Source organism: Micropterus salmoides, unplaced genomic scaffold (genome assembly GCF_014851395.1).
Source record: "Micropterus salmoides isolate LMB-PRFRI ecotype aquatic unplaced genomic scaffold, ASM1485139v1 Ms_hic_scaffold_9, whole genome shotgun sequence".
In the NCBI taxonomy this organism is placed as follows: Eukaryota; Metazoa; Chordata; class Actinopteri; order Centrarchiformes; family Centrarchidae; genus Micropterus; species Micropterus salmoides.
Genome location: NW_024044681.1, coordinates 36,906,554 through 36,978,642, shown reverse-complemented (window position 1 = coordinate 36,978,642; position 72,089 = coordinate 36,906,554). Strand labels below are relative to the sequence as shown.

The 72,089-nt window shown below is 39.5% G+C and overlaps 1 protein-coding gene across 3 annotated transcripts; it reads right to left on the bottom strand.

Moving 5' to 3' along the window:
* Positions 1-11,570: 11,570 nt before the first annotated feature.
* On the bottom strand, positions 11,571-60,611 carry LOC119895899 (dapper homolog 1-like). Of its 3 annotated transcripts, XM_038709308.1 has the most exons (4): positions 59,925-60,193; positions 47,534-47,583; positions 15,208-15,334; positions 11,571-14,476 (listed from the first exon to the last, which is right to left on the bottom strand). In XM_038709308.1, exons 1-4 carry the CDS (start codon positions 60,064-60,066, stop codon positions 12,834-12,836), a joined length of 1,962 nt encoding a protein of 653 aa, XP_038565236.1. In that variant the 5' UTR covers positions 60,067-60,193; the 3' UTR covers positions 11,571-12,833. The 3 variants fall into 3 exon arrangements, with proteins under 3 accessions (XP_038565236.1, XP_038565235.1, XP_038565238.1); XM_038709307.1 differs by lacking the exon at positions 47,534-47,583 and having other exon boundaries at positions 59,925-60,611; XM_038709310.1 differs by lacking the exon at positions 47,534-47,583 and having other exon boundaries at positions 15,208-15,329; positions 59,925-60,077.
* Positions 60,612-72,089: the final 11,478 nt, after the last annotated feature.

The following is a 72,089-nucleotide window of genomic DNA, read 5'->3' as shown; positions in this document are numbered from 1 at the left end:
TGGTTTTGTTGGCTTTGCCATTTTTGTTGCTATGAAGCAATTTCCTTTGTCGTAGCTATATTGTGTCAGCTACTAGCAGTGAGTAGGAGTGAGAAGCCCTTTTTTTGTTTGCACCGTTTTCAGCATAAACAATCAAGCAACTACATTTATGTCTTATGTCTGAAATAATGACATCCAAATGTGGTATAACACTTGTTTATTGTTATTATATACTACTAAAACTACAACCTATATCACAAATAGATCATTTTTAAAACATCAATAAAAATAAGTATATACAGGAAGAAAGACAAGGGGTGTCCAGAGGTATCTTGACTGATTATGACAGTTCAGACTTTACTCGTAGCATCGTATCGCTGCTGTGGATATGATTATATATATCACAATCACCTCTCTGACATGATTACCACATTTCAAAACCAACCATATTACTTATTTACTGTTTTATATTTTGCTGTATATAGCAATACAGTTGGGACTGTCAGGGACACCTGACAGAACCCCATGTTGACGGGGATCACCTGGTCTCCTGGTTCTGCTTCTAGGCATCTCCTCAGTAGCAGACAACCGTCGGAGGAGGAGGAGGAGGATAGCACTCTGGAGGTCTGCGATGTAACTGTAGTCCTTCTCCACCTTCAATGAGTAGAAGCTCCACTTCCTGGACTTTTTGTTGTACACCTTGCTGTACCTGATAATACAGAAAGGAGGATCAGCTTAGGGTAAACTTTCTAACACCTGACATTGTTCTCTTATAGAGTAATTAGTAAACTATTTCCACAAAAATTGCAATCAATAACAATAAATCAGCACCATCTATCTGTATTCCTCATACTGTTTAATATTTTTTGACTCATCACTTATAAATGTATTAAGTAAAATGCGTACTCATAATGCAACACACTGAACTGTGTCATCAGCTTTTCTCCTGGCTGGACTGTGGACATGGTGGTTGTAATCCAGGCCAGCCAGCATGGTCCAATCAGTACTAGTGAGAAGCACAGGGTGTTGGAAGACTGCAGGTGACCTGAGGGCGCAGTAGAAATAAAACATACAGGATTTTTTTACTTAAGTAATGGCATAACACCAGTTACAGTAAAAGGTTTTCACACAGTAGGTTTAGCTACTATCAAACTATATTACAGGTAGCTTAAATACCAGAAACACAGATACTTGGGACCTTTAGCCATCACTGTTTATGTATACTAATGTTGAAATGTCTTTCTCATAACTTCAAACACACAGCTACATCATTTGTTCAACAGTAACATACAGTCAAACAACGCCTGCAGACACAAGATAATTACACAAACATATTAGATACAAGGTGTAAAGATAGGTGTAAACATAGTATAATAAACCCTGATAGTGAATACCTAAACTGGCGCAGTCTACACCTACACTGTCTTACCTAATATTAGCATTGGAAAACACAGCTTGCGCTGCTCCAGCTCACCTACAGCTACATATAATTCATCATCTCTACTCTGGCTCCTACACCAGCCTGCACTTGTAGCAACAGTTAGCTGTATGCTACGTAGGTAGCTACCGTTAGCTCTATGCGTAGGTAGCTAAGTTTGCCATCAAAATGATAAAAGCCAGATTACCTGTCCAGCAGAAATAAAGCCACCATGGTGTAACTTTTCAGCCCCTTTGTGTTCCTCAGTTGTCACTATCATTGAAAAGCCATGCAGATATCACCCACCGGTCTGACCGCTTCGCTCTTCAGGTCTGAGAGAGCTGACCAGGTGTGCGCACGGGGGGCAGCTCCTGTAGCAGCATGGCTGGTAGCCTTGGCAGCGAGGGAGAGTGACAGCCACCCAGCCAATCATTGCATTCGGTCCAAATGAAACGACTGGCTGTGTTTACTGCAGCCCTGAGAGGGCTACAGACAGCCGATTTTTATACTCTTTTTCAGAGCACCTAACTTTTTAATATGGTTTGTTATTATGATACATTGGTGTCTATAGACAGTTTCAACAAATATGACAAAAAGTGTTTCAGAAGCAACTTGCCTACCCTGCCTTTAAGTGTGTTTTATTATGATAAAAAAAAGTTACAGTTAATTTGAATGGAGTCTGGTGGGTTTGGCGAATTTAGTTAAATTTCATGTTAAAACCAAAATGATCTTACTCTTTAATAAAATGTCGACCTCTGCAGGGATCCTTTCCATAATATTATCAGACACTAAGAATAATTATCTGGGCATGTCAGTGGCAAAACAAGCACATGTTGTGGATGTAAATTGAAGGTGTGCAGCTGCCAATTAATGTTACATTGTAGCTTCTTTCAGGCAGCGGTCTTTTGGACCAATTTCAAATGTCCAGGTTGAAAGAAAACAAAGTTAAAACAAAGTTACCCTAAGACATTATTCAAGCTGCTCAAAAAATCCAAGTGCCTATGTTAGCTTACAATACATGCCTTATTTTATAGCTGCATGCTAACGTTAGCTTCAAATTAACTTTACACTACAACCAATTATTTTATCAGCACTTTCAGAGTTTCAATTACACATGAAGCAACTAAAGCCACCTACCAGCTTAACTTCACATGGCACAGAAGTAACTTTTAGCCACATGGTAACAGTAAGTTACATTACTCTGGCTTCCAGTATAAATCCACTATAACAATGTTATCATCAAATTACGCGTAAAGCCTCGTTTTTTGTGCAATTATAAAACTGTAAAGACTGTAGTAACTTAGCTAACCACTTTGCTAACTGTTTTCTTACCTTATATTTGATCCACATGTTCCTCGTTTGAAATGCAAGGGGTTTCTAGACAGGACAGGAAGGGAAGTTCGAGTCAATGAGGCTCCTCCAGGCTCCTCCTGCTTCACAATCATTTTTTATACTGAGTAAATAGGTTTGTTGTGTGTGTGTGTGTGTATGTACCTGAGAAGATTGGATGTGATTACTTCATACATTTTGTAAAGAAAAAATGCACAATGTCACAAATGCATATTAATTCAAAACTAGATATATTCATGTAAAGATACAAACTTAACATTTTATTAACATCAAATATTTAATTACATTACATTATTTTATTTTTATTTATTATTTTATTTGAAAGGGCCAGTGTACATTAATTAACATTGCTGCAAATGCACCAGAATTAGGCAAAAGGCTATTTTTCATCTGTTGTCTCTGGACAGATCTTAAAATTGTCTACCTACAAAAACAGCAATAAGAAGATTACAGTGAACAATACAAACATAAAAGAGCAGTAAAACAGATATAACTCTTCAAATCCTGTTGATAAATACAGTGTACAAGTTTGCTATAATACAGACATTAGGTTAAAAAAATGAAATAAAATAAATAATTATACTATACATTGACACAGCAGAGACACAAGTGGCAGCACGGTTGGGTTGAGGGAAGATACATATTCTTATTAATGCTGACATGTCTGATGTGTTATGAACCAGTTTTGTAGATGTTTTTTGAACAGAGTGTATGTGGTGAGTTCTCTGATGTTCTGAGGGACAGAGTTCCACTCCTGTGCTGCTGTGACTGAAAAAGCACTCTGACTAAATGCAGTTTTCTGCAGAGGAACAACACGGTCTCCTCAGACCGACCCTGGTGTTACTATCTGTGTGGTGTTCTTGATGTTTACAAACTGACTGAGTGGAGGAGATGACAGACGATGGATGATTTTGTATAACAGACAGAGGTTTGAATACTTGATGACATTTGATTGACACCCAACTTAAAAGCTTATGTTTTTGTAAAATGGCACAATGGTGATATCTTGATGGTTTTTTATCCAGAATTTTGATTGTCTGTTTATAAAGTGACTCTAAAGATTTTAGTGTTGTTTTCTTTGCCTGTGACCAGGTTGTAAGACAGTAAGTGATGTGAGACAGAACCATACTGTACATGAACATTTTAGCTGCCTAAAGTGACAAGTGTGATCTTATGAACCGAAAAAATATATATATATATAATGTTAAATTTGACTCAATTGCAGAGTTAATTTAGAGTCTATTAAGATGCCTAGGTATTTGAATTCTGACACATTATTATTATTATTATTATTTTTTCCCCTGTCACATAAATATCTGCCTGATTATTTGCAGTGTTTGATTTAGAAAAGTACATTGAAACTGTTTTATTTACATTAAGTTTTAAGCAGGATTGGTTTGCCATTCAGAGACATGGGCCATAGACTGTGTAAGTTTTTCAGCAACTTGTTTTGTGTTTTTACCATGGGTATAAATGACTGTATCGTCTGCGTACATCTGAATATAGACGTCTGGACAAACTGAAGGGAGGTCGTTTATATAAAGTGAAAATAGCAGAGGCCCCAAAATAGAACCTTGAGCTATTCCTGTGGACATGGAGAGGGGCGGTGAGTGGTATTCACTGATCCTGACTGACTGTGAGCGATTCGATAGATATGATTCTATCCATTTTATTGCATCCGAGGAGAAGTTAAATTTGCTTAGTTTGGTTAAGAATATTTTATGGTTTACAGAGTCAAAGGCTTTTTTTAGATTGAGAAACACAGCTCCAACCAACGCCACCTTTATCCAGTAAATGTTTGATATTTTCTATGAAAAACAATTAGCAGTTTCCGTGGAGTGTTGAGTTCTGAAACCAAATTGCATTGAATGCAGGGAAAATGTAGTGGTATTCAAATGTGTTATTATTTGTTGGGAAATTAGTTTCTCTGTGACTTTTGACACTGTAGGTATGATGCTGATTGGTCTGTAATTGTCCACTGACAATGGAGCTCCATTTTTGAAAATTGGAACAACAGCAGCTGACTTCCACACACTTGGAAATACTGCCTCAATAATGGAGAGATTGACAATTTCGGTTACTGGTGTTAATAATATGGAACTGAGTTCTTTCAACATGCACATGGGGCAGCTGTGGCTCAGGAGGTAGAGTAGGTAGAGCGTGTTGGCCGTTAATCGGAAGGTTGGTGGTTCAATCCCGTCTTCCCCAGGCTGCATGTCGAAGTGTCCTTGGGCAAGATACTGAACACCGAATTGCCCCTTGCGGCTGTTCCGTTAGGCTCAGTGTGTGAATGGTGAATGCAGATGTAGTGTAAAAGTGCTTTGAGTGGTCGAAAAGATTAGAACTAGGCACTATACAAATACGGAGCATTTACATATCTATGCCAAATATGTCTCTATTTCTGGAAGCTTTTAGTGTTCTTATTGTCTGTAAGACTTCAGATTCTGTGACTGTGCCTAGGTTGAAAATTGGCTCTAATTATTTATCGGGCAAACATTTAGATTGTTAGATGGGAAGCTTTGGGCAATAGTGGATACAGATTCAATAAAAAAATTATTGAAGGCATCTGCAATTTGTTTGTGTTATTTGACCAATTTGTCCATTTATCTTAATTTCTAAAAGTTGTTTCCTTTTTGTGTCCTGTCCTGTCAGTTGGTTCCAGATTGTTTTAGAATCCCCTTTTGCATTTTCTATTATAGTCAAGAAAAATCTGCTTTGGCCTTGCGTATAGCTTAAACAGTTTTATTCCTTAATGTTGTAAACAGATTTTTAGCACTAGCTGACTTAGTTTTAATTGCATTTTTATCACAAGATCCCTCTCTTTCATTAGTTTGAGTATGTCAGAGTTCATCCAGGGAAGTATGTTTTTATTGTGTTTGTGTTTAACTTTACAGCTAAAATCTTTAATTGTTCTCTCAATAGTCGCTACAAAAGATTCACAGTCCATTTCACAATTTGTTCCCAACAATATGTGATCCCAGTTAATCTGCCGGACAGCACTTTTTAATCCTTCCTGGTGTTTTTTTGGGATTCCAACAAACTCAGGCTCTCTGACAGAATAATTAAATCTCTTTTTTGAGAGCTTTCTGGCCACAAGGATAAAATTGTGATCTTGAAATTGTGATTACAACATTTACTCCTACTTGGAATTTGGTGCAGTCTTAAATCAGCTTTAATAAAGAGGGATCCCTGCTCTGACTTCACTTCAGGCCAAAGTACAGGAGGACAAACTTCTGTTTGGGTGGAGTTCATAAATATCTTACTAGCCAATAATAAATGTCTTTTGAGATATTACTGATAGTCATTAATGTTAATAAATATCTTATTAAGGTTCTTAAGGTATATATAACTTGTTAACAAGTTTCTAGTAACTGCTCATATGGATGCTAATAGGAAATAAGAAATGTGTAAATTATTATTTTTTAAGAAAATACTTATAAAGTCTTATCAATGTTAATAAAGATGTATTTTATAAGCTGCCTATTAACATTGACATTTTTTTAATAAGTTCACTACAAGTGTCTTACAAGGAAATAACTACTCTTTCTCAATAACCAACCCTTGTAAAGTCTAATTAATGTTAATAAACATCTTAATAATGTTAAGGACAGGTATATAAACCATCAACAAGTTTCTAATAAGAGCAATTATAAATGAGTTAATTGTGCATTAGTTAACACTTATTTGTGTTTATAAGCGTCTTATAAAATCGAAAAATAAAGTTTTTGATTATTTTTAATTACTCCTTATTAGCTGATAATTACTACTTTTTACAAGCACCTTTACATAAAGCGTTAGCGATTTTTTTGCCTCCGGGGTTTTACAATCATGATGCCTGTCATCTCAACCATTGAAAATCTGTCAGCCATCGCTGATGGATGATGGCATTGTCTATCGGCCCAACCCTACATTGGATATCCCTGTTTGGCAAATCCATCCATTGTTTCTCGAAGTCTTGCACCATATGGCAGGCGAGCAAACGTTTAAAAAGAGCCCTCTCCAGTGCTGCTGTAACTTGACGTACCAACACACACAGATAGATCTGTATTCACCTGATGTAGCATACCACCACAAATCAATGGCAAGTCTAAGTCTAGGTTACAGCAGCTATCACTAGTTTGTAGTCTTGCATCTTAGGTGTGGCTCAACGAGTTTCAATACAAGGTCAAAAGTTTTCCGCAACACACGAAAATGACTCCGCCACTCATTTTCATCAAAATTGTTGAGAACATTAGACCAGAACATGGGCCCTTGTGGTCTCTCTCTCCTCCAAATTCTTCTTTCCGAGACCAGTGAGAATTTACCAAGAAGAAGCAAATGCCTCCGTCTACGGCGCCTGCGGTCTTCACGCCTTTCTGCCTCGAATTACTTCTCACTTCAGTTTCTTCTTCAACGTATTTCTGATAGCACAAATACGCAGCTCATACAAGGCCGCCATTTTACACATCAACATGATGCATATAATGGACAGCAACTTCGCTTGTGTTTGAAGACAGTTATAAATTTGAGTGGCTAGCAATAGCAACTCAATACGTTCACCCGCCATTGTTGTTTTGAAAGCAAAGCCTAGTTCAGACACATGTTGTACGTCACACGAGATGCTACCGCTACTGCGCTATACGTCGCATGTCACAGTGGTTCAAGAAGAGTGAAGAGACTGTGTTGTGGATGTGTACTGTCTTTGATGATTTTGTGGGCCCTCCTGATCACCCTGGTGGTGTAAATGTCCTGTAGTGAGGCAAAGGCTGCTCCAGAGATGTACTGTGCAGTTTTTATCACATGCCGGAGAGCATTCCTGTCCTGAGCAGTGCAGTTTCCATACCACACTGTGATTGAGTTGGTGATCATGCTTGGAAATGTACATCTGTAGAAGATACGGATTAGTTAAGGATTTTGGTTGACATGCCAAATTTCCTAAGCCTTTTTAAGAAGTACAGTCTCACAGGGCCGACTGCAGTCGATAGTTGTCAAACGCAAAATGTTACAGATGTGCTTATATCCCTGCTGGGGTCTAACCAGCGCAAAAGCAGCTTTTGTGTGTTTTTTTTTTTTTTTTTAATAATTTCTGTTTTTTTGTTTACGAAAACCAGTTGTGTACTGCATTCTTCTGAGGGTAGACTGAGAGAATAAGACAGACGAATGAGTGATACCTGGAAGAAGGAGGTGGTGATGGTGATAAAGGAATGGTACATTTGGAAGTGATTTGAGATGAAAATATAAAAAAGAAAAGTAAAATAAACTATCTGTTACGTATTGTGTGGTGTTTCGTCTCATCCTCTCGTTGCTAGGTTTTGAGTGTGTGGTGATTGCTGACAAAACCCACCTGTGCTCGCTCAGCTGCAGAATAAAGGAGGCAGTGCCTCCACAGATCGCAGATTCCTCCGTTGTGTCGGCCGGCGGCAGACTCTGCTCGGAGGGGAGCATGTGTAGCTGTTTGTTTTCTAATTCGTTTCAGTTTTGCGTTTTACGGAGTAGTGTCTCCTGAGGTTTTTGTTTTGTTTATGTTGTAACAAATAAATGTGCAGTAACCTTTTTTTATCTGGTGTCTCCCATCATTACTTACTCCCCATAACACTATCATATTGAATTATTGTGTATCATTCGTAGTTTTCTCCTAAACAATTTGAATTTATCATGTGATGGTCACCATAAAAAAGAAAGACTTTTGCAGTAAACTGAAACAATGTTCCATAAGAAGGTTTTAGGACTATTTCTGTTACCAGTTATAAGAATCTGAATCTGAAATAACTGCCTTTAAGTCATTTTAATTAAAAAGAAATATGAAGATTGAATTAAGGGCTATATATATGATTCAAACACAGTCATGACATTTCATTCTTTACATGTCGAAGTGTCCGAAACCCCGAATTGCCCCTGGTGGCTGTTTTGCCAGTGTATGAATGTGTGTGAATGTTAGTTTCTGTTTGAGCACTTAGGCTCAGTGAATGAATGTGAGTGAATGGTGAATGCAGATGTAGTGTAAAAGCGCTTTGAGTGGTCAAAAAAGACTAGAAAGGCGCTATTCAAACATGGAGCATTTACATTTACATTTTCCCTATAGAACTACATGCTAATATCTCCACAGTCGGCAGAAAATACACACACCCCCTACACACATAAAGAAACCCTGAGTGTGGGGGTGTGGTACTGAAATGAGAAATCTTGAGAGAAAGTTTAGATTTAGATTTTTTCTTCACAGACAGACCATGTCTGACATCTGACTATATGATTCAATAATACCGTACTGTGGCTGGCTTCCAGCCTGAAAAGTGCCCATGTTTTACTTCAATGCTGAGCAGCTGTTAGGTGTGATATACATTACCTGTTGGTTGACATTCCCAGGGACTGGCTGACACTGAGTCACACTCAGTTTCTCTTTTTTTATAACTTTGTATTTATTTTTGTATACTTTGTCTACTCTGATGTTTCTGTCGTCCCCTTGGAACGGCTGTTTTTATATCAGTCCTAGATTTAACATCAGACTCAACTGCTATGGGCTATACAAAGCAAGGCAACTGGAAAACTGCTGCACAAACCCAAGTGAGTATTTCATATATTGGTAAATGATCTTCACTTTGAGGATACATACAGTGTGGGCCTCAAATGTACTCTGTTGTAGTGAATAAAAACTTAAGAGCAAAATACCAAGTAACCAGTCTTTCTCAAAGGAAGAAGACAGTGACAGCGAGGTAGGCTACTGTATATTCACTGACCCAAGTTTTCTAGAGCATATTCAAGTTTATTGCTTGATCTCTTTACCTAAATATAATGAAATTACAAATATATATTTTTTTGTACCTGTGGTTTCTCTTCTTTGTTATCACTAAAATACCTTAGCAGACTTGCTGAGACATGCACTCATCAAGTGAATTAAGTTTCATGATCATTGTGTTCTGGTGCTGAACAGATGGATGTTGACTAGCTTGTAACTATAGTAATTGTGACTGCGCAATTATAAACAAATCATGAAAGGGTGTATGAGCCACAAACACCAAGTAGATGGCTTTGGATAAAAGCGCTATATTCTGTAAATGTAGCCATTTACCATTGCATATATAAATGAAACAGATGGTTGGAGCAGAGAGAAATAAAATACAAAAGGGAAGTGGGCTGCACCTTAAATTGCCTTTCTGCTGCTTTATCTACCGAGACAGCAGACCCCAAAGTTGGCTCCAGATGTTTGAATGTGAAGGAACTGGGTAGAAGTAAGGGGAAAATCAAAGGATGGAGGAGAAAAAATGGGTCAATCACTCTGTATCCCCCAAAGTGCTAAAAATAAAAGCCTCTCTGTCTCCTCTCTCACCATCACCCTCTCTGTCTGGCTAATGAAAACCAGATGTATGCACACGAGGCCTTCATTCAACCTCCTCCTCTTTTCCCCCTCCCTCCCTCCCTCTCTCACAATCTCTCTGTTTCTCTTTCTCTGGGTGTGTTCTCTCCTCAGGCTCAGTGCCTCTCTGTTCTCCCCTTCGTCTCCCCCTCCTCCTACTTGCTTGCCTCTCCCCCTTGCTCTCTGGCAAAGCAGGAAATACTACAGGTTTTTTGCCCTGAAGCGAGCATGTTTCTTCTAACCACTAACAGATGGAGAGAAGGGATGGATATGACACTGAAAATATAGGGGCTGGGAAATGTCTGTAATACTGAGACAGATAAATTATGTGAGATGATAAAGAGCTTCAAATGTTGCAGAAGTGAGAAGATTTGTTCTTTCTCATCAAAACCTCAGAGGAACTGAAGAAGTTGGAACTGAATTCTTACGGCAGCCCAGCCTGTAGAAATCCCCTTTTGCTCTCCTTCTCTGTGGTGTGCACACACACACATACATACACACACATCCTCTCTTCACCCATTCAGTAGACGTCTTTTTAGGTGAAGACATTTCTACATGAGAGTGGGCTCGAGTGTAATGGAAGCGTGGTCTGTGTGTGTGTGTGTGTTGAATAAGTAAGGTATGTGTGTGCATGTGTGTGTGTGTGTTTATACTGTATATACAGCAGGGGCCCTCAACTACTTTTATTTAAGGGACAGAATTTCTCACACACCACGAGGGCCGAACTTAAAAAAAAAAAAGGATCTATCAACAGAAATGCAATTTAAGATCCATAATTATGTTTTCTGTGGTGTGTAAAGACCTTACATAATAAACTGTTATGTTTTTATTACCTTAGAATGAGCCATTTATATCTACATGGGTCCCCTCTTCCATGGACGTCACCATGTTGCATCGCCATGTTTCTACAGTAGCTGAAAATGGAAAAACAGTGCTACAGAGTGTGTTTCGTCAAGCAATAGTTACAATCACATTAGCAGTTGTACTATAAATGGTAAAGTAACACTAGTAGTATCAGTAGTAGTCTTATCAGTATTAATAGTAGCAAAAATACCATAGTAGTAGTTGTAGAAGTAATAGAAGTAAAAGTAGTAATAGTTGTAGTAGTAGCAGTAGTTGTAGTAATAGCAAGAATGGCATTACCAAATGTATAAAAATAGTACTAGTACTAGTACTGGCTCAATCCACTTTTGGTGATAGTTAAGTGAAGAACCGGCATCACTACTCTTAAACAAGCCAATGTTCCCCTCGAGCTTTAACTTTCTGCTTTAATCTGTCCTCTCTCTATTAACTCCCCCACTCTCTTTCTTCCAGACTTTTTAATCACTCAACACTTCCATCACTAACACGAGGACTGATGACAGGTCATTGGCCATTTGGTAACACGTAGCATGTTGCATTGAACAAAAACCTACATTGGCGAAACTGCTGGTTGATGTAGTAGTGTTTTCTTTCTTTCTTGTGTCTTTTTTATGAAAAAGGAGATCGTTTTGGTATTTTTAAAACCAACACTTTAATTTCATAGACTGCATTTTATCAAACAATTCATGTAAAAAAAATTCATACAAAAAAGCTAATAGTGAGTTGGCTAGTGCACTTTAAATGATAATACTGTCAAATACTCAAAGTGAAATTGTAACATTAATACATTCTTTGGGCAGGCAAATTTGTATAAGTCTGCAAGTACCCTGCTATTAACATTAAAACAGTAGAAACTGTTATTTGCTACTTAATATTTTAAACAATGTCCTTCAAGAGAACTTTGTTGCTCTGTGAGCGAGAAATTTGATCCCAACAAAACCTTTTAGAAAGACTGTTTAAATATTGCTACTGCAGTATCTCACTGGTTTGTGTCTGCTGCGACAGTAATATCTTAGATAAAGATTTACTTCTTTTCAGCTAAAAGTCAGTTCTTTCTCTTATGAGATTTACTATTTCAACCACAAATTCCAGATACAATGTCTTACAACACTTGCATTGTACTAAAAAGCCACTCTTTCACAACTTATAGTTGTGCATAGCTTTTTGGTACTGAATTTGCTTGAAACAGGAGAGCAACCACTATGGCTCCAGGAAAGCCTGCAGACAAACGGTCCTTCTTTTAAATAGAGGCTGACAACCTGGCAACCAAAACATAGTTTTTACAGGTATCTGTATATAGCCAAGTTTTGGGAATAATAATAATCAATAATAATCAAATTGCACAAATGCACAGCTACTTATGAACAGGTGGCAATCATCAGGTTGAAACAAATGATTTGTGCAGTTTAGACAGTTTGGTGAATCTGACTTTAAACTACACTTATGTCTAGTTAGAAGACACAAAAAAGTAAGACAGGTTTAGAATAAGTATTCAAAATTGTTCTTGCATTAGGCTTAATGGGTATATTGAGGATTATTGTGTGTTTGGCCGGAAATTAAAATCATGAAATACACTTCATTGTGACTTCAAAGACAATGTAAGATGATATCAGTGGGCTATCTAGGGGCCAATGTGGCCAAATTAGAGTACCCTTTGACAAAGCATGACTCATCCATTTAAGGCTTTTAGGAAAATCAAACCCATTTTTTAAACAAAAAAACAATTCCTTCTTCGCTTGTTAACGCTGATCTAAAACCATCCAATCAAAACAGTAGGCCAAGATCATAGTACTTTCATACACACATTGATTTTTTTATATTCACTGTAGTTTTGTGGTCCATCCTTCTACATAGTCCAAAGCTCTGCTTCTGATGTTCTTTTAGTTTAGTTACAATTTATACGGTGGTCATTACTTTCAGTGAACCTGTGCGGAAGCGCAGGATCTTCTTCTTAAGGGCATGTGAGGCCTTAATCTTGACAAAAGCCTTGGGCTGCAGAGGTGCTCCAGGTGGGGCAGGAGGTGATGGGAGGGAAAGTTGAGGGGGCAGTTGTTGGGGCCAAACCAGGCCACCACTCTCATCTGAGTCACTGGACAAAGAGCTGGAATCTGGAGAGTCAGCCTCACTCATGCTGGACTCAGACTCGCCCTGACCTGGGTGAGTGTAGTCCTCACCAGGCTGACACAGTGGCACTTGGTCCCTCTCTAGCTGGTACTCAAAGTGTTGATAATGGTGGGAGTGGTGGTGATGTGGGTTTACATATGATGCATGCACAGGGCGAGATTTGCGTGTACGCCTTCCATAATGGTCCCTTTGGTTTAAAGCTGAGGAGCCTTGCATGGGTGCTTGAGTGGGTGGCTGGTCAGCCTCATCTTGACTGAGCTCCAGAGTTGACTGCCAGCGCCGATAGCTACCACCTCCTTGCTGTTGTCTCTTGCTCCTGGAATGATTACTGCGACTTCCCCTTCCACCGCTTCCACTTCCTCCACCATCTCTCTCTACGGTATTGTACTTGCGCTCTGGAACCCTTTGTAGGCTGTTCTCTGACTGAGACCTACAGGCCTTCTTCCCCAGCTTCCTACTGGCCCCACTTCTATCTTCATTCGAGCGACACTTCTTTGGGCCCCCTCGGGATCTGGAGGGTTGGATCTGAGAAACTGGGGTCTGCTGCTCTTGATGATGATGGACTCTTTCTGGAGAATATGTGCTTCGGTTGGGTTTGGGCAACTCAGAGGCCTTATGGGAGTTGGAGTGGTGATGAGCGTAAGCTCTGGTGGAGGCTTGGCAGGGCTGGGCTGGAATATACTCTGCTTTTACCAGCTGCTCATCAAGTGAAGGAAGTTGGTGAGGCTTTGGCAGAGCTAGGTTGGAAGGGTAGTTGTGAAAATGTTGGGGTGAATCAAGCTCACTATTGCAGGAGTCAGGGTGCTCTTTCAGCACACTGCAAGATGCATAGTCCAGGAAGGTTGAGCGGGAAGTGTTAATCAGGGACACCTGCTTGGGTCTGTGATAAAGCCCTGGTTGGTGCTGGACACTTTCCTGGAGATGTAGGTGGTACGGGGGTGGTGCATCTTCAGTAAACCCTGCGACTAGGTAACGCCCCTGATCAAGGTTATGGCAAGCCTGTGGAGCACTTCCCTCTGAATACTGGGATGGAGTAGAGATCTCTTGAACAATCACTTGCTTTGGTGAATATTGTCCCTCCTTGTGGCATAAACTGCTCTGCCTCACTACATTGATAGCTCGAGCATCATATGCCAGGCTGGTGCGGGGCTTTGAGGAACGTGTGGGTAAGACTCGGCGTTGGATCAATCCAAATATATAAGTCTCTACCTTTTGTGTTTGTTGGTAATCTTCCTGACTGGAGTCAACATCCCTCTTCTTCCCCAAAGGGTCAGTAACCTGTCTCGTTGGGTCTAAAAGCCACATTTCTCTTGTATCTGTTTTTCCTGTGCATGCAGTGGCTGAGAGGGAACAAGTCACCTCAGGGAGGTCATTTAAATCAGGAGAGATATTTTGCTTGGCTACAAGGACTTCTCCTGACAAACAGAGCAAAGACAAAGAAAGTGATCAGAATCATTCTATTAACAGTGATTCTGTAATCAGTGTTAACACGTCAGTAAAATGATTTTTCTTTTGATGTAAAAAAAACAGTGCCTGAGCCTACAAATCCTGACCATTGTAAATAGAAGGCAAAGACTGTGCATTAAAGTGATATTTCATTGTATATTGTACAGTATGGTGTGCAAGACACATCTTTAGCTTAATGAGAAAGGTGTTTCTGCTGACAAATACACTCCTATTAACAATATTGTGGAGCTTTTTCCTTCACCGGGGCTCCGTCTAGCACTTAATTGTGACAACGTCATTCTAAAGTGAAATCGAGTCACATGAATTCCAATCTGACTGTCCAGACTGAATTTACATTTAAAAAATATGGATGTCTCATCCAGACCACATATGAAAGTGGCCAAGATGTGAAATGGTAGAGATGAGGTTCCATATGTTTTGGGCTGTTCACACTGTTGTAAACAGATCAGATCTGAGTCACATGTTAGCTCCCTGTGACCCTAATGGACTGATGGATTAATTTTTTAAGGCACTGGAAGATATGTGTGTGTATTTGTACACAGACTAAGCTATTCAAAATTTAGCTAAATAGCAATTACAAAGCACTGAAACCACGTCATAAAATAAGCTTACATGCACAAGGTGTCCACCTTAAAAAATGCTGTGGATTTTTCTGGGAGAAGCATGATGATGATTTTACCTGAACTGAGTCGGTTGTCCTCAAGATCAGTAGGAGAAAGTTCTGATTTGTCCTCAGTGTTCACCTTCAGCTCTGCCACTTGCTGTTCTAAAGATGTATTTATACCCCAGGGCATACACCAACTGTTCTGAAATACACAGAGAGACAGAGCAAGAGCCAAAAGATTGTTCTTAGATTGCAATATTCTGTCAAAAGCATGATAAAAACACCCCACTGAATATGAAAGCAATAAATGTGATAGTGATTAGGCAATCATGTTAGCACTTTCAGATTTAACAAACTTCAATTTTTTATATTCTTAACACAAACGTTAATAATAAACTCATTCCAGTGATACTATACAGTAACTTCCAGCAAAGGGCAATAGAATGCGGAAGGAGTTGCTTTTACTTTTTGTCCTTATCCGTTCATCTGGATAAAGTTACCACCCCAAAGTTACCCCAAATTGCAATAAGAGAATTATGTGAATACACTTCAAATACACATTCATTTGGAGTGGACATCAACTCCCTGTTCATTTCACACAACGAGAGCTAGAGAAACAGAGAGCAACAACATTCACAGACAGCTATGACCACAAGCACTTATTATAAAAACACTAGAATAATAACACACTATTCTCCCATCACACACACACACACACACACACACACAAACACACACTGTGTCTGACCCATCCATGTAATCTTAATTAAGGAACAAAATCTGATATGAAGGTTGAAGCTGTCTAAACAACAGATCACAAAGACATAGAAGTGAAAAGGAGAATCCCTGTAGTAATCTTACACCAGATAAAAAAGATCACAAAGAGAGATACTCGGTAGGGAAACACACTGTGGTACTAATATTTTCTCTTTACTCTTTAAACTCTGTTATGCAAAGTAGGGCTATGAGAAGGTTTCTCTCAATTTTTTTGTGTACAGATGACACACATACATGACAACAGCTGTATGTCAAGACACGAGTCGGGAACCACCTGCAATTAGTTGTGATCTGTTACTTGTTGTTTTTTAAAATTATTTCTCACTTTTCATGGATTTTGGTACATTTGGCAAGGTGACTTTATTCCATAGTGCTCCCACCTTAAAGGAAAAGTTTGCCATAATTTTAGTCAAAACACAGAATATTAGATGGTGCTGTTTGTTTTAGCCCATCCTAAACAAGTGAATGGTACTTTAGAGCTCCAAAAAGGCACATTCCAAACAACATGTGTCACAAAGTCTATGTCTTCTGAGCTTAAACAACTGCTCTTTGGGTGCCATTAGGTGTGTTCAAAATTCACTGAGAGAGCTGAGGGCAAGTAGCCAATGACATTTTTGAATTAACTGTTTGCCTTTGACAAAACCTTCAGATTCAGCATACTTTCAAAACCAATTTATCAAAAATGTATCCCTTTATCACTGTATGAAGTCAAATTATTTTAATTCATACAGCCCAATGTCACAAATCACAATTTGCTTCAAGGAGCTTTACAATTTGTACAGCATGCAACACCCTCTTTTCTTAGACCCTCAATTTAAAACCCTTAAACAGAAGTAGATCATATCTATAAATGTGAAGAGAGGTCTTGAAATGGTGTCTTTTTTCCCTACATAATCACGTCTGCCTATCGCTGTTGCTATGGGAAGGTTTCAGTAAATAGTGGGTGGCTGAGAAGCCGTCCCAAACTTTAGATCCAATCTAATTTGCCAAACAAGTTGAAAGACAAAAAGATATAATGAAAATATACATACTGAAAGTCATACTTGTATTCATGGTATATCACTGACACTGGGGCTCTTTCCTAACATGTTTGAGCTTGCGCTTGCAATGCTGACTTGATGACCTGACTTGCGAGCTAAAGGTCCAGTGTGTAATATTTCTGAGGATCTATTGACAGAAATGCAATATAAGATCCATAACTATGTATTCAGTGGTGTATAAAGACCTTACATAATGAACCGTTATGTTTTTATTACCTTAGAATGAATCATTTCTAGCTACAAAAGCCGAGGTCCCCCCTTCCATGGACGTCGGCACGTTGCGTCGTCATGTTACTACAGTAGCTGAAAATGGACACACAGCGTGTTTCGTCACTACGTTCTTCTTGTTCTGCTTCTAGTAGAATTCAGGCAGTGTAGATACTCATCACTACGTTGAATACGTCCATTAGATGAAGTAGTAGTAGTAATAATATACTGCAGGGGTCGGCAAATATGTTATGCATCAGAGCAATGTTTTCAACCATTACATGTTGGGTAACAATATCATTCTGTTCAGATAGCGCAGTTGGTTAAGTGCAGGTCTCATTTTCTGGGGGTGGTGAGCATGAACTCACCACCCCCCTTGGGATAACTTTTTTTCCCTCTCTTCAACAATTGATTCTGCAGTGACTGTTTCTCACATTACAACATGTGCTGCAGTGTGTTTTGGTGTTTGATCCGCATCCATCAACCTATGGACGCTTTATCATTTCTCTGTATCTCCAGGCAGAGAACATTTAGGGGAGACAGACTCTTTTAATGTCATTCAGAATTTTTCAAAGTAAAAGCTCAGTTCAACTTCAATTACACCATTACAAGCTTTTATTTTGTAGACAAAACCACTAAAGAGGAAGTGATTATGTGAGTAACTGTTGCTGCCATGTCTGAGATCTATTTCAGCATCGCTATCAAAGTATTTATTTACACTTTTTGCCGGTATCAAAGCACCCTAATCTGGCAGCGTGCATGTTATTGCTAGTGGGCAGTTTTGGCGAGGGTCCATAATCACAGAGAGAATTATTGTGTTTCCCTTGTCAACGTTTGTATAAACTTTATCTAATGTGTGGTTTATAATGGACTGTGGTGCGGAAACGGTGACAGTGTTTCGCACTCTTGGCTTACATTTTCCATGTTATCTGTCAGTGGCCAAGTCACAATAACATATGGTTTTAATAAATAATTAAGTAAATATAATTTCTTTATAAAAAGACCTAAAGAAACCTGATTTCTTGACTGCCCACTCTCTGCTGTCTCAGAAGAGACGCCTTTTGTGCTCTGTCACGCACCATAGATGTCCTCTACGCTCTTTGAAAGGGTAGGGGGGAATAGTAGACTGGAAAGATGGTTGCAATTCCCAACCTCACCACTAGATGCCAATAAATCTTACACACTGAACCTTTAAATCTGTTGTAAAATTTAGACAGGTCTTTTGAGACATTAATAAAAAGGTATATGAAACATTAGATTAAATAATGTTTAGACCAGAGGTTTAAAGAATACAAAAAAATTCTACTTATGTAAAAGTATGATTACTTTGATGAACTTTTACACAATTAAAATTACCTGTATAAAAATCTACTCAAAAAAAAAGAAAAAAAGAAAGAAAAAAGTAGCTCATTTAAAATTTACTCAGGGTAAAAGTTACTTTACTAGTTACTTTTTTAACCTCCTAAAATAACTTATTTATACTGATTTAATATCTTATTTATACATATACTTATTTGGTTAAGTCTTTTGCGATTTGATAAGGGAACAAAACCATTTGGTGCTTTCAATTTAGTTTGTTTGACAGATACTTTGCCAAATCAAAAAGAAAAACGATGACATTTTGTGTTAGAATGAGAAGTTTGAGAATGTTTTCGCTTCTTAAAGGAACTGTGGCGGAACAGATTAGACTCTGGCGGGCCGTACTGGATTGCAAAACGGGAAACACTGGACTGTATATTAAGTCCTATCCCTATTTACATTCAAACAGGTGGTAATAGAATTATGCTGACGTAATTGCTGACGTAATCTGCACTCTGCGCATGCGTTGGCGTCTGTAGCTCTTAAACCGGAATCTTATCCAGTTTTAATCCACTCTTTTTCGTTACATTTTTTATATCCTTTCTATTTAACTTGAGTTTTTAACTTAAGTTTTACTTGGGTTAAGAATTTTAGTCATCCGACATGGATTTTAAACTAGATGACCGTAAAAACGCGATCAACGCTACTGACCACAACAAAGCTCCGGTGACTATGCTAGCCAAGATAGCTCTGCCCCTTGAGGACTGCACACTCCTTAAGAAAGCGAACAAGAAGATTGCTGACCTTATGGAAGACATCAGACGACTTTCAGAGGAACTCAAAGAGAAAGATTCCCTGCTGACTGGCTTTATGGATGTGGCTTCAGTTCAAGCCAAACAAATTGTTTCTCTTAGCGCAACCGCTAACATCCAGGACACCGTGTTTTGGGACCCCTCTAGCCTTCCCAGGCTTTCCTCCTGCTCGACTCCAAAGCATCAGTCAACCTGGGCTGAAGTGGTGGTCCGTGGCTGCAAGAGAGGCTCGGATGGGGCTGCCTCTCCTCCGCAAATCGGCCTCTCCAGCCGCTATGCAGCCCTGTCTGATGACAGTCCGGTCCAACCAGCGGATGCACCTGGGGCTTCAAGTCTCCCTGATACGGATCTCTTTCGGCGGACAGTGCCTGCCGACACTGTTGGATCTCCTCCACCGGCTACATCTCCTTCATCGGCTATATCTCCCGCGCTGGGCCGCCGGTCTGCCGCTGGGCCTGATCGGCGGCCATCATCCCGGTCAAAAACCTCCACTTCCCGACGTAGGACCCTGAAGCAGGCTGTGCTCAGACGCTCCGGAGGCCGTCTCTACCCTGCACTGTTGGGTAGCCCTTCTCTCAGGTGTGTTACTGCTACTCCAACACAACACACAGCTCACACACTCCATCCACAGTCCGCACGCAGTGTTGAAGCAGATACTGCTCAGTCCTGCTCTGGAACCCCACAACCGGCATCTCCTCGTCCTCTTTTCTCCCCAACCACACTAATAATTGGTGACTCCATAACCAGAAACATCCGTTTCTTTAACGCTACCACTCACTGCTTCCCCGGTGCCACCACGGCTGACATTTTAAAAAAACTCCAGGACCTGATGCCGTCGCTCCCGTCCTCCATCACAAGAGTGATAGTCCATGTGGGAACAAATGACACAGCTCTTCAGCAGTCTGAGCTGACAAAATCAGATTTTAACCGTCTTTTTAACTTTTTAAAGCAGTGTGGAAAGTCCGTTTTTATCTCTGGTCCCATTCCCACAGTTGGTCGCGGTGCTGGCCGCTTCAGTAGACTCCTTGGCCTCCACGACTGGCTCCAGTCCGCCTGCAGGGCTCACTGTGTGTGTTATGTGGACAATTTTTATATTTTCTGGCAAAGAATGTCTCTTTTTAAGACAGACGGACTTCACCCAAACAAACGGGGCTCAGAAATGTTAGCTGCTCATATACAGCATGTGGTGCGGTCCACACATGACTTACGTGAATGACTAATCATTCATGCAGCACACCTGGACACACCACCGCTCACTGAACAGATCTCTGCCTCACTGCCACTAACAACTGTCTCCACCTGCTGGCATGTAAAGCCGTCTGCTCCCAGCGTTGTTCCAAAGACTTCTATTCCTGTCATCATCACGCATAGACCAGTAAACCGAAATGTGCACATCCCACACAGAAATATTAGTAATCTCTTAAGGATTAGGACAACTGCACCAACTCCAGGACCTAGAACAAACACATTTAAAATGGCTCTCTTCAATGTGAGATCTCTGTCAAGTAAGACTTTTATCTTAAATGATTTTATCTTGTCTGCAAATCTAGATTTTATGTTTTTAATCGAATCCTGCTGGCAAATGAATGACTATAGCCAGCTAGCTGAACTGTGTCCGCCTCAATATGATTGTTTTAGTCAACCGAGTGTCAGTGGTCGTGGTGGTGGGCTAGTGAGCGTGTATAGGAAAAATTTTAAATGTCATCAAGTACGCTGTCATAAATTTAACTCCTTTGAAGTTCTCACTCTTAAACTTGGAGGGCTGCAACCTATCATATTTGTTATAATTTATCGCCCCCCAAAACCACCTGGAGGATTTTTATCAGAACTTCCTGAAATTTTATCTACTCTGGTTTTAAATTATGACAGAATTGTTCTTTGTGGCGATTTTAATATTCATGTTGATGACCCCACCAATGTTAATGCAACTGACTTTTTAAATATGGCCACTTCTTTTAACTTCAAACAACATGTCAAAGGGCAAACCCATAACCGTGGTCATACACTGGACTTGGTTTTTACCCTGGGTGTCAGCATTTCCTCTGTGGAATTAGTGGACATGACCATATCTGACCACAGATGTATTGTTTTTAGCTGCGATTCGCCTGTTACTCATGCCGCCTCACCAAGCGCCGTGTGTTCTCGCATCTTTAATGAACAAAGTGTTTCAAAGGTTTGCGCATTCTTTCAGAGCCAAAGCCAACACCTGTCTGATTCCAACACCAACAATCTGGTCGATCACTTCAATCATATCTGCTTGTCGTTACTAAATATTACTGCTACTCTAAAGGTTAGGCCTACGTCTAAAGCTAGTAAGCAACCCTGGATAAATGACAGCATTCGCAGCGTAAAAAGAGAATGCAGGAAAGCAGAGCGCAGATGGAAAAAATCCAGTCTCCAAGTCCATTAGCTCAGTCTGAAGGATTTATTAATTAACTACAATAACATGGTTAAGGATGCGAGAATCACACTATTTTTCTGAACTCATTACTACACATAAACACAATCCCAGGTTTCTGTTAAAGACTGTGGATCAGCTGGTAAACCCAACCCCTCCTTGTGACTCAGCTGGAAGAAATGATGACTGTGAATTGTTTTTATCTTATTTTACCAATAAGGTGGTGTCAATGAGAGCCTCTATTACCCCCGCGGCCTCTTACTCAGAGGTTCCTCACCAGCAACAAGAGAGTTTTAATCAGTTTTATCCCATCGACTTGTCTGAGCTTTTAAAAACAGTATCACAAATGAGAGTATCCTCCAGCCCACTTGATGTAATACCTACAAAGTTTTTACTGAAAGTAATGGATTCTGTTGGGCCCCATTTGATCTCTGTTTTCAACAGCTCCCTGGCTGTGTCCCTGATTATTTTAAAACGGCTTGCGTGAACCCACTTTTAAAGAAACCTGGTTTAGATCCCTCCCTCCCACATAATTTTAGACCAATTTCAAAACTGCCTTTTATTGCAAAGATTCTGGAAAGAATTGTGTCCAAACAGCTGCTCACTGTACTGGAAAATAACAAAATATTTGAAAAGTTTCAGTCTGGTTTCAGGAAGTACCACAGCACTGAGACTGCCCTGCTTAAAGTCACCAATGACCTTTTAATGTCTGCTGATGAAGGCATGTGCTCAGTCCTGGTACTCCTGGACCTTAGCGCTGCTTTTGACACCATTGATCACAACATCATGTTAGACAGACTGAGGCACTGGGTGGGGATCTCTGGTACTGCCCTAGAATGGTTTTCATCCTACCTGTCAAATAGAAAGTTTTGCGTGTCTGTAAACAACTATGTCTCTTCATTCTGTCCAGTTAAATATGGTGTGCCTCAGGGGTCGGTCTTAGGACCCATTTTGTTTTCCTTGTATCTGCTTCCCCTTGGACATATTATCCATAAACATGGCATTTCTTTTCATATTTATGCTGATGACACACAAATATACTTGCCCGTCAGATCCACAGACCCTGGAATGCTGAGTTCACTTAACAACTGCCTTTGTGAAGTTAAAAAATGGATGTCAAATAATTTCCTCCAACTGTACTCAGACAAAACAGAAATCCTGGTCATTGGGTCCCAGCAGATGGCAAATCAAAACTGCCATCTGCTGGTTCCCTAGTAAATCACATTAAGCCTGTGGCAAAGAACCCTGGTGTTTGGTTTGATAGTAATTTAAATTTCGAGCAGCACACCACAAAGCTTGTTCAATCATGTTTTTATCAACTTAGAAATATAGCAAAAATTCGATCTATGTTAACTTTTACATGCCTTCATCTCATCACGCCTGGATTATTGCAACAGCCTTTTCACCTGTTTAACCCAAAAATCTATTGATCGACTCCAGACTGTCCAGAACTCAGCTGCCAGGCTTTTAACCAGAACAAAGAAATATGACCACATTACTCCTATTTTAGCTTCATTACACTGGCTCCCAGTATGTTTTAGAATTGACTTTAAAATTCTATTGATTACTTTTAAAGCTCTTCATGGCCTCTCGCCTTGTTATATTTCTGAACTTTTAGTCCCATACACACCAGAAAGTACCTTGAGATCCTCGGGCAGAGGTCTGCTATCTGTTCCAGAGTCTCGACTGAAAACTAAAGGGGACAGAGCGTTTGCTGTCAGTGCCCCGAGGCTCTGGAACAGCCTGCCCGAGGAAATCAGGTCAGCTGAGTCAGTGAACTCTTTTAAGTCCCTTCTTAAAACATACTTTTATGGGAGAGCCTTTCCCGATCTTATCTGACTTTATTTTATCCCTTTTATTTTATTGTATTTTACTAATTTTATATTTTCTTAAACGTGTATTTTAGTCTTTTCAATGTTTTCATGCTTTTATCTTGTATTGTTTTTGTATTATTGTCTCTTGGGTATTATTGTCTTTACACTTGTTAAAGCACTTTGTAACTTGTTTTTGTGCTCTACAAATAAAGATTATTATTATTATTATTATTTATTATTATAATGGGATATCATAAGCGTTAGTATAAAAGCAAGTTGCTAATGCCAACCAACATTGTCATGCACCAATGTCTTTTTGGCTATTTGGAGCAAACCATCTTGACTTTACAGCACCTTCAAAGTCCATTGTGGAGACCGATGCACATGAGTGTTCACATTTGATCTTGATTTTCACTGCACTAGCTTTCTCAGAAACTTTCCTAAAATAAAGTATGAAAACTTATTTTTAACCACCAATGGAAGTAGGCTATTATTTAATTGACCTCTTCATCAGGGGTCCTGTCCATGTTTTTATGAGCTGATATCAGTGTGAGCAGACTCCTTAAAAACATGGTAGGCCAAAATCCAAAATGATAAATCTACATATGCCTACTTAACTAGAAAATGCTCTCAGGCCGAAGCCAAGGAGTCAGTTCACAGAGTGGTAGGTAAAATCTGTAATTGTAAATGTAAATGTAAATCTGATTGGCATTAATCAACCGGTTTGACGCTGTTATGCAGCTACGCCATTATTGTGCATGAGACACCTGTAGTTACTGGTGCTAACAGCAGATGCCTTTTAATACCACAGGGCACAGAAGTCTGGGGCAGCTAAACAAACTATTGTCGGGGAGTTATTTGTATTTTCCATAATTATGTAAGCAGTCATGTTCTGACTTCATGCTGCACACAACATGAGTCTGCAAACAGCAAAAGTGAAAGGAGTTGGTCACCTGGCCAAGAAGGTGGAGGTGTGCAGCTCTTTATCTAACAGCTCACTGTGTCTGCTGCTCCTGACTGTTGCATTACTCACTGCAATATTTCAAACTGGCCAGCTGTCAGAAAACTGTTGAAAATGATGGTTGTCTTGTTGTGTAGACGCATTTTTGACGAATGAGAGCGGTCAGCGCTAATCTCACTTACAAACATATTGCATTTCCTGTGACTACTTCAACTTGTGTTTTGCCAGTTAAATGCTTTTAATGTGAAGCTGCAGCAGCAGGAAATGTTCAGTTTGCATTAGCATTAACTTATACAGAGACCCAAGAAAATAGAATTGTGGGACCAATAAAGAGGACCTATGTCTTGCTCCCATGCAGGAGCTGTTTGGTATCCTCAGGACAACTTGAAAAGAAATGGAAGATTATAATCTCTAAAATGTAAACTTGATGTACATCATAACAAATAGGAGCAGAAGAGGATGACAAAATAACATAATTATTATATAGAGATCACAAAATTGTATAATACAGAGTTAGCCAACAGTACACACAGATGGCTGATTTTGGCATTTATGTATCATTTTAATGGGTGGCATTAAGCCCATACAAAATAACCTGGGTTGGAGAGCATACATCTGTGGTTTGTGGCATTAGCAACTTGCTGGTAACTAAAAATGGTGATTGGAATAGATATCAGAGAGAACAAGAACTCATTGGAGGATGCTAATTTTGGAACATATCCATATTCATACCTCCAAAGTCATCTCAAGCATCTTCATTTTAGAATAATTTCACCCACTTCTTATCAGCTCAAGCAGCTTCATGATATAGTGATGTAATAACTATTGAAGCTGTTTTTTGCATTCATTTCAGTAATATAAGAATTTCCACTACATGCTGTCCTCTCACCTTGAATATTCAAACCGTAAACTAACTTAGTCTGTGCAACACAAGACTCTTAAACACATAGAGGCATTCAGTGTGTATGTCTCTGTGTGTATGTACATGCAAAATTAAACTGGGCTTAAGTCAAGAATGCACTGTATAAAAGGGTCAGTGTGTGGGTTTAAGCAGCTACTTATTTGAGACCACACTGGCTCAATGGCTGCTTGTTTCCCTTGTGTGAGTGCACACTCACACACACATGCTCATGTCTTTGCAAAGACAGACACACAGTCATGGATGAATGCACACACGTATGCATGCACACACATACACACCTTCAGTAGTATTGAAGCCTTGAGCTATAAAGCCAACTGTTATACCTTCAGTGGTTGTACAGGGATTAATCTCTAAAGCACTGGCACAACAATGTCCCAGACAAGTACCACTCTGTAGAGTTTAGTTGACTTCAGCTCATTGGCTACATAATTTTAACAAAGTCATACTTGACAAGGAAGCAGATTTGTGTGTAGAGTTTGCAGTGTTTTATATTGTTCAATATGTATTATTCAATATGTGCATTTTCTTCTTCTAGAGTTTTTGGGGTTATTCTGATAATTTTACAAGAATAATATTCACTCTGGCTTGATGCTCCTGCAATAATATGCCTTGACCAGATATGAACATTCTGAAAGACTTCATGCATTTAATACATTGACACTGCTGACTCATAACAACTAAACAATAACAATAATGTGCACAACACAAACACAAACTCTCTCTTTTCACAGGAATGCATTTGTCAACAGTGAACTTATTTTGGCAATACATTTTCTCTGTACAGTGAGATGTGATTATACACAGTTACATAGTGATTTCTTGTAATGTTACTTATGTCGATTAGGAAATGTATTTTATTCTATATTCTCCAATTCTATCACAAAAGTTCACTCACATAAAGTGTTTTCGTGACCGTAGCAATAAACAGATCATTGTGCTACTGTGGTTATAATTGGAAGGTTAATCATGCTTCTTTGTGTTGAGTGCATATATTATTGTGCATGTAAACATGTTGGTAAAATGACAGATCACTAGCTTATTTAAGTAAGTTTTAGTAATTCTGGAACCCTGAAGTCTCATCACTGTTCTCCAGTCACTTTTGGCTGTGGCTGACAGGTGAGCAACAGATTTTCTTGTAAATGTATTCTTTAACGTCAATACAGCAGGACAGTAAACACACCCAACATCACTCTTTCAAGGTTCAACTCTACTCCTGTTACACTAGTTGCTGCAAGAGGGCAACCAAGTTACCTATAAACAATAATATTAATAATACTTAAATAAAAAGTAAAAATTACCATATTTTATCATACAGCTTAGTTACACACATAAACACAAATACAATCTTCTGTAATTAAAATTAACCAAAGGTCTCATTTTCTTCATCATCTAAGTTAAGTTGAACAGAGAACTGGAAATTGGATCTTGGATTTAAGAGACCTGGGATCTTCAGAAGCGGGCATGTGGATGACCAAGAATCAGAATAAGTAAAAGTAAAACCCTAATCTTTCTGACCTAGTTTGTCAGTCAAGCTGATTTTCTTCTGCATTCAACTGTGGAGACAAATATATATATATTTCTGAAAATCCACTAGAAAGCTGTCCACATTATTCTATGTCTGCAAAATGGTGACATTTGTTGAAATGAAATGAAATATTATAAATGCAATGCAATGTCACCATGGCATGTTTGGATTCCGATGAGGAACACTGTGGAAATAAGCTTTTGGCTTCATGATTTTTTTATTTTTTTGTTTGTGTTCCTTTCTCTGTGCTGGAGATCTTCTAAGAACTTGATGGCTTTATGCAGTTTGTTATTACATTTGTTATGGACTTGAATTGTGTGTCTCTTCATTAGACTCACAAAATAGCTATTTTTAGTGGTCAGGCACACTGTATTTCATTATATTCCATATATTATACTTATATATACATTTTTCTCATGGATAGTGATGTTACTAAATAATTATTCCTGTCTGTCGCTTTGTATGGCATACGTCAGAGTAAGAACATATGTCAGCTGGTTAATTTGCCTAATCTTTGCAGGTCTTTAGACGGCGGTGGAAATGCACACAACTATTGGCTGAAGGAACTTTTTAGTTCGTTCAAAAGTAGATCCAGGCCTAAAAGTCCCGAGTTACATTTGGTGGAAACGTAGCTCAAGTGGTAGTTACTGTTTTGGAGACCTCACAAGTCACCAGTCTGCTGAGTGAAGCCCACCAGTCCCACCCCAACATTAGCTTAAACATCAGTTACAGACGTGCTATGTTTGGCAACTCACAACACAGCAGAATACATCCATTGCAGCAGAGAATGTTTGTGTTTGGCTTCAGTGACAAATTAGCCACACAGCTGCAAAGGTCTCCACTTATAACTTACAGTATGTTGGATGACAACACAACCACACACACTGTAAACACATACACCATCAAAGGTAAACATGCACTAAGGACCCAGGAACACCATATTCAACTGCTGGCCACTGGAGCAGTTGGTGGATTGGTGCTCTGCTCAAGGACAATTCAACAGCAGCTGTCCTCATCATGTTTTGTTAGCCACTCTGCTGTTTAAAGAAGCAACATTACCCTCACAATCCTGTTACGCTAATGCTGCCTCCAATCACTTTACTATCAACCAACATAATCCTTTGAATTCCTTGAAGATCTCAGATTTTAGCTGATGCTCTTATTCAGATCAATTCACTACAATAAGATGACAAGTACAAACTTCTAGATCATATAGAGCACACACACACGTTCTGAGTTGACATTCCAACAAGCCTCTCATTAGTCCCTTGACGCACAGGAGGCCACAGTAAAGGTTGTGCTGCTTCCCCAGCTGCTGTTGGCAATCACATGGCTGTCAGCAGCTTCTGCTGAGGAATAAATACACATTCTCACTCTCACATACACACAGACATGCATTGTTCCTCTGCCTGGTTCTGTTTCTCCTCCATCACAGACAGGAGGTTGTTCTTTTTGTCCCTTCACCTCTGTGTTCATCTCATCCACACACACACATATACAAGATCAGAGGAGCTGGTACCGAATAAATAATATAATACCTTGCCTAAAAGTAGCAGTAGGTAGCAAAAGCCATATGCAGCCATATCAACAAGGGGAAAAAATTATCCATCAGTGTACAGTATAACATTCCAACAGTATAACAGTTCATATACTGTTCAAACACAAAGTGTGTGCCCACATATGTGCCAAAATGTGCACCAAAGTATTCTTATTATTTTCCCTTGGCCACAATCCTATGATGATGGAGATTTCATGAAAGCCACAGACCCTCAGAACAACACTGATGAATACTTATTGTGGTCATTAGAATTATGGGAAGGAAATTTGACTCCTATTTTGAGGTAACTAAGCAGACTGAAAGAGGAGATGATTCTATATGGTGCTTTTGGGATTTAAAATACAACTGGGGATTGATCATTTATTGTAATCTAGCTATGTTCCTCAGAAACAAATGATGAATGTGATTGCTGTGTTTCTAGAAGTGAATCCCTTCATCTATTGTTCATTTTTAGAGGATGAATATGGCAAAGAGCCTTTCAGAGGCACAGCAGGGCCTTAAAGCAGGAACTGAAAAACACTTGGTAAATACATCCTTCAACAGATCTAACGCAGCATCTGGCCTGATTAAGGATCTGCAGTCATGACTGAGAATTTGAAGCTGGCCTTGGAAACTACTGAAAAGTGTCAGAGGGAGCATAACACACTGTTGGCCAGCAGATCCTGTTCCAGACTGTGACTACAATTTTCATAACCAGAAGAAAATGAGTTTTGGCAGCTTCAGCTTTTCAAAAAGTCTGAATGATTTTATCAGGATGGAGTGACATCCTGAAAAGTAGCCAGTGCCTGAATGTTGGTCACCAAGAAATAGTTCCATCTAGGGCTATCCCAAATAGCTCGAAGCTTCTTTCATAACATTGACATTCAAATTATAAATAAATAATGCAGTTGCAGTGTATGAGGTCAGAACTCAGAACTCTCATTCTGCCTGTACTAAAAAAGACTAACTGCGATGAATCACCTGATTCAAATTGAGGATCTTATCTGATTTTTTCTTTTTTGGGTGATGACATCATCAAATATGATGACAGATATTCTAAGCTTCATTCGAAAACCCCAATAGAAACTTTAAAAATGTCATTGGGTACAGCCCTAGTTCCAGCACTTTACTTTCACTAAAACCACAATTTTGCATTCTTGCTTGTGTGCAGATTAAATAAACAAGATACAACAAGGTGTTAAATAGTTAACTTTTGAGGTATGTTTTCTTTGGACAGTGCCAGACCAGCTGCTTCCAGTATGCTAAGCTAATCACTTCGTGGCACTAGCCCCATGCATGTTAAAGTATTCCTTTAAAGGGTTTGGTGATGAAATAGTGGATAAGACAAATGCCTTTGGTGTGAGAGACTCGGGTTTGATTCATCCCATCCACCATTGTGTCCCTGAGCAAGACACTTAACTCCTAGTTGCTCCAGAGACGTGCGAACTCTGACATTTATAGCAATTGTAAGTCGCTTTGGATAAAAGCGTCAGCTAAATGAATAAAGCAATATTTTGCTAAGTTTATAAAAAAAATATTTGTGAACCTCAACATCACAGTTGTTAAGCACTACTTGCTCGATTAAACCTGTATTGTAAATGTAAATGCTCCGTACTTGTATAGCGCCTTTCTAGTCTTTTCGACCACTCAAAGCGCTTTTTACACTACATCTGCATTCACCAGTCATACACATTCATACACTGAGCCTAAGTGCTCAAACGGAAACTAGCATTCACACACATTCATACACTGGCGGAATAGCCGCCAGGGGCAAATCGGGGTTCAGTATCTTGCCCAAGGACACTTCGACACGCAACCAGGGGGAGCCAGGGATCGAACAGCCGCCCCAAACACACCGCTTTGGGCTACAGTACAGTGTAAAAAACAAACAAAAATTTACAATAATTTTCTATATATATGTATATTATATATGTAAATTAGTTATAATTTACATTTACTTACATTTGAACATACAAGAATCAATAAAGTAAGAGATCTACATGTAACAATAGTTACTTACTTAAAATATTAACAAATGATATATACTATTCAATTCAATTTTATTTATATAGCGCCAAATCACAACAACAGTTATCTCACAGCGCTTTTCATAAAAGAGCAGGTCTAGACCGTACTCTATGATGTTATTTAAAGAAGCCCAACAATTCCCACCAAGAGCAGCACTAGGCGACAGAGGCAAGGAAAAACTTCCTTTTAAGCGGCAGAAACCTCGAGCAGAACCATGGCTCAGGGTGGGCGGCCATCTGCTTCCACCGGTTGGGGGGGAAGGAGAGAGAGATAGAGAGAGAGAGAGAACAGGAGAGGAACAGAGAGAGAGAGAGAACAGGAGAGGAACAGAGACAAAAAGAGAGGGAATTAATTGTGATAAGAAGTAAATCAATACAAACCTAAATGGCGCAAATGGGGTTCACTGCCTGCTTTTCCACCCTATGCACAAGGCAGGTGGGAGAGAACAAAGTGTGAATCGCTTCAGTAGTTGTGGAACCCCGGTAAGTAGACCGGCAAGGCTATTTTATTCACTTCAAACACCGGATGAAGTGATTATTTTCTCTTTAATACAGATGATGCTAAGTCCGCTATGTTAGCTATTATAATGATACCTAGCTTATTTGGTATCTTGTTTGGTAGGTTGTTGGATAGTAAGTCACCAACACACGCGATAAGCCAAGGTATGAACTGATATTAGGCTAATATTGCAGATATCGTTGTTTTGAGTTTGGCTCAAAATGATGTTAAGCGGCAGATCAGTGGGCTTGCTGCAGTTAAATATATGTACAGTATATGTAACATGTATATGTAAGAGACGTCCTGTGTCCCAGACAAAACCTAAAATACTATGTAGGACGCAAAATAGTTTAATAATTTTAATATAATTGCATAGCGAACCTATGACCCTAACTCATTTCTCTTGAGAAATTTTATGTTTATTGTCCCCCCAACTGTTGGATGAAATGTATGCCCATGGTTACTAGTAAGAGCAACAATAAATACTATAATGAGCACATATGACATCAGAATTATGGAGTTTAGGTAGATGGGTGCAGACCCAGTAGTCACTCTGTATTTATATAATTAATGATTTGAATTTGATTTGGGAGGCCATGGGGAGCCAGTGGAGGTTGCTGAGTATGTATTACTCCACTCCATGAATGCTTATTAATCATTTATGGAGTGGAGTAATGGAGTGACATAAGTCCTTTTTGGTTGATTGAAAACAGCCACACTGCTGCGTTCTGAACCATTTGTAGGGGTTTCACTGCACAAGCTGGAAGACCAAGCATTGCATAGTCGAGGCGGGAGATAACCATGGCCTGTACCAAAAGCTGGGTGGTGTACTGAGCAAAGTAGTCCAAGAGACAGTCTGTGATCCGCGCCATGATGGTGGGGTCGTGTAACAGGAAGGACGGGTATGCGGTATATACTGTACCGTGTGTGTAAGCCTATAGGTATTAATAAAACTTTACCATTATTATCATTATTATTATTAATCATACACTGCAATTAAAACACCATTTGACCGATTAATTAAACACCTTACATATAAAACTTAATACACATATTTCTATTCTGTCTTTTGAAAGAAATAACAAGTCACCATGCAGAAACAATTGCTATTGGCTGTTGACCGTTTGCTTTAAGCATGATTGGTTAATCTGACTATCATTCAGAAAAATGATAATTGTGCATGCCTCTCACCAATCAAGTTGAAGATATGTGTTTTTGGGTTGCCTGGATTATCTACCTGTCAAATTCTTATTTGAGCTGTGGGATGTCAACGTAAAACAAAAAACTGGAATATGGACAGAGGTAGAGTCACACTGATGAGTCACCAAAGTAGGGTGAACTCATAATACACTTTCCCTATAGATTGCTGTACTAATGTAAAACATACATTAAAATCAGATAATTAAGTTAGAGTGTGTAATATGGTTCATAGTGGGTTAAATAATGGGCAAATCAATAAATATTTGACATTGTGTTAATAAACTTTTGAACTTCAAATTGTTTGTTTACAGGTTAGGATTAGGGTCTCATATCTCAGTTTGTTATTCCTCAATTCCTCTCCTCGCCTCTGCCCCCTAACACCCCCACTCCCAAGATGCAAGCGTCAAGGAGTCAAGGCAGCGGGGATTTAAAAAAATGTCCTTACTTAAGGAATAACACCCCAGGCCCAGATAACATCTGTCCTACTGCTCTTTACCACTGCGCTGCAGAACTGGCTGGGGTCTTTGCTGGCATTTTCAATACCTCCCTCCATCAAAACTCAGTACCTAAGTGCTTTAAAGAATCCATTATCATCCCGGTTTCCAAAACCAAGACCATCTCTTGCCTCAATGATTATTGACCTATTGCATTGACATCAGCAGTCATGAAGTCATTTGAGCGCATCGTATTCAATTACCTAAAAACTGTCACCGTCCCCCTCATGGACCCATTCCAATTTGCATACAGAGCCAACAGGTCAGTTGAGGACACCGTCAACCTTGCAATTCATCACATACTGAATCACCTTGAGTCCGCAAATACATATGCCCGTATTCTGTTCATGGATTTTAGTTCTTCATTTACTTCAATAAACCCGGCCAAACTGCTCAATATACTACTGGACATGAATATCGACCCTTGCATCTGTTACTGGATTCATGGGATAGGCAACAGAAGGTAAAGATAAAAAATAATACATCTTCCCCTCTGTTTCTCAGCACAGGCGTACCTCAAGGCTGTGTCCTCTCACCCTGGCTATTTTCCCTCTACACAAACCAGCTTACATCACACCACAGTTCTGTCAACCTATATAAATATGCGGACAATACAACTATTATAGGACTCATTACCAACAACCAAGAAACTGCATACCATGCACAGATCAACCAAGCAATGATCTGGTGTACAGACCATGATCTTTTACTTAACACATCATAAACAAAAGAACTTATCGTCGATCTGAGACATCAGCCATCCTCCAAAACACCTGTGCCCATTGATGGCGAACCCATCTCCATCACTGATACATTCAAATTTCTTGGGATACACATCAGTAACAATCTTAAATGGAAAATCAACACAGATAATATCTACAAAAAAGCTCAGCAAAGACTTTTTCATCTTCGACAGCTTAAGAAGTTTAGAGTAAGGTCTCATCTCCTGCTCCGCTTCTACATGGCCATCGTCGAAAGCATCCTCATCTCATCCATCACAGTGTGGTTTGGCAATCTTGACTCATTTTCCCGTAAGAAATTACATCGTATCATTAACAAAGCATCTAGTAGGTAGGAAGACGGAGGAGTGAGGAGACGAGGATGCAAAAATGTATAAAAATGAAAAGAATCTCAATTCCCAAGGGGAATGAGGTTGTCCATCTTGACGTTTTGTTAATTACATTAGTTGTTAACAACTTGTCAGCGTCACACAGGATAGTGAGATGAGAAAACAGACAAAATGTAAATGCTCCGTATTTGTATAGCGCCTTTCTAGTCTTTTCGACCACTCAATGCGCTTTTACACTATATCGGCATTCATTCACTGAGCCTAAGTGCTCAAACAGAAACAAACATTCACACTCATTCGAACAGCCGCCAGGGGCAAATCGGGGTTCAGTATCTTGCCCAAGGACACTTCAACATGCAGCCCGGGGGAGCCGGGATTGAACCGCTGACATTCCGATTAACAGCCAACCCACTCTACTTCCTGAACCACAGCACCGAAGCACAAAAAATATGACTTTAGACTTGACAAAATCAAACAACGGCAGAGGAAAACACATCTGGAAGGTTTTCATACCGCTTATCTGTCTTTACATTCTGAGGAATGTTGAAATGTTTTAACTTAAAAAAGAGAAAGCTGTGTGGATCTTGGTGTGTGTGTCGCATTGAACTACAGTGGTATGGATGGCCTGCTGGCTAAGCTGCATAGAGCCATGGTTACACAGACCTGTTTGGCTAATTCTGCTGCCATTATGTCTCTATACCTGCGCCACCTGTCTCATCAGGTGCCCGAGGGTTCTGTTGGCCCCAGTCCTGGAGGAGCTTCAGGAGGCTTCCTGTTACTTTTCCTCCATTATGAAAGAGCAGGCAGTAGTTGCAGGCAGAGCCTTGCCGTCTTTTACAGTTGCAAAGCACCACCTGTGGCTATCTCAGTCCCAGCTCCAACAAGCAGATTCAGACTGTTTGCTAAGACTGCCATTAGAGCCTTCAGCTATGTGCTGAGTGGATGCAGCTAAACTGTCGCAGCAAGCACAGGAGTGTCGTCAAGTCGCACAGGTGATTTCTGGTACCTTCTCTAGGTGCCCCAGGGGCTACAGGGAGGCAAGAAACCCTGTACATCAGCCGACGCCGGTTCCGACGTGGAGTCCAGGAGACCTTAGGCCCCAGCTCGAAGCTATGTGGAGGGACCAACTGCCAAGGGGAAGCGGTCAGGGGGGCCCTCAAGGCAGCCCCCTCCTTCCTGACAGTTCCTGGGACCCAGCCAGCCAGCATGTTCAGACAGCCCCTTACAGCATGTTTGGCTTTAGGTGTGGACCAGATACAATTTTACCGCAGACTGCCCGTGACAAGGTCCCCCACCTTCACCTTGGTGAACGACTCTGGTCACGGAGAGGTACTGCAGAGAGAGATATCCACCCTCCTGGCCAAAGCAGCCAGACGGGAGGTGGAGTCTGGGGATCCGCAGGCTGCTTTTCTCTCCTGCTATTTTCTGATCCCCAAACGGGATGGGGGACTTCTTCCTGTTCTGGATCTCAGGGGGCTCAACAAATACCTCCGCCCCCTGAGTTGCAAGATGTTGACGTTCCAGCAGGAACGTCACAGCAGGAGATTGGTTTGCCACAATCAACCTTAAGGACACATACTTCCAGATATCCACCTGGCAGGGGCACTGGTGTTTCCTGAGGTTTGGCTTCAAGCGCCTGATGTTCGAGTTTTGGCAGTTCGTTGGCTCTCCGGACCTTCACCCACTGCATAGATTCAGCTGCATTCTCAGGTCAACTGGGGGCTCTGCCTTCGCCTTATGGGCTTAATGGCCACCATAGTGCAGATATTTCCGTCCTCTACATCAGACCTGTCCAAAGGTGCCTGCTGAGCCTGGGCCTTTGTTCACAGGGCTCCCGCCAGGTCAGGGTCATGGTCTACCATGGTGGTGGGACCTGCCCAATGTAGAGAGAGGAAGTGCACTGGGACCAGTGGGTTCGCCGACTGGTCTTCACAGATGCATCCCACGATGGCTGTGGGGTCAGCGGCATATCAACGTCTTGGAGCAAAGAGCTGCTCTAGGCTTGCCGGAGCCTGTGGTGAGAACAGTGGAAGAGGTGCATGCCCCTTCCACAAGAGCCTCCTATGCTTACTGCTGGGTGGTGTTTGCCACATGGTGCGGAACTCGACAGGTGGATCCTTCCTCAGTGAGGACACAGGATTCGTGTTGGTGCTTCCACACTGAACGAGGTAGAGACCAGAGGAGAGAGGGCTTGATGCATCAGGGGAAGCGGCCCGCAGGCAACCTGCTCCCTGCCTTGCACGTTCGAGAACCTCCTACAGGATCTAGACCACTTGTTTGTGGCTGACGGTGAGTGTTTACACTCCAGGTCCTTAAAGTCGAGCAGAAGAGGGACCTGTACCGTATCCGTATTCTCATCGAACCAAGATGGGTGCGCCGTCAGGGTTTCAGGAAGGGCAGTACCCAGAGCACCCTGCTGAAAAGCTGGTTGAAGCTCTGAACCGTTGAGTCACCGCCTATGTGCGCTGCCAATCAGGACCAAAACCTTTCGCCACAAAAACAGCTTCTACCCTTCTGTAGCTAGCCTCATTAACAAGGCCCAGGTCCCTCACTGACACACACCCCCCCCAACCTTCATATAATACAAATGTATCTGCACGTGTAAATACAGTATTATTTCACTTAATTTCATATCATGCACAAATCTGGAACATTGCACATATTTGTTGTTAGCTGTTAATCGTTGGTTCTATATTTTTATATTGTCAATTTATATATTTATGTACACAATATTCTCTTCTCTTGCAATATGTCTGCACAACACAAACCAGAGTAATGCAAATGTAATGCAAATGTAAATATCTGCCACATTGTTCTTTCTCTGCAAATAGCTGTATTATTTTTCTCTATTCTTTTATTATTCTTATATAACTTGTAGACGTGTAGCACCTTATAATAATAATAATAATAATAATAATCTTTATTTGTACAGCACTTTTCAAAAACAAGTTACAAAGTGCTTTAACAAGTGTAAAGACAATTAAAGCTGCAAGCAGCGTTGGGCGGGCCCTCGCACTTGTAAGCGCGTCCGCGTGTGAGCCGGCCGAGTTGCATATTATGGAGCTCTGCCGGCTGTGAATTTGCTACGCGGTTATGACGCCGCATGAAGGTGTTATATGTCACTTCCTGTGTCCCCTATGTGGAGCTACATAGCACTTGCCGCTATGAATATAAATTGGTATTGACGTGTAGATGTCTGCGGGGTGGGAGAGTTATCAAGCACGTAAAGTTTGTTTCAGATGTGAGCATGTACACTGAACAATAATGTACCCAAACAATAAAATAAATTCCTTTTATATTTCCCTGCCTTGTTGTTTATGTGTACATACAGAGGAAGAATGTGAGAACAGCACACATTTCATCGTTACTGTGTGTTAGAGCATGGGAGAACAGTGGATACTTTTAATACAGCCCACACCCCTAATACTGTGTAACTATAAGTAGAGAACAGAAGAAAAAGATGTTCTTTCTTTACAACTGTCTGCATAGCTTATTCATATTGTGTAATGAATGAAAATAAATAGGCCTACTAGGCTCCTCTCTACTTTGACATTTAAGATTAGCTTGTTTGAGCCACCTTCATACACATGTGATATTACTGTACAACTTGAGAAAGGTGAGTTGTTTTCTGCTCCAGCCTGCCTAAAAGAAAAGCGTTTTTGGGATTAAATGGACTTTATTAGCTGCTGCAGTGCAGGATGAACTCAGAACAGACCCATTTCTCACCTTATTATTCCAAATCATGCAACGAAGAAGAAGAAATGCATAATAAATCCTGGGACAAAATCTGTCCACCAAATACTGTACAGCATGTAGTCTGATGAACAAGACTTGTGTTATAGCTGACTTGGGCAGTGAAATGTTTAATTTTTTTAATTCATGTGGTCATAGTTGTCCACAACTCAAATCAGAATATAAGAAGAAATGTTTTATACCACCTCAAGAAGGCTTCCTATCAGAAAGGTAGGAAGGTATTTCAAATGTACAACTGCAGTACTTAAATCTAAGTAAAGTAATTTCCCTGACATTATTGTGTTACGCATGTAACAGGTTTTATACTTCCTGTGAGTATAATCCAATCAACCTTATTTTCATACTGTATATCCGTTGTGTAATTTGATAAATTGTGTTGTATGTGGTACTCGCATCGGGTACTACTGAGACTTCATTGCCCTCTTCAGAGAAGACTCTGACTGCAACATGCGTCTTTGTAAAGAGAGAAACAGACAGAAAAGGTCTCTATCTCTGCCTGTCAGCTCGCTCTGCTCCGTTAAAACTGAATTTACCATACAGAATTGAATACGAGTGCACTCCAGATTTAGCGGCAGCCAGCTGACCGTGTGCTTCTCCCTATACCGCAGTTCTGTGTCCATGCATGCAGCAAACTGAAAGCACTGTCTGTCGGAGCGTCTACGTGAAAAGAGAAGGAAGACATGGCTGGTAGTGTCTTCAGAGTTGTTAAACACCCCAGCGCACTGAAGGAAGCCATCTGACTGTGTGAGGGGCAAGATCGTTGATGTCTGCAGGCAGAGTAGGCCTAGAGCTCTCCTGTCTGACTGGTCCACCAATAGCAGAGAAGATGACCCCTTGAGACACAGCCCCTCCTCATTTGCATAATGAGGCAGAAATTCATACAGAAATTTAAAAAGGACAGGCAGAAATAAATACCATGGGTGAAAATAAATAAGGTAGAAAAATACAAAGGAAGAATAAAACAGACAAAAATATTAAAACACACACATAAATAAATATATTAAAAAATTAGTAATAAATAAAGATGAAGATTATAACGGAGAATAAATAAATAAGGTAATTATAACAAAGGTGAATAAGTAAAGGCACTAATTAAAATATATACATTTATGTCTCCTTGTATAATTTAATTACTGCCAACATTTATTTATTTACTTTATTTTTTTGTGTATTTAATTGGAAGCTTATTTATTTATTGAGCATTTATTTATTTCTGTATTTATTTCTGACTGTGTCAGGATCGGTCCTCCATAGCGGGGTGGGAGAGTTATCAAGCACGTAAAGTTTGGTTCAGATGTGAGCATGTACACTGAAGTTACAACAACTTCCTGTGTCATGGCGAAGACTTGATCTTTGACGCCACGCCACGGACACACCCATTGACGAAAACTCGCAAATAGCACAACTTTTCATCTTCAATGCCTTTAGAAGGCACAGCAGAAATTTGAAGTCGGTCGGACTAAATCCCTAGGAGGAGTTCGTTAAAGTACAAAGTGTGTAAATCATCCAAAATTTGACGTAAAATTCAAAATGGCCGACTTCCTGTTGGTTTTAGGGCATCGCTCCAAGAGGCTTTTTTGTGCGTCTGGACAAGATACACGTACCACAGAAAATTCGTGCACGTAGGTGAAATGTGCGGCGGGGGCTGCTTCGTTAAAAGTCACTTCCTGTTGCCAGCAGGTGGCGCTATGACTGTGGGTGGATGTCGGCATGTACATGTGTTCAGGGCGGGACTCTCATCCTACATGTACAGTTTGGTGCAGATGTGAGCATGTACACTGAAGTTACAACAACTTCCTGTTTCATAGCGAATCATCAACGCCACGGACACGCCCATTGACGAAAACTCGCAAATAGCACAACTTTTCATCGTCAATGCCTTTAGAAGGCACAGCACAAATTTGACGTCGATCCGACTAAATCCCTAGGAGGAGTTCGTTAAAGTACGAAGTGTGTAAATCATCCAAAAATGGCCGTAAAATTCAAAATGGCCGACTTCCTGTTGACTTTAGGCTATGGGTTCTGACATGTTTGCAAATTTTGGTGAGTTTTCGAGTATGTTTAGGCCATGTCAGTTGAGCCTACTTTGCAGAAAAAAAAAAAAAAAAAAAAAATATATATATATATATATATAATCCGAGCAAATTCAATAGGGACCTCACACGGTCGTGCTCGGGCCCTAATAATCCGAGCAAATTCAATAGGGACCTCGCACGGTCGTGCTCGGGCCCTAATAAAAGGGATAAAATAAAGTCAAATAAGATCGGGAAAGGCTCTCCTATAAAAGTATGTTTTAAGAAGGGACTTAAAAGAGTTCACTGACTCAGCTGACCTTTCCTCTGGAACAGATAGCAGACCTCTGCCCGAGGATCTCAAGGTACGTGCTGGTGTGTATGGGACTAAAAGTTCAGAAATATAACAAGGCGAGAGGCCATGAAGAGCTTTAAAAGTAATCAATAGAATTTTAAAGTCAATTCTAAAACATACTGGGAGCCAGTGCAGTGAAGCTAAAATAGGAGTAATGTGGTCATATTTCTTTGTTCTGGTTAAAAGCCTGGCAGCTGAGTTCTGGACAGTCTGGAGTTGATCAATAGATTTTTGGGTTAAACAGGTGAAAAGGCTGTTGCAATAATCCAGGTGTAATGAGATGAAGGCGTGTAAAATGGTCTCGGTGTCCTTAAAAGTTAACATAGATCGAATTTTTTCTATATTTCTAAGTTGATAAAAACATGATTGAACAAGCTTTGTGGTGTGCTGCTCAACATTTATATTACTATCAAACCAAACACCAAGGTTCTTTGCCACAGGCTTAATGTGATTTACTAGGGACCCAATGACCAGGATTTCTGTTTTGTTTGAGTTCAGTTGGAGGAAATTATTTGACATCCATTTTTTAACTTCACAAATGCAGTTGTTAAGTGAACTCAGCATTCCAGGGTCTGTGGATCTGACGGGTATAGTATATTTGTGTGTCATCAGCATAAATATGAAAAGAAATGCCATGTTTATGGATAATATGTCCAAGGGGAAGCAGATACAAGGAAAACAAAATGGGTCCTAAGACCGACCCCTGAGGCACACCATATTTAACTGGATAGAACGAAGAGACATAGTTGTTTACAGACACGCAAAACTTTCTATTTAACAGGTAGGATGAAAACCATTCTAGGGAAGTACCAGAGATCCCCACCCAGTGCCTCAGTCTGTCTAACATGATGTTGTGATCAATGGTGTCAAAAGCAGCGCTAAGGTCCAGGAGTACCAGGACTGAGCACATGCCTTCATCAGCAGACATTAAAAGGTCATTGGTGACTTTAAGCAGGGCAGTCTCAGTGCTGTGGTACTTCCTGAAACCAGATTGAAACTTTTCAAATATTTTGTTATTTTCCAGTACAGTGAGCAGCTGTTTGGACACAATTCTTTCTAGAATCTTTGCAATAATATTTCCAATTGAAATTGGTCTAAAATTATGTGGGAGGGAGGAAACCAGGTTTCTTTAAAAGTGGGTTCACGCAAGCCGTTTTAAAATAATCAGGGACACAACCAGTAGATAGGGAGCTGTTGAAAACAGAGATCAAATGGGGCCCAACAGAATCTATTACTTTCAGTAAAAAATTTGTAGGTATTACATCAAGTGGGCTGGAGGACACTCTCATTTGTGATACTGTTTTTAAAAGCTCAGACAAGTCGATGGGATAAAACTGGTTAAAACTCTCTTGTTGCTGGTGAGGAACCTCTGAGTAAGAGGCCGTGGGGTTAATAGAGGCTCTGATTGACACCACCTTATTGGTAAAATAAGATAAAATCAATTCACAGTCATCATTTCTTCCAGCTGAGTCACAAGGAGGGGTTGGGTTTACCAGCTGATCCACAGTCTTTAACAGAAACCTGGGATTGTGTTTATGTGTAGTAATGAGTTCAGAAAAATAGTGTGTTCTCGCATCCTTAACCATGTTATTGTAGTTAATTAATAAATCCTTCAGACTGAGGTAATGGACTTAGAGATTGGATTTTTTCCATCTGCGCTCTGCTTTCCTGCATTCCCTTTTGAGGCTGCGAATGCTGTCATTTATCCAGGGCTGCTAGCTTTAGACGTAGGCCTAACCTTTAGAGGAGCAGTAATATTTAGTGACGACAAGCAGATATGATTGAAGTGATCGACCAGATTGTTGGTGTTGGAATCAGACAGGTGTTGGCTTTGGCTCTGAAAGAATGTGCAAAACTTTGAAACACTTTGTTCATTAAAGATGCGATAACACACGGAGCTTGGTGAGGTGGCATGAGTAACAGGCGAATCACAGCTAAAAACAATACATCTGTGGTCAGATATGGTCATGTCCACTAATTCCACAGAGGAAATGCTGACACCCAGGGTAAAAACCAAGTCCAGTGTATGACCACGGTTATGGGTTTGCCCTTTGACATGTTGTTTGAAGTTAAAAGAAGTGGCCATATTTAAAAAGTCAGTTGCATTAACATTGGTGGGGGTCATCAACATGAATATTAAAATTGCCACAAAGAACAATTCTGTCATAATTTAAAACCAGAGTAGATAAAAATTCAGGAAGTTCTGATAAAAATCCTCCAGGTGGTTTTGGGGGGCGATAAATTATAACAAATATGACAGGTTGCAGCCCTCCAAGTTTAAGAGTGAGAACTTCAAAGGAGTTAAATTCATCACAGTGTACTTGATGACATTTTAAATATTTCCTATACACGCTCACTAGCCCACCACCACGACCACTGACCCTCGGTTGACTAAAACAATCATATTGAGGCGGACACAGTTCAGCTAGCTGGCTATAGTCATTCATTTGCCAGCAGGATTCGGTTAAAAACATAAAATCTAGATTTGCAGACAAGATAAAATCATTTAACATAAAAGTCTTACTTGACAGACATCTCACATTGAAGAGAGCCATTTTAAATGTGTTTGTTCTAGGTCCTGGAATTGGTGCAGTTGTCCTAATCCTTAAGAGATTACTAATATTTCTGTGTGGGATGTGCACATTTCGGTTTACTTGTCTATGCGTGATGATGACAGGAATAGAAGTCTTTGGAACAACGCTGGGAGCAGACGGCTTTACATGCCAGCAGGTGGAGAAAGTTGTTTGTGGCAGTGAGGCAGAGATCTGTTCAGTGAGCGGTGGTGTGTCCAGGTGTGCTGCATGAATGATTAGTCATTCACGTAAGTAATGTGTGGACTGCACCACATGCTGTATGTGAGCAGCTAACATTTCTGAGCCCCGTTTGTCTTAAAAAGAGACATTCTTTGCCAGAAAATATTAAAATTATCCACATTACACATACGGTTAGCCCTGCAGGCGGACTGGAGCCAGTCGTGGAGGCCAAGGAGTCTACTGAAGCAGCCAGCACCGCGACCAACTGTGGGAATGGGACCAGAGATAAAAACGGACTTTCCACACTGCTTTAAAAAGTTAAAGACGGTTAAAATCTGATTTTGTCAGCTCAGACTGCTGAAGAGCTGTGTCATTTGTTCCGAAATGGACTATCACTCTTGTGATGGAGGACGGGAGCGATGGCATTAGGTCCTGGAGTTTTTTTAAAATGTCAGCCGTGGTGGCACCGGGGAAACAGTGAGTGGTAGCGTTAAAGAAACGGATATTTCTGGTTATGGAGTCACCAATTATTAGTGTGGTTGGGGAGAAAAGAGGACGAGCACAGCCTCCTTCAGGATCCTACGTCGGGAAGCGGAGGTTTTTGACCGGGATGACGGCCGCCGATCAGGCCCAGCGGCAGACTGCCGACCCAGCGCGGGAGATGTAGCCAGTGAAGGAGATGCAACAGTGTCGGCAGGCACTGTCCACCGAAAGAGATCCGTATCAGGGAGACTCGAAGCCCCAGGTGCATCCGCTGGTTGGACCGGAGTGTCGTCAGACAGGGCTGCATAGCGGTTGGAGAGGCTGATGTGCGGAGGAGAGGCAGCCCCATCCGAGCCTCTCTTGCAGCCACGGACCACCACTTCAGCCCAGGTTGACTGATGCTTTGGAGTCGAGCAGGAGGAAAGCCTGGGAAGGGTAGAGGGGTCCCATAACACGGTGTCCTGGATGTTAGTGGTTGCACTAAGAGAAACAATCTGTTTGGCTTGAACTGAAGCCACATCCATAAAGCCAGTCAGCAGGGAATCTTTCTCTTTGAGTTCCTCTGAAAGTCGTCGGATGTCTTCCATAAGGTCAGCAATCTTCTTGTTCGCTTTCTTAAGGAGTGTGCAGTCCTCAAGGGACAGAGTTATCTCGGCTAGCATAGTCACGGGAGCTTTGTTGTGGTCAGTAGCGTTGATCGCGTTTTTACGGTCATCTAGCTTAAAATCCATGTCGGATGACTAAAATCCTTAACCCAAGTAAAACTTAAGTTAAAAACTTAAGTTAAATAAAAAGGATACAAAAAATGTAACGAAAAAGAGTGCTTATCACCAAAGCAAATTCCTCGTATGTGTAAAACACTACTTGGCAATAAAGCTCCTACTCACGCTGAGTGTGAAAAGATGGACCAACGAGTCAAAGCTGGATTTAAAGGCCTGCTTTGACTGAGTGTTTTTAAGGCTGCAGCCACTGACCTGGACGAACTAACTGACACTGTGACATCTTACATCAGTTTTTGTGAGGACGTGTGTGCCCGACTAAAACCTTCTGCACATACAACAACCAAAAACCCTGGTTCACAGCGAAACTCAGGCAGTTTTGTCAGACCAAAGAGGAGGTCTTCAGAAATGGGGACAGAAACTCACTAACCACAGGAGACCATCTCCCAACACTGCTGGTACTCAACGACTGGCTGACAAGTTGAATGGATTTTACTGCAGGTTTGAGAAGCCAACAGTCACACCTCTCCCCCACTCCAACTCCACCTTCAAACAATCACCTTCCCCCACTGCCACGCTGTCAGGAGAGGATGTGCGCCAGCTCTTCCAGGGGCAGAAGGCTCCTGGCCTAGACAGTGTGTCACCATCCTGCCAAATCTGTGCAGACCAGCTGGCCCCCATCTTCACACAGATCTTCAACAGATCACTGAAGCCGTGTGAAGTTCCCTCCTGCTTCAGATGCTCCACAAACTTCCCGGTCCCCAAAATTCCTCCATCTCTGGATTAAATGACTACAGGCCTGTCGCCATGACATCTGTAGTCATGAAGTCCTTTGAAATACTGATGTTGGCCCACCTGAAGGACATTACAGGCCCCTTGCTGGACCCCCTGCAGTTTGCTTAGAGAGCTAACAGGTCAGTTAGCCAGGATGATGCAGTCAATTTGGGACTGCATTACATCCGGCAACACCTCGACAAACCTGCGACATTTGCAAGGATCCTGTTCATGGACTTCAGTGGCATTCAACACCATCATCCCGGACATCCTCCGCAAAACAAACTTGTGGATCACAAACTTCCTGACTGACAGGGGTCAGCAGATGAGGCTGGGGAACATCACATCCAGCGCCCAGTCTATTAGCACTGGCGGCACTGCTTTTCTCTCTCTACACCAACGACTGCACCTCTAGAGACCTATCTGTCAAACTCGCTGATGACACTACAGTCATCGGCCTCATCCGGGACGATGATGAGTCAGCCTACAGACAGGAGGTTGATCAGCTGGCTCTCTGGTGCAGTCAGAACAACCTGGAGCTTAACACGCTCAAAACTGTATAGATGATCATGGACTTCAGGAGGACCCCCCCACTCTGCCCCCCATCACCATTCTAAACAGTCCTGTGTTTGCTGTGAAATCCTTCATCCTGCCTAAGGAGCTGCTGATCCACTTTTACAGCCATCATCCAGTCTTTCATCTGCATGTCCATCACTGTCTGGTTTGGATCTGCCACCAAAAAGGACAGAAGCAGACTACAACGGACAGTCAGGACTGCAGAAAAAAATCATTGCTGCCAATCTGCCCTCCATCCAGGACTTCTACAATTCCAGTATCAGGAAACGGGGAGGAAACATCAATGCAGACCTCTACTTCTGGTAGGCGCTACAGGGCACTGTACGCCAAACAAACAGACACGGGAACAGTTTCTTCCCACAAGCCATCGCTCTGAACAGCTGACTTCTGATTCCTGGTGTCAGGAACAACTCCTGTGCAATAACTCAGTAACTCTCTCTCTAATCAGCCACCTGTTTACTGGTTACCACTTATTCATCATTCTCTCATTCTCTATTTCAGAGCTGTTCATACGGTTCATATTGTTATATTTTCATATTGTAAATACTGCATACCAAATCCACCTACCTCAAGTACATAACACCTGCACATAATATTTATTTATTCCAGCATCCTTTGCATTATATATGCTCCATCGCACTGTGTACATATGTACATGTATGCATATATGTGTATCTGTACCTGTATATCTCATCCACCTCCGACATGTACATAATTAATAATAATAATAATGATAATAATAATAATTTACTCCTGCATCCTTTGCACTCTGCTCATTGCACTATTCTCTCAATCTGTCTATATTGCTTTTGTTTATAGTGTGTGTGTGTGTGTGTTCTCTATACTGTAGCCTGTGTCTGATTTTATTATTGTGTTATTGTATAAGTAAGCATAAATAAAATCCCTTGTATATATGTGTATACATACCTGCCAATAAAGCTGATTCTGAGAGCCATTTCATGAACATAAACAAAATGAGCCCAAGAGAGAAGAGAGAATACAGTTTAATTCAAAAAGAGATAGGTTGGCATCAAACACATATTGCATATGAGTGTGAAGGTGGATCTTGAACTTTGAATCTGAGGAAACAGAATGGAAACAAAGAATGGAAAATAGGAGCAAGTCACATACAATATTTCACACATTACATTTTGAGAACCAAAGTTTTTTGTGTGTAAACAAACTGTTACAACACAAAAGTTATTTTTCATTCTCCTCAGATTAGCATTATAATAAAGCCCCAGCTATACTCTTGCACCAACGTCCAGTGAAAGAGAATTTAAGGCATTGGTTGGTGATGTAGTTTCTTTTGTCCCGCTGCTAATGTGGTGACTTTTCTGTGTGTTGCAAATTATTTATATTATATTATACTAACAGAATATGCCAATAGTGTTGGTCAGAAAGACAGAGGTCTGATTCAGCCAGATGTTTATGGACATCTCTATTAGAAATATTAGTCTCAGGTCAGCTGATAAAGTCTCATGCCATATGCCATGCGCTTTGTTCAGATAATATAGGAGGAGGGCAGAGGTAATTGGCGAGAAGACTAGACCACAGGTACAGATCACCTTATTAAGTCTTCTCCTGGGACTAGGACAGGAAGCTGCATGCTCTCCTAAGGAGGTCAGTGTAGTAGGTGTTGATAAAAAGCACTCAAAATGCAGATCACTCAAATTCACAAATTTAAATTAATTTCAAAATGTGAAATTTGTATAGGCCTATTCTGTAAATAGCTTTCTTAATTTTAGTGTTTATTTTCATTTTTGTCCTATCTTTCTAAATTATGTTTCATTTTTTCACTGTTTCTGAAACTGCTGCAACATGCAAATATTCCCAGTGCAGGATCAGTAAAGTAAGTAAATTTCCCCCTGTTGTAGGTGCACACATTTTCATATTTATATTATATATTTATAATATATCCTTAATATAATATAAAGTTCTACAATTCAAGTTTGGGCTGTCAGGTTACATTTGAAACTGAATATTTATTATTATTATAATTAAAATGTAATAAAAATTTTTTTTTTAAAGATGAAGGACAAAAGATGTTTGCAGTTACACATTATTAAGGTCACAGTCATGTTTATTTATTAAATACTAAAAGGGTAACACAAAAAAATCTAGCTTGTATTGTTGTGTTACTTTTGTCCCAGCTGACAGGTTCGAAAGTAACAATGTGCCACTTATGTTTAAAGTGAAATTATACGGAAGTCGTTCTACATTTGTACAAAATACCACCTGATATTCATAGACCACACCTGTGAGTTAGTGACCACAGCAAAAATATATCTCTATATGAAACATTATCTTTTAAAATCAGGTTTTTCTAAAAAATGGTACTTTCGCCCCTGCTCTCCCCTATTATAATAAATCACATCACTGTGTTCTGACCCACCTGTTCCTGTAACAGAAGTAAGGCTTGTTCACATCTAGCTGCACTGGACACTGTTGAGACGAAGAGAAGCACAACATAATTAAGCCCCTCACTCATTGACATTACTAAAGTCCAATGAAGTGCTCAGTAACATTTAAACTATATCCATTATACACAGAAGAGACCCAGACTGTTGGCTCCTTTTCATCTCAGATGATCTACTCAGTTGACACACTTTACAGTTGACACACAACTTTAATATATTAAATAAAATGGATGATCTGGCACTTAAGAAAAAGCAGAAAAAATAGGTAGAAATAACGGTGATAGTATAACTTCTGCCTCTGTGGTGCATAGTGTCCTATAACTCAACTTCATCCTCAGCACTGCTCTGTGGAATATAGTTTATAGTTTATTTCTCTTTGCCATTTTATGATTGTTTTTGTATACTGTATATTGTCTGCTATAAAGCAGGAGAGAGTTACAAACCACATTTAATTTTACAACTCTGTTGTAATGTGACAATTAAACCTACCTTCTACTTTCTGTGATAACTAATTTGACACAACACCTCCCTACGATGCCATTAATACCTTCAGTCACCATATAGTGTATAGAGAAAGCACTGACTCTCCAAACTTGATGTTATAGAGAATGGGTCAGGGTCTTAACATATAATAACTGTAGTGTAACTAACCTAATTTCTTCAGTTAATGATGAGGTGGGCTGGCAATCATGAGGATGCACAACCTCAAAGCTAATGAGAAATAGATGCAGGTCAACCAATGGGTGCATGATGCTAGCTCACAAGCGTAACATTAGTTAATGCTACATTTAATGTTACACGGTTCGGTTGCCATATGTTTAAACGACACATAGCTATGTAATAAAACCAGTTGCCTTACTAGCATTTTCCAACAATACTTAGTTAATACTTACCCTCACATGTTCACTGCATACGGTCTATGGCCGAACAGCGCTGTTACTATGCCAATGTTTGTCTTTGTGTCAACAGCGGTTCGCAATGCAGGTAAATCTGATTGGTTAATGACATCGCTCTGTCATTATCTTAGCATGCTATTGGTTCGTCTGCAATAGAAGGCTGCCATGTTCGCCGGTAAATTTAACAAACTTTAAACTATGATTTCGGGAAAATGTGCATTTCGAGTGGCAACAAACGGAATCTGATTAAGAATAAAATAATCTTCACAACTTTAAAAGTATGGGTCCTTCCTCGATAGGGAGTTTTTGTCAACTTTAGTCCTTAAAAAGGACAAAGTTATTATTGTAGGGGATTTTAATATTCATGTGGATGTTGAGAATGACAGCTTTAATACTACGTTTATCTCTCTGTTAGATTCCATTGGCTTCTCTCAGAGTGTTCATGAACCGACTCACTGTTTTAACCACACCCTCGACCTTGTTTTGGTGTATGGTATTGAAATTGAACATTTAATAGTGTTCCCACAGAATCCCTCTTTATCCGACCACTGTTTGATAACTTTTGAGTTTGTATTGCTGAACTACATGCCATTGGGAAAAAATTTCTATACAAGACGCCTGTCTGATAGTGCTGTAGATAAATTTAAGGATGCGATTCCATCAGCTCTAAATTCATTATCAAGTCACAAAGTAACAGAGGACTCCTATGCTAATTTCAGTCCCTCCCTCATCTTGTTGCTGCAAATGACACTCGACTCTGTAGCCCCTCTAAAAAAGAAAATAATAAAATAAAGACGGTTAGCTCCATGGTATAATACTGAAACTCACAAATTAAAGGAAATATCGCGGAAACTTGAGAGGAATTGGCGTTCCACCAAACTGGAAAATTCTCATTTAATTTGGCAAGATTGTCTTAAAACTTATAGGAAGGCCCTCCGTAATTCCCATAGCTCTCAGTAGTTACGACTTCATGAGCTTCTTTAATGATAAAATTCTAACTATTAGAAACAAAATTCACCAAGACCTGCCCTTAACTGGCACCAACTTATCTCTAAACTCAGGAACCTTAGAAACAGCTGTAGAACCAGATATATGTTTAGACTGTTTTACTTCCCTCAATCTTTACCAACTAACTTCAATAATTTCTTCATCTAAACCATCAACCTGCCTCTTAGACCCCATCCCGACTAGGTTGCTTAAAGATGTTTTACCCTTAGTCAGCACTTCTATACTAGATATGATCAATCTATCTCTATCAACAGGCTATGTAACACAGTACTTTAAAGTAGCTGTAATTAAACCTCTTCTGAAAAAGCCCAAACTTGATCCGGATGTTTTAGCCAACTATAGACCTATATCTAACCTTCCATTTCTCTCTAAGATCCTGGAGAAAGCAGTTGCTAAACAGCTGTGTGACTTTCTACAGAGCAATATAAATAAAACTGAATTGAATTGAATTGAATTTAGATCCTTTGGTACAGCTGGGATCAATTTCAGTGCCACACAACAAGCAAGAATGTTGAACTGCTGTTAGCTATTGTCAAATAGCTATTATATGGCGATATCGTACCAAATACATTTAGCCCTCCAACATTTAGTCGCCAAACAGAAAATCTACCCGCATTTAGCGTTTGCCGGATGTTAATTTCCAACCCGTGTGTGTAAACAGCTGCCCTAGTAAATAGTGGCAGAGAGAAACGGTTCAGAAATAGGCCTTACTGAGCAGTAAATGTACAGTATACACTCACTGGCCACTTTATTAGGTACACCTTGCTAGTACCAAGTTGGACTCCCTTTTGCATTCAGAACTGCCTTAATTCTTCATGGCATACAAGGTGTTAGAAACATTCCTTAGAGACTTTGGTGCATAGTGACATGATAGCATCACGCAGTTCCTGCAGATTTGTCGGCTGCACATGCATGATGCAAATCACCTGTTCCACCACATCCCAAAGGTGCTCTATTGGATAAACATCTGGTGACTGTGGAGGCCATTGGAGTACAGTGAACCCATTTTCATGTTCAAGAAACCAGTTTGAGATGATTTGAGCTTTGAGAGCATTATCCTGGAAGTAGCCATCAGAAGATGGGTACACTGTGGTCATAAAGGGATAGACATGGTCAGCAACAATCCGCCAAATTCTGACCCTACCATCTGAATGTCGTAGCTGAAACTGAGACTCATCAGACCAGGTAACATTTTTCCAGTCTTATAAAATGGAGTCAGAAGACCGGATTCAAAATATTGAGGACGCCACTTTGAAGCTTTTGGAGTTACAAAATCAAGTTGCAGCTAAATTGACGGATCAAGAGGGTCGCTTAAGAATGGACAACATCAGGATTCACGGTTTAAAAGAAGGAGCAGAAGATGGGTGCCAGTCGATGGTCGCATTCATCGAGTCCCTCCTGAGAGAGAAGCTGGAATTACTGCCGTCCCTTGAACTCACCATTAAACGAGCTCACCGATCGGTGGCTACGCCACCCCCAAAAGACGCTCCACCGAGATCAGCAGTGGTGAAGTTTCTCAGCAACAGATGCAAAGAACACATCATAAAGATGGCATGGCAGAAAAAGGGATTTGAGTATGAAGGAAAGAAGATAATTATACATCATGACTATGCACCAGAGATTTTGAAACAGCGGAAAAAATACGCGGAGGCAAAGAAAGTGCTCAGAGATAAGAAGATACGTTTCCAAATGCCATTTCCAGCACGTCTCCGGGTATTTTACGATGGTGGGACATGCACTGAGTCTTATTTAGGCTCAGATGAGGTCGAGAGAAACTAAAGAGAAATGGCTATAACCAGGTATATGCTGCTTCATATAAATCAGGTCACAGGAGTGGGGTAGCGGTTTTAATATCGAGTCAAATCCCATTTCAGAAACAGTCAGTGATAAGTGATAAAGATGGAAGATATGTCTGGGTTAAAGGACGATTAGAGGGAGTATTAATCAGCCTTCTGAATATATATGCACCCCCTGGCTCAGATTCAACTTTTTATAGATAATTGTTTGATTTGATGGCATCTGAGGTGGAAGGGGTGTTAATCGCAGGAGGGGATCTGAACCAAAGGCTGGACCCCCTATTAGACACCTCAGGGAGGGGAGTAAAAAAGAATGTGATTCCAAATAAAATTAGAGATATGATGGGGGAATTAGGTATCATGGATGTATGGAGAGAACTGAATCCTACAACTAAGGATTACAATTACATACTAATGTACAATATAGATAGAATTGTGAGATTGGGGTGGCTGACTTATCTGATCATAGTCCAGTTTATGCAACTTTGGCCTTGACAGCTGAAAAAAGAACATTCTGGAGACTTAATGCCAGTATATTAAAAGGAAGCATTAAGGAAGAATTAGAATCGGAAATTCAAAGATATTTGGAGGAGAACGATAATGGGGAAGTGTCCCCACCAGTGCTATGGGACGCGTGTAAGGCGGTGTTAAGAGGGAAAATAATTGCCTGCTTATTTAAAAAAGTTGAAGCAAAGGAATTTTGATGCATTACAGTTGGACCTGCAGAAATTAGAACAGGAACATAAAGAAAGGCGGAATGATAAAATTTATCAGGAAATTAGGAAGACAAAAATAAAGACATAAATGACATTTACTCAGCAGAAATACAAAAAAAGCTACTATTCACAAAACAACGGTATTATGAAACATGTAGTAAATCAACAAAGTTACTGACATATCAGTTAAGAAAGCAGCATACTTGAAGTAATATATATAGGATAAGGGACTGTCACAATAAAATAATAAGGAATAAGACAAATGACAAAAATGCTTTGAATCATACAAAACTTTACGACCAACCATTCATTGATAATAAAGCAGACATAGAAGCCTTTTTAGATACACTTTCATTGTCTAAGGAAACAAAATTCATCCCTGATTTCAGAGATTACAGCTCAGGAAATAAACTCTGCGATTTCTAAACTCAAAGCGAATAAGTCTCTGGGAGCAGATGGATATTCCTCAGAATGGTACAAGTTGTTCAGGGAATCATTAATCCCAATGTTAAAAAATGTTTAACTGGGTGTTAAAGAAGGGTGAAATACCATATTCATGGCGGGAAGCCATAATTTCTGTAATCCCTAAAGAAGACAAGGACGAATTGGACTGTTCCAGCTATAGACCTATTAGTGTCCTGAAACAGAACTATAGAGTTTTCACTGCAATATTGGCTAGACGAATTGAAAAAATTTTACCAAGTATTATTCAGTTGGACCAGACGGGATTTATTAAAGAAAGACAAACGCAAGATAACATAAGAAGGGCTTTACATGTGATGCAGCATATTAAAGAAAACCAAACTGAAGCATTTGTTATGGGAATGGATGCGGAGAAAGCGTTTGACTCTGTCAGGTGGGATTTCCTTTATAGAGTGTTAAAAAAATTCAACTTCCATGATATAATAGGTTATGTTATAATTAGGACAATACAAGCCTTGTACACTGACCCAACGGCCAGGATTAAGATTAATGGGAGTTTATCCAATTCTGTTTCATTAAGGCGCGGGTGTAGGCAGGGTTGTTCGGCTAGCCCCCTTCTCTTCACAATTTTTTTGGAACCACTTTGCCAATCCATAAAACAAAATGCACAAATACAAGGCATAGAGATAAAGGGGACATTTCAGAAGCTTGTACTATTCGCAAATGATGTTCTAATATTTTTGTCTAGCCCCAATACATCCTTGCCAGTACTCATATCAGAATTTGCAAAGTTTGGGCAAATGTCCGGCTACAAAATAAATGTACAGAAAACACAAGTCCTCACTTTCAATTATAGCCCCTCTGAAGCTGTTAAAGAAAATTATGAAATTAAGTGGAATTTAAAATCAGTGAAATATCTTGGAGTTAATTTAACAAAAGATATTAGCCAATTGAAATCAGCAAACTATGACCCATTAATATCCAAAATAAAAGAAGACGTTGCAAGGTGGAAGTTAATCCCCTTTATGACTTTTACATCTAGAGTTGAGGTGGTCAAAATCAATGTTCTCCCCAGGGTGTTATACCTATTTCAGAATCTTCCAATGGAGATACTGCACAAGGAATTTACAGAATGGGACAAAATTACCTCAAGATATATCTGGCAAGGAAAATAACCTAGAATAAGATATAAAACACTACAACTACCTAAGGCGAAGGGGGGGCTAGCTCTCCCGTGCTTAAAAAGTTACTATCAAGCAGCGCAAATAAAGCCTTTGCTGAACTTATGGAATCCCTCCAGTTTTGAAGACAGTTTAGTCTGGGAAATTAAGATTTTTATAGATTTCTGCAAGTGAGGCATTATTTGGAGCATGATATAAAAAAGGAAAATTTTGACGTGGAGGTAAACATTATAAAACTCTTTATCTCCGCATACCAATCTAAACTAAACAGGAAATTATTTTCAAAGATATATTCAGGGATAGAAACTTTAAAAGGAGAAGATACACACTACATACAGCAAAAATGGGAAATTGAAGCAAACATAAAATTGACGGATGAGGAATGGGAAGATTTTACTCAACAAATATTGAGAGTGACATCCTCCTTAACTTGGAGGGAACATGGATGGAAAAACTTAGTGAGATATTTTAGAACTCCAGCTCAGACAAAATATTGTGATATAAGCTGTTGGCTGTGGGGAAAAGAGTTCAAATCATGTTCATATTTTTTGGAGTTGTCCTTCGATTGTGAAATATTGGATGGAACTTAAACAATGTATGGACAAGATTTTACGGATAAATCTCCCTTTCACTTTTGACACATTTTATTTGGGAAGACTTGATATGCAAGGTAAAAAGAATCTGAATTGTAAAATGTTTAAAATCATGTTACTAGCAGGAAAAAAGGGAATTACTAGGAAGTGGCAAAAGGTGGAAGCGTCAAGAAAGGAAAATTGGGTTGATGTGATGCATGATATATACATTATGGAAAAACTGACTTCCACTTGTATTTGAAATGGATAAATCTGAGAGGTTGTGGAATGGATTCTTGAAATTTATTTATTTTCCTGCTACCAGTTTAAAATTGCTATTTTTTATGTGGGTGTGTGTGTGTGGGTGTGGGGGTGGGGGTTGAGGGTGTCATTTTGTTTTGGGGAAAAAGAGGATGATCTAAGACAAGAAAAAAAATTATGCGCAGCCAACAAATTCTGGTTAAGCTTGTTGGCAGTGCATTGAGTAAATCTGTAATAATCTGAACAGTGTTCTGGTTGTAATTCTCTATTTAGTATTATATGGACTTTTATGTGTAATACGATTACGATGTTAAGGTACAATTGTATAATAGCTCCACTGTAATAAAACCAGCCAGGAGCCAGGGGAGTGGGGTAATAATCCAAGAAAGAACTCTGAATTTCCAAGATTGAAGTTGTAGATTTAAGGGCGAAAATGGTCACAAATCTGCAAGTAAAAATTTTAAATAATATCTGAAATTACTCTCTAAAAATAGTGGGTTTTGGTCAAGGAACCACATCATTTCATTTTGCAAGGCTACAACATCACACATCTCTGCCGTGTATTATGCTCAGGCACATGCACACATAGACATCAAAAGGGGCTCAAGCACCTGCCCTTTTTCTTCCTTAAGAGGTGGTGCTTTTTTAAATAAATGAATAGACATGTGACCATCAGTTATTGTGTGTGCACACACGCATGGTAAGTGTAATTATAATAGCAATAATAATAATGTATTTGATCAATATATTAATGTATTTAGGCAATTCAGTATTCTGTTGCTTGGCTATGTGAAGCTGAAGGTTATCTTGCTTGTGAAACAAATATTTTAATCATGCCTGCAGCACAATGCCGCAGTTTTGTGTAAAGATTTTTGTTGATTTTGAAGTGTGTATTGCAATAACACCAAAACGATTTATTGCCTTGTGCAAAATAAACAAGAAAACAATTTTTTAGTCCCTCTCCTTGGTGCAGTCATTAATTCTAAATATATACTAGTAGCATAGAAAATATGCACACTGTGGCATACTTTACTTTGTTGTTGCTGCTCTTGAGAAGATACCTAGTGAATACAAAAGAAGATCGTGGTCTCTCTGTGAACTGATTATTTTGTAGAAAAATGCTGAGCATGAAGGAATTGCATGAGTGTGAGGGAATTAAAATAAATTCAGTCAGTGTTCTGTTAACATATTTAATGTTTTGTTTGAAAAAAAACTTAAATAAATAATTATAAGAATTTTTCACGAGTCCCTGCCCAACAAAATGTCTGTGCACGTCCCTGATTATGCATGCAGTGGAAATGTATTTTTAATGTATGTAATTATAGCCTACTTCTAAATCGGATTTTGCAATAAGGAAATACTTGTAAATTCAGCTTGCAATCACCATATTATTATCTGCATTGGGATTTTAGTGACTTTGCCGTGGGTGTATTCAGATCATTAATTAATTAAGTTCTGCTCCCTAAATCACATAGGCTGCAGGATTCGCTATATAAATGTAATGCTATTGCGTTAAGAATAATGTCAACTGCAACCGCAGTGAAACAAGTCAGGATGAAATATATATAATATAATGAAAATATTTTATCAAGTGATATGTATTAATTGATATCACCTATCCTGTCTTAGTACGGGTTAATCAGGAAGTTACACGTAACGTCACAAAGTTACTCTTGAAGTTACCTGGATAAGCCAGTTACCTCGCTTTGTACTACAGGTGACTAGTTGCCTTAGCAATGCTCATCCATGACTTTGGGGGTTGCAGCATCTGAGGGAGCTCTGAATGTATTGGTGTATTTGCTTGGCAGTTGGGTTGAAATATCAACATTCTCTCTGCAGAATCATTTTGTATCCCTTTAAGTAATACCTCTGTGTGTATTTGTGTACTGCTTCATCACGATTTAGTGAGTTGCTAATTGCGAATAGTGCAGAAAATGATATCATGAAGCCAAAAAATTAAACTTTCATATATTCTAGATTCCTTACACATGAATTCAAACAGTTCATGCCTGTTTTTGTTTTAATCGTGATTGCTTATATCTCATGGAATATTTATAATATCATATAATATAATATTAGAAAAAAGAATGTATAATACAGAAATGTCGAACTGAGAAAAGCCTTTAATCTCTCAGTCTGGTTCAGTAAACACAACCACAATCATGGGGAATTCTTCTGACGTGACAGTTGTCCAGAAGATATTCATTGACACTCTCCACAAGGAGGGTAAGTCAGAGAAGGTCATTGCTGAAAGGGCTGGCTATTCACAAAGTGCTGAGTCAAAGTATATTCATGGAAATTTGACTGGAAGGTTAAAGTGTGGTAGGAAGCACAAGCAACAGGGATGACTGCAGCCTTGAGAAGATAGTCAAGCAAATCCAATTCAAAAACTTAGGGGAGCTTTGAGAGTCAATGCTGCCGTCTACCAGGAGATTTTAGATCACTTCATGCTTCCATCTGCTGACAAGCTTTATGGAGATGCTGATTACCTTTTCCAGTAGGACTTGGCCCCTGACCAGAGTGCCTAAACGACTAGTAACTGGTTTGCTGACCATGGTATTACTGTTCTTGATTGGCCAGCCAGCTTACCTGACCTGAACCCTATAGAGAATCTACAGGCTATTCTCAAGAGGAAAATGAGAGAGATGTGTTGATGCAGTAATTTGTGAAAAATGTCCCAGACAAAGTAGAACTTTTAAAATTGTTTGACAATTCTGTATTGTACATTTTTTATTCTAATATTCTAATATTTAGAGATATGGATTTTTGATTTCCATGAGCTTACACATGGTAGCTCCGCTTTAATCTTCAGAAGCTGCAAAGCTGCAGTCTCTATTTATTCAACTTGCAATGTAAATTTAAAGCTAAACTGAAGCTTTTTGAATACCCTTTTCTCTCTCTCTCACCTGCCATTCACCGGTCTTGTGCAGAGTTTAGCGTGCATTCCATGCTGCTGACAACTGCATGCAGGTCGCGGTTCCTCGCGGGTCTATTTCAAGTAGCCGGCTATTTAAAAACGATAAAATATTCTTTGTGTGGTTCATCAATGGTGATAAATTATCGGTGATAAAAGTCCTGCGAGGTGCGGACAACTCGGCACAACACCAGTGAAGCTGGGGCTCCGTCTCTTAAGCAAGTGTTCCTCCTCTGCCACTACACACACACACATGCTACGCCTACACATGCACACTGACGACCCAGGGTTAGGGTTACAATTTTGTTTTTATTTACTTTACTTTACTCTAAGGGACTTTGTTAGAAATCTCTAACAAATATGATGATGATGATTGGAGGCCAATCACGTGGTTCAGTTTTCTTGTTCTTATGCCTCTTATTAGGGGCCTGAACACAAATAGTGTGAGGACCCTGAAGGAATTATTTTGCTTTTTCTTCTTTTTCAAATTAATGATCACCCAATTACCCATATTCACTAAAAGTTATAGTGACACTTACTGGCAACCGGAAATTACATGTTGTATGCTGTAATGAACTACTACTAGCAGGTTGGCCACATCCACTTCAAAACTATCTCAGAAAAGCCATGACACAGTGATGATGCTATGTTGTGAAACTGGTGACTTTTTCATTAACCCAAATTTTCGCTGTCTCGACTAAAAACATTGACCATTAAAAATTGTACAAACTGTGAGTTTTCATTAAACGGCATGCTTCCAAAAGAGAATGATTCACCATGAAACAGGAAATTGTTGTAACCTTACATCTGCAACATGTTTGATAAGAGTCCCACACTGGACACATTTACAAGCCAATATTCACTCATATTCATAGCACTACCTACTGGCAACAGGAAGTGACTACTTCTATGCAATGATAAACCACTTCTTGCAGGTTGGCCATTATCTACTTCAAAACTATCTTAGAAAACCCTTAACACATTGATGATATTATGTTGTAAAGCTTGTGAGTTTTTTCTTCAAGGCGTATCCGTGGCGTGGTAAAGCACCATGCTACGCCATGAAACAGGAGCTGGTTGTAACGTCACTGTATATCATGCAATTTAAATAAAGTTTTCATCATGTGTTCCACACTTGATGTACTAATCTAAATGTCTAAAAATTACTTCTAAATGAAAGATGAATATCATATAAGACTACCGCAGTCTGAGTTAGACAAATCATCATCAAGTATTTTCCTATAGCGCCACATAGGGGGCACGAGAAGTGACATTTAAGTCCATCGTAAAGTGTCCAAAGTAGGTGGCATCTCAGAGCACCGCTGGCAGAACTGGGGCACCTGTGGCACCTGCACCACAGCACTCCCAGTGCACTTCACATGCTAGGTCCAAAGCTGCTTACAGCTTTAATTTTTTTTTTTATCTTAAACTTTATTAGATTGTAGTTGTTTCTAACACCAGTGTCCGCAAGTCTACATGGAAGGAATTCCTGCCCTTTCAAATATTCATCAGTCCACAATTAACAAACCTGCAGCCATACAGACAGCCTTAATACCACTGAATAAGATACCTTGTGTCATGGTTTTGCAAATTCAACGCTGCTTTTTCAAAAGGGTGGGGGAAACATTAAGCAAGCACAATACTCACAAGCACTGGTTTCCATGAACAACATCACAGCACGTGAATCTTAGTGTTACAATGCCTTCCCTCAGTTATATGACTTGCATGCTGTTCTTTATACATTGTGACATTTCATTCATTTTTTAGTTGGGACATCTTCCAATTTATGTAGACAGATAAAATGTCATAATATGGATCCGTTTTCCAGCGTTGATAACGTGGAGTCAGGCTTCTTATTTGTAACTACAGAAAGCTTCTGTATTGCTTTTTAGTATAGTTTATATGGTTTGTGTCATGGCCTTTAGTGTCTACTGGTCAGTCAGAGGGGGTGTCATGTCAATATCTCTTTAAAATGTAAAATAAATGCCAACACTGTAACACAAATGTCCTGTCTTCCAAAATGTTTCCCCCAAAACACAAACACTTTTTATACTTGCCTGTATGAATGCAACACAGTTTAACTTTACAATTGTTGCAATAATTTGCACAATTTCTTCAAGCACATTGTTACATTTTAATTTTTGAAAAGGAAAATCAAGCCAGTCTGCATACATGTTTGATAAAGTAATGAAGCTTCCCCCAAATTTGCCCTTAAATGGTAATGTGTGCCTAGGGGACATAACTGCACACTGAGCTCAATGATAGAGGATTTTCTTTTCTTTTCATGTTCACATACACAATCAGCAGATTAAGAAATTGCATAGAAATGATCTATGACTGCTAGCCCCCCCCCCCCCCCCCCCAGCAGACTTTTGTCACAATTGACAACATAAACCCTTCTGATGAGACCACACCTGACCCGTTATTAAACAAGGATCATCATATGAAAAGTTTTCCATATCCTGCCACACTACACTTTGCACACACAACTTTACATTTATAATACTAGTCTACAAACTGTCCTTTACATTAGCAAACTAGCAGGACATCGATTATGTACCATTCAATACAAAGGAAGATTCAGACAAACAGAACTTACAATTTGGGGCCTGAGGCCATAGTCGTCTGACGCGCTGCCGTTTGGTGCGTCCAGGGTGCACAGTTCCGACCGCAGAGCTCCCCAAGGCGGACGTCCGGAAACTGGTGAGTCCCCGAGGCAGAGAGCGCTCAGCACCCTGCATTCCTGTCTCTGTTTGAGCAGCTCCAGCTCACACAAGCCGGCCAGGCTGGCCTCCAGCCGCTCCTTATTCCGACTACGCTCTGCTTTCATGGGCAGAGAAAACTTTGGGAACAGGACTCCAAAGGAGCCTGGTAGCTCTTGTGAAGACATCGCCGGAAAGTTAGCTCTTCTTATTCTCTGGCTACCTACAGTGGAGTGACCTCGGCTGTAGGCTCGACTGAATTCACCGCTGTCTGCCTCCGACCCATTCCCCTCCTCCAGCCTGCGCTCCGCTGTGCAGTCCCACTTACACAGCTGTTGGTGGAGCACGGAGGCACGGAGCCTTTTGGTGCCTCTGCCAGACACCCACAATCGACTGAGGTCACTTTAAATGAAAGTTTGAAAAACAATAGATCAACATAAACTAACCCTGGTGATGTCATAAGCGTGGTAGAAAACATAATATCTAGTTAAAGGGCTTAAACACAGTGGTGTGTTTGTGGTGCTCAAATAGTGAGAATAACAGTCTTCCAGATTACACACAGTCCACTTAGGCTACCTGTGGCAGATGGTTAATTCACCTGTGTATTCACTGACCAGGAAATGGCCTTTAGAAAATAATAATAATAATAATAATAATAATGATACGTTCATGATGTAAACAAAAAATAAATGCTACATTTTCCTCTAAGGTTTGGGGAAAGTCAACTGCAGGCTGTGAAGACTAGATTTACAGGTAAGCACGCCACCAAGTGGTTAGCCTATATAACACAGTTCTATGTAGAAATAATCAATGAAAATCGTTCAGTTCCTACTGGAATAAGTTCTTGCTGAAAGCACTTACACATACTGTATAATGTCAAAAGAATTCATTGTTAAACACAAACCAAGACGTGTGGATGGCATCTATTTAAAATGTTTTTCTTTGTCCTGTTGAAAAAGTAAATTTGCTAAATGTATCCAACATACTTTCTGGCCACTTAAACTTTGGAGTAACTGTCATTTCTTTAGATTTAATATGATATCCAAAAAATTCCTTCACATTACTGTACAGCATATAGCATTATCTACTGACTTGTACTACTATTGTAGGCTAGGCCTAGTACTCTATATTGCTGAGCACTATTATTGTACAATGTATATTCTCCCTCTACATTTCTGCAACAGTATATATTCCTATATCTGAAACGCATTTTTACCTATTTGTAGTTACATTTGGTTACTGACTTATGTGGAGAGATATCTAACAATGCAAGACTAACGACTAAGACAGTCACTGGAAAAAGGATAGTGAATGACAACTTGTAGTATAAGATGTATACTGTGTAAGAAAAGGAAAATGCTTTACGGTTGAACTTGACCAAGTACTAGTGACTAAGCCAACAAGGCCTCCAACCCATCTATTAGTCAACCCTCAACTACAGGGGAGCGTATCCAAAATTAGTGCCACCGTGGCAGGAGATATGCCATAGATAGCCTACTTTTCCATTACCTTTTTGGGTTTTGGTTTGTATATACTTGACATAACATCCCTTTACTAATGCCTGATGCCTGAGGCAAATAAAGGTAAGTAGTCAGTATATTGTGATAAAACAATTTGAGGACAATATAATATAACTTAGTCAATGCGTGTGGTTTCTCAGTCTGGATTAATGTTAAAGTTACCTACTAACTTATTGGTTAACCTAGCTTAATATACATAAAGGTGTCGTATCTACATGTGTGTGTGTAAACCTGTCCAATACATGAAATGGATTATTAAAAACATATGGATTTTAGATGACGTCAAGGTTACATACAGGTGGAAAGCCAGAAATGAAAAGTCACAGGGTAAAGGACAGACAAAATTTGTGTTAAACATCTTCTGTGACCCATCTGTTTCTGTAACTTTATTTTTGTTTATTTTTTATCTTTGTTTCTTTACGAAACACGAAACTATGGTTTTGTATAAGGTGAAACATTTTGTTAGGACTATTGATTTTGGTGTTGATTCTATAATGCTGGAGCATCAACTATATTGAGCGACCAGATAAGAACAAGTGGATAACGTTAACGTTTGCCCTTTAGAGACAAACAGAAATGAGTTTAGAGACAGACAAAAATGTGACCATCTCTGTAACATTATAAGCCTTTTTATCTGTCATCAATATCTGTCATTCTATATTAAACCTATGTAGTCATTGTGTTTGGTGGATTTCAAATTGTAGTACAAAACCTTCCCAAATAGCAATATAGCTACAACCAGATGGGTCACAGATGTTTATGCAACATCTGAAACCTGTCACTAAGGCTACTTGTGATCATGTTTGCATGATTATATGATGAATAAATTTGTTAGAATATCACCTCAGCTCTGTCATTTTCAATAGTTATTTGTTGATCAATAACAAGCATTTATTCTTACACTTGATCTCAGACCACTTCTAGAGCCCTGAAGACCACTACAAATACAGTTTTTATGTATTCACTCCATATAACAGGCTTTGAGTCTATTATGCTGTAATAGTTTTCTTTAAAAGCCAACATTTTAGGTCACTGTGTTAGCAATATAAATATTAAGATATTTATGTTTCTTTCAGTTCAATAATACTTTTTGTGACACACATACTGTGCAATGTACTGTAAAATGAAATGTTTGCAGCATGGTCCACCAATGACTATGCAAACATAACAAAACATTAGAAAGTATAATAGAATAGACTAGAAAGGGACAGAATAAAAAAGTACTGTAGTATCCACAATAAATGGAAACCAGTCCAGTTGACCTTAGACATACTGTAGATGTGCTATGTTATTACATTGCATTAATCAAAGTTGAATAAGAGTTAGTGTTGTCATATAAATTATGTAATAGCAAGCAAGATTAGTTCAAATGCATAGACTAGAAGCAAAAACTTGTTGTTGTTTCATGTCCAAATCTGATTTTTTCTTTCTAAAAGTGACAACGGAGGTTGAACTGGCCCTAAATTTGTCCGTGTCCACACAGCTGGACACTCCTGACTCATGGAAAAGGAGACAAATAAGGAGGAAAGCAGACACTGCTGGTATGTGTGAGTTAATCACTCATTGACTTATCGCCATATGTATCAAAACTGTGTTTGATTTAGCACTGTGAAACTGTTTTAGTTAGAGCAGTTTAATTCCGGCTTTCTTAGCTGAAGGAACAGGGTCTGCCTCATTGTTGTTTGAAAAAGATTGGGTAAGAATTCTAGAAAAGCACACAATATGCATCACTTTTTGTATAGAAAACAATTGAAAGTAATGATTTTTCGGTACAATTACAATAGGTCTACAGTTTAAGTTTAGTACTCACATGTCCATATTTACATGTTAAGAAGCTTTGTTGCTGTGATCATTCATGTTCATTAAATATCCTTCTATAATGTGACTGCAATGTAACTGATGGGATGTGGGGTGGGTGGGTCACCCTTATGTCTAAAAATGACTTCTAAATGAAAGATGAATATCATATAAGACTACAGCAGTCTGAGTTAGACAAATCATCATCAAGTATTTTCCAATTATAAAATCATTATTTCATTATTATAAAGCTTAGTGAGCCATAAAAATGTTACTTATACACTTCAGATTTGTGTGAACTATAGAATATATTTTTGCACAAAATTAAATATATGCATATTTCACCAACTCTTACTTTAGAATCTTTTAGTTAGGGATCTATTTGTGGTCAGTATCTACAGGAATCAACCAGCAACCAATTATTACTTCAACATGGGCAAAAAACAAAAACAAAGTGTGGTGTGTTGTGGGAATATCACATCAGTGGGTTAAATACCTAGGGAAGGAAGTAAGAGTTAACCAAAAGTGCAATCAAAACAAGAAAGTGCAATCAATATTTTGAATAGTTCTTTAACCAATACCCTCATGGCAATGTTTAGAATATATCTATTCAAGTTACAAAGTATTGCCATTTTTTATGCAATAGTTGACCCTTGATGAATGGGACATTCATCAAGGGTCAACTACTTTCCCATACCAAAAAATAAAGAGGGAAATAATCATAAAGGTTTGTTTAAAAAAACATTAAAAAAACATGATAAAAATACCTGTGTAGAGCCATATATTTTCCAACAGAAAGAAGTCTTATTTAGTCATTATGATTTTTTTTAAAGAAAGTGTGTTTCAGTTAGTCTTTAGCCAGACTACACAAACAATAATGAAATGACAACACTCAGACAACAACAATTATGGTTTGATTTCAATTAGTCTGTGAAAACATTACAAAATATACTATTATACACTCACTTAAAGGATTATTAGGAACACCTGCTCAATTTCTCATTAATGCAATTATCTAATCAACCAATCAGATGGCAGTTGCTTCAATGCATTTAGGGGTGTGGTCCTGGTCAAGACAATCTCCTGAACTCCAAACTGAATGTCAGAATGGGAAAGAAAGGTGATTTAAGCAATTTTGAGCGTGGCATGGTTGTTGGTGCCAGACGGGCCGGTCTGAGTATTTCACAATCTGCTCAGTTACTGGGATTTTCACGCACAACCATTTCTAGGGTTTACAAAGAATGGTGTGAAAAGGGAAAAACATCCAGTATGCGGCAGTCCTGTGGGCGAAAATGCCTCGTTGATGCTAGAGGTCAGAGGAGAATGGGCCGACTGATTCAAGCTGATAGAAGAGCAACTTTGACTGAAATAACCACTCGTTACAACCGAGGTATGCAGCAAAGCATTTGTGAAGCCACAACACGCACAACCTTGAGGCGGATGGGCTACAACAGCAGAAGACCCCACCGGGTACCACTCATCTCCACTACAAATAGGAAAAAGAGGCTACAGTTTGCAAGAGCTCACCAAAATTGGACAGTTGAAGACTGGAAAAATGTCGCCTGGTCTGATGAGTCTCGATTTCTGTTGAGACATTCAGATGGTAGAGTCAGAATTTGGCGTAAACAGAATGAGAACATGGATCCATCATGCCTTGTTACCACTGTGCAGGCTGGTGGTGGTGGTGTAATGGTGTGGGGGATGTTTTCTTGGCACACTTTAGGCCCCTTAGTGCCAATTGGGCATCGTTTAAATGCCACGGCCTACCTGAGCATTGTTTCTGACCATGTCCATCCCTTTATGGCCACCATGTACCCATCCTCTGATGGCTACTTCCAGCAGGATAATGCACCATGTCACAAAGCTCCAATCATTTCAAATTGGTTTCTTGAACATGACAATGAGTTCACTGTACTAAAATGGCCCCCACAGTCACCAGATCTCAACCCAATAGCCCTGGATGTGCATCCCACAAATCTCCATCAACTGCAAGATGCTATCCTATCAATATGGGCCAACATTTCTAAAGAATGCTTTCAGCACCTTGTTGAATCAATGCCACGTAGAATTAAGGCAGTTCTGAAGGCAAAAGGGGGTCAAACACAGTATTAGTATGGTGTTCCTAATAATCCTTTAGGTGAGTGTATACTATATTAGTATTTTACATTATATTTCATAATTAATTTAATGTTTAGGTATTCATGTAATGCTACATGTCCCAGTGTTCTGCCATTGATTTTTAATAAGAAAATATTTACGTAACAAATTTACTTTTTACATTTTTCTTTGTACATTTCAATTCTCGGCCATGAACAAATAAGACTTTTCTACATATTCTATTTTCCACATTTTCTACATTTTCAAAAATGTATTGATAGTGTAGTGTGATAGTAGTGATTTTTTTTATGATTCTGAATATTATTTCACTTTATTGTTTGTTTCATTTGGACTTAAGGTTGTGTTTACAGTTCAGCATGTACATTAACCTACCTGTTGTGCCATTTGTTGAAAGAAAATGTTTGATTGTGATTCAGTTTAACTTGTGTCTTTCAGTCTTTGCTAAGGGCTGTGCCGAGGTGTTTTGGGCATCAATATCTCAACAATATCAAAGGATTGGGAAAAAACATTTACCTTATATGAGTTGCCTTGCAACTCAGTATTCACTACCAGGCTATTTTTGATGTAAGCCGTGTCAAGCAGTACAGAGCAGATGAACCAGGCAGGAAATCAGACACAGAAGGACATAGAGAATCCAGTCGATTTTCAAAATAAAACACCCTCAGAGAGCTAAATGGAATAGGCTCCCACAGGGCTGTTATCCGTAATTGAAGGCTAAATGCTCAGCTGCTGAAAAACTTCAGTGTGAGTTGATGCCGGACAAAACCCATCATCCCACACATTTTACTGTATTTGGGTGTGAATACTGCAAGTATTTGCAGCCTATATTATTCCACACCTTCAGGCAATTGATCTGAGTTCTTCTGCAGTTTCTGCAGTGTTTCATCCTTGTTATTGGGTGTGAATACTGCAAGCATTCGCATCCTATGTTATTGCTATCCTTTATTATTGGGTGTGAATGCTGCAAGCATTCGCATCCTGTTATTGCTAACCTTTAGTAGGTGTGAATGCTGCAAGCATTCGCATCCTATGTTATTGCTAACCTTTATTGGGTGTGAATGCTGCAAGAATTCGCATCCTATGTTATTGCTAACATGAGGAATGGGGTGCTATTACTTTTGTCATTGATACCTTGAATACTTTTCAAAATATTCAAGGTTTTCCAGGAAAATTCTCCCATTGTAAGTGAATGGAGAGACTGTCGAAATCCTCCTCATACCTACTCCAATTTGAAAGCTCACCAGTTCAGCATACTTTCAGCTACAGACTTGATTTAAACTGTAAATTGGTCACAAGAAGTTAATCTATTAATGATGTATTCAGCTTTTTGATATATTTTATGGTTTGTTCACGGTCGCTGCTGAGGTTATATGCTTTTTTGAGCTCTTTTCTGAGTTTATAATGGGTGTGTATTGCGTGAGTTAGAGTGGATTACATCATCACTACAGTGTAGCAGGAAGAAAATCATCTTAGAATTTTCTCTTTAACTTGCTGGCCACAATTTTAACTCTTCATGCATAATTTTACACCAGAAACGTTGGATGCCATTGTAAGTTCCCCTCAAATTTTCTTGACCAGAGCAGAACGTACCAGTTTTTTTTCTCGCCAAAGTGGTCGCTTTTTTCAACTTTATCCACACTAAAAATATATCATGTTGTTCAGAAATGCTTTCTGCCGCTGCCGGTCAGGTCATTTCACCAATATGACCTATAGTTTAGTCTCTGAGGAGGTTTGTTTGAGGCAAAGTCTCAGAGAGAATTTCCTATCTGTCTATATAGGATAGCTGTTTGCCCAGGTGATGTTAAAAAGCAGAGAAAGATCAAAGGGAGACACACACGCACGCACATTCTCTCTCTCTCTCTCTCTCTCTCTCTCTCTCTCTCTCTCTCTCTACTCACACACACACACACACACACACATATACTTGGTCCTGTGTTCTGATTGGTGGACAGACTTTAAGCTATTTCTTGAATGAGGTTAAGTTTACTACATCCAGAGTACTGCATGTGCTACTACAACCACTACTACTGCACTATTACTACCTGGTACCACTACTAACAGATACAGAGAGACACAAACAGACACACATACACACTGTTCTCTTCATTAGAAACAGTTGAGTCTCTGTATCTCACAGTCTCACAGTCTTATAGTCCACCTGTGTCTCTGTCTCACAGTCCGTCTCACAGTCTTATAGTCCACCTGGAGGGACTATAGATAGACAGATATACAGACAGACAGAAAGTTAAGGGGGAGAAAGGCAGACAGACAGGCAGATAGATAGAAAGAAATTAAGTTGAGGGGGAGACCGATGGAGACAGGTAGAGATACAGGCAGTCAGAAATTGACAGAAAGAGAGATAAAGAGACCGACAGAGACAAGTTGAGACAGAGAGACAGACATCAATTAAGTTGATGGGGAAAACAGCAGCCACCCATACAGCTTCCAGCCACTTTAATATAGTCCTTTAATTGAACCAATCACAGGCTGACAGATCCTCCTTTCTCTTCCTTCTTCCCTCCTCCTTGCTCTTCCTCCTTCCCTCCTCTCCTCCTCCCCTCCTCCTTTCTCTTCCACCTTCCCTCCTCTCCTCCTCCCCTCCTCCTTTATCTTCCTCCTTCCCTCCTCTCCTCCTCCTCCCCTCCTCCTTTTTCTTCCTCCTTCCATCCTCACCTAGTGTGTGTGTGTGTGTGTGTATGTTGTGTCTGTCTATGTATTAATGTGTGTCAACCAATCAGAACAGAGAACAGAAGCCATTGATGTTCCCTGTCTATTAACATTACCTAGGTAACCAGCTGTCCCATTCAGACAGTGGAAAATTATCAGTGAATCTTTGCCTCAAACAAACCTCCCTAGAAACTAAACTAGGTCCTTTCGGCAGCTCACAGTCTTATAGTCCACTTGTCTCTCTGTCTCACTGTCTTTCTCACTGTCTTATTGTCCACCTGTCTCTCTGTCTTTTTTAACTCGCTGAAGAGCTCACTTCTTTTTACTTTATCCACATAAAAAACATATCACATCATTCACAAATGTCTTCTGCTGCTGCTGGTCAGGTAATTTTGCCGATACAACCTATAGTTGAACACATACACACACACATTAATACACTGAGACACAGCACACACACATACACACACACACACACAGAGCCCTCAAAACATGGAGCTTTAAGCTTTACTGCATTGGAGAACACATGTGTTATGCACACACAGTACACTTGTATGCATAACACACACACACATTAAAGGAGACTTAGTAGGCTTCTTATATTTTCTGTCTTGTCAGATGTTCATGTTAAACATGGCCAAATCTCTACTCTTGACTCTTAATGATGTCATACAGAGCTGGTTTTCCATATATGCTAATTTTCCTGCAGCCTCAATAACAACTGGCAACTCCTATGCGTAGTCTGTCTGTACTGCTGAGCGGCATAATAATCCTGCTTCAGGATCTTGGCCAATTAGAACACATTGGGCTTGATGACGGCCGGACCGTTAGCAGACATCATAGCAATTTTTTAAATCAGCTCTGTCTTGAGAAATCAACCACATATTTGTTGTTTAAACAACTATTTTCCCGCATTAAAAACTCTTAAAACTACTATATGTGACACAAGAATAGCAGTATTATAAGTTACAGTTCTGAGTTTTCTCGTCTGACATTTCCGGTTTTTGGCAGCGAAATGCATCCTGGGATATCTGGTGATCCAAAGTCCACACAAGTCACCACCGATGCAGGCTCTGTAAAACGGGCGAGCGAGAACACATCCGGGTATTTGACTGTACTTGGCTAGATGCAGACTTTTGAATTGGAACAGTACTTTGGCTGCGACTTATGACGTTTCACAAGTCCACAAGAACACAAGTACAGACAAGAACGCAGATTGAGAAACAGCCTTAGAGTGAGGGGACCAACCGACACAGTGGGAATTCACTTCAAAATCTTCTGAAAAAATTGTCCAACATTTATGCTTGTATATAACTTTTTCTACCTTTTCTACTTTTAAATCTATTAAGCTTTTTGTGCAATTTTTTTAACATTAAAGTCAATGGAGAAATCTTCTACTGCTCCTTAAACTTCTACTTTTCAAGCCTACTACTTCTACATACTTTCAGCTACATTCATCATTTCAACTGTAAAATGTTGACAAATCTTTAAGCTATAATGCTTACATTCAACTTTTTGATATGTTCTACGGTTTTTTCACAATCTCTATTATAGTCTCATAAACTTTTCAAGACATTTCTGAGTTTATAATGGAAGCGAATGGAGCAGAATGTTGGGAGTCAGAGCACGTGGCATCATCATTAGAGTGGAGCCCTCTTGAAATCTCATCTTAAAGGTTTCTCTTTAACTCACTGCCCTGACCACAATTTTAACTCTACAGGCATCAAATTATACTAGAAATGTAGGTATTTTTGTTGTGGTTCCTCACATGTGCATATTAAACCCCTCGGACTTATAGATTTGTCTCTGTGTCCTTCCAAAGGACAATAGAGACAGAAAATCCTCCATTGGGAGCCAATATAAGTTCTCAACATTTCTTGACCTGGAGCCGGTTGCACCAACAGGGCTTTACTAAGCCTGGTCCTAACTGCTAAGTAGGTCTTAGTTAAGACCAGTCTTTAGAGTTGACCTAACGTCGGTTGCACCAACCAAACTTAAGCCTAGGCTTAACTAGACCAGAGCAGAATGTACCAGTTTTTCAGTTCGCCAAATAGGTCACTTTTTTAACTTTATCCACACAAAAAACATATCAAATTGTTCAGACAAGTTCCTGTCTGTTTGTCTGTCTGTCTTTCTCCCCCCTCAACTTCATGTCTGTCTGTCTGTCTCCCCCTCAACTTCCTGTCTGTCTGTCTGTCCCCCCCCTCAACTTCATGTCTGTCTGTCTGTCTCCCCCTCAACTTTATGTTTGTCTGTCTCCCCCACAAGTTCCTGTCTGTCTGTCTTTCTGTCTGTCTGTCTTTCTATTCAATTCAAATTAGCTTTATTAGCATGAATGTGTAACAACAATATTGCCAAAGCATCATACATACTACATAAGAACAATCAATCCGATACATTTCATTAAACAAGTAATTAAAGCGTAAAGTACTCAAAGCGTATGTGTGTTTGTGTTAAAAAAATATTTAAAATTAAAATAAAATAAATAAATAAAACAGTAAGCGTGTGTGTGTGTTAAAAAAATATATATTAAAAATAAAATAAATAAACAAAACAGTAAGCGTGTGTGTGTTAAAAAAATCTAAATAAATAAGACAGTAAGCGTATGTGTGTGTGTGTGTGTGTGTTAAAAAAATATATATATATAAAAAATTTTAATAAAATAAATAAACAAAACATTAAGTGTGTGTGTGTATGTTAAAAAAAATTCAGATATATTCAAAATAAACTACATAAATGAAACGTGTGTGTGTGTGTATATTAATAGACAAAAATTAAAAAAAATAATGAATTGATTAAAAAATAATAATAATAAATTAGAAAATCAGTATCAAATGTATAAACAAAACAATTACTAAAATATCAAACGATCAAAATAATAATAATTTGAAAATCTGTACAATTATTTATCAGTCTGAGGTTCCACTGGTTGTCCCCACTTCATGGCATGAGGAGACATATTTTGCAGCAATTATTTCACATTTGGGCATTTCTCCCAGTAAATAGGGGAGTTTCTGTGTGTCTGATATGAATTTGAATTTGGGGTATATTTGGGGCATGAGGTTAGAAAGTGCAGCTCTGTCTCTACCTGTCCCCTGTCACACTGGTAGCAGAGTCTCTCCTCTTGTGGTAGCCAGTTCTGTCTGTGGCGACCCTTTTCTATGGCCAGGCTGTGTTCATTCAGTCTGTATGTTTTCAACAATTTTCTTAGTTTGGGACATTTTATTGTACTTGTGAATTCTCTTTTTAGGGTCAGATAACATTGTAACTTACTTTGTGTTTTGGTTGTTTCTTTCCAGTATTCAATATATTTTTCTTTCTGCTTGCTGATAATTTGGTTTGGTCTGCTTGAGTTGGTGTTGCTGTCCTGAGACTGTTGGGGACTTGTTACTGCAGAGAGCCTCAGGACCAGCTGGCTGAGGGGACTCTTCTCTGGTTTCAGCTCATGGTATGTTAGGGCTTTGTGATGATATGTCTGGGGGTTAACTGATTTTAAGTGATTGTAAAATTTAAGTGATCTTTTCTGTATTTTTAGTAAAGGGGGTATTGGCCGAGCACTGCTCTGCACAGGTTATTTGGTGTTTTTCTCTGCACCTGCAGGATGCTCTTACAGAAGTCAGTATGGAAAGATTGTATGATTGTTTTGTCCCATTTGTCAAATTAATTATTAAGTTTTGGCCCCCAGATTTAGCTACCATATAGAATTATTGGTTCTAGTACAAACTGGAAAATTTTAAGCCAGATTTCAATTGGAATATATATTTTAAGGTTTCTTTTTATTGCATAGAAAGCTCTCCTTGCTTTGTCCCTCAGATTTTTCACAGCCATGTTGAAGTTCCCTGTGTATGTAATGTTTAGGCAGGTAAGGGTAGTTTTTTGTGTGTTGTAATTTAGTGGTATCTAAAAAGAAATTGGGTGTAACCTGATTTCTGTATTGTTTCTGAAAGATCATTATCTTAG

Coding starts and splice junctions, on each gene's coding strand:
- LOC119895899 (XM_038709307.1), bottom strand. CDS start 60,215: ATGTCTTCACAAGAGCTACCAGGCTCCTTTGGAGTCCTGTTCCCAAAG. Junction 15,335..59,924: donor ATGGCCTCAGGCCCCAAATT/GTAAGTTCTGTT, acceptor TGTGTATTTCAG/AACAGTTGGTGTATGCCCTG. Junction 14,477..15,207: donor GGACAACCGACTCAGTTCAG/GTAAAATCATCA, acceptor TCTGTTTGTCAG/GAGAAGTCCTTGTAGCCAAG.